General features: G+C 40.8%; 5 protein-coding genes across 9 annotated transcripts; 4 read left to right on the forward strand and 1 right to left on the reverse strand.

The window, feature by feature from the left end:
* Positions 1 to 3,716: 3,716 nt before the first annotated feature.
* grap2b (GRB2 related adaptor protein 2b) lies at positions 3,717 to 7,680 on the forward strand. 4 transcript variants are annotated; one of them, XM_029497514.1, is made up of 7 exons: positions 3,717 to 3,755; positions 4,287 to 4,374; positions 5,012 to 5,103; positions 5,180 to 5,302; positions 6,303 to 6,462; positions 6,948 to 7,046; positions 7,119 to 7,680. In XM_029497514.1, the coding sequence occupies exons 2-7, from the start codon at positions 4,297 to 4,299 to the stop codon at positions 7,278 to 7,280; spliced, it is 714 nt and encodes a 237-aa protein (XP_029353374.1). In that variant the 5' UTR covers positions 3,717 to 3,755; positions 4,287 to 4,296; the 3' UTR covers positions 7,281 to 7,680. The 4 variants fall into 4 exon arrangements, with proteins under 4 accessions (XP_029353374.1, XP_029353464.1, XP_029353246.1 ...); XM_029497604.1 differs by having other exon boundaries at positions 3,731 to 3,930; XM_029497386.1 differs by having other exon boundaries at positions 3,731 to 4,452.
* A 625-nt stretch (positions 7,681 to 8,305) lies between these two features.
* fam83fb (family with sequence similarity 83 member Fb) lies at positions 8,306 to 18,815 on the forward strand. Its single transcript, XM_029497350.1, has 5 exons — positions 8,306 to 8,883; positions 12,338 to 12,505; positions 12,586 to 12,707; positions 12,865 to 13,607; positions 13,864 to 18,815. Exons 1-5 carry the CDS (start codon positions 8,425 to 8,427, stop codon positions 13,908 to 13,910), a joined length of 1,539 nt encoding a protein of 512 aa, XP_029353210.1. The 5' UTR covers positions 8,306 to 8,424; the 3' UTR covers positions 13,911 to 18,815.
* cyth4b (cytohesin 4b) lies at positions 15,577 to 24,822 on the reverse strand. 2 transcript variants are annotated; one of them, XM_029497364.1, is made up of 13 exons: positions 24,804 to 24,822; positions 22,546 to 22,628; positions 22,335 to 22,399; positions 21,816 to 21,882; positions 21,067 to 21,185; positions 20,820 to 20,900; positions 19,923 to 20,035; positions 19,558 to 19,706; positions 17,956 to 18,067; positions 17,521 to 17,597; positions 17,100 to 17,171; positions 16,865 to 17,019; positions 15,577 to 16,415 (listed from the first exon to the last, which is right to left on the reverse strand). In XM_029497364.1, exons 1-13 carry the CDS (start codon positions 24,820 to 24,822, stop codon positions 16,334 to 16,336), a joined length of 1,194 nt encoding a protein of 397 aa, XP_029353224.1. In that variant the 3' UTR covers positions 15,577 to 16,333. The 2 variants fall into 2 exon arrangements, with proteins under 2 accessions (XP_029353224.1, XP_029353234.1); XM_029497374.1 differs by lacking the exon at positions 24,804 to 24,822 and adding an exon at positions 22,862 to 23,421.
* A 1,841-nt stretch (positions 24,823 to 26,663) lies between these two features.
* Positions 26,664 to 33,646, forward strand: LOC115039180 (ras-related C3 botulinum toxin substrate 2). Its single transcript, XM_029497286.1, has 7 exons — positions 26,664 to 26,801; positions 31,498 to 31,569; positions 31,759 to 31,876; positions 31,979 to 32,041; positions 32,138 to 32,297; positions 32,824 to 32,957; positions 33,192 to 33,646. Exons 1-6 carry the CDS (start codon positions 26,767 to 26,769, stop codon positions 32,952 to 32,954), a joined length of 579 nt encoding a protein of 192 aa, XP_029353146.1. The 5' UTR covers positions 26,664 to 26,766; the 3' UTR covers positions 32,955 to 32,957; positions 33,192 to 33,646.
* A 31,041-nt stretch (positions 33,647 to 64,687) lies between these two features.
* Positions 64,688 to 68,022, forward strand: LOC115042742 (trypsin I-P1-like). Its single transcript, XM_029501092.1, has 7 exons — positions 64,688 to 64,819; positions 65,587 to 65,713; positions 66,510 to 66,696; positions 66,890 to 67,084; positions 67,374 to 67,435; positions 67,621 to 67,763; positions 67,846 to 68,022. Exons 2-7 carry the CDS (start codon positions 65,611 to 65,613, stop codon positions 68,020 to 68,022), a joined length of 867 nt encoding a protein of 288 aa, XP_029356952.1. The 5' UTR covers positions 64,688 to 64,819; positions 65,587 to 65,610.
* The last annotated feature ends 2,264 nt before the right edge of the window (positions 68,023 to 70,286 follow it).

The raw sequence follows: 70,286 nt of genomic DNA on the forward strand, positions 1-70,286 counted from the left end.
CTGAAAGTGTCTCTTCTGTGTTTCCAGGCAGCAGAAATTTGACGTCTTTGGCTCGCTGAGCTAATAACACAAAGTGGTCCAGCAGAGAGCCTAAAAACCGGCCTGGACTCTTCACCCTCCCATCGACCGCTGAGCTTCAGCTCAGAGGGAACTCTGACCTGTTCACTGGTGGTTTTTCTCAAAGCGTCAGCGCAGGGAGTGTGTGTGATATTTGGGAATTGGGGAGATTGAGGATTCAAACAGTGTGTGTGTGTGTGTGTGTGTGTGTGTGTGTGTGTGTGTGTGTGTGTGTTCACACACACCTCCCTCCTCGGCTCCAGCCGTCTGCGGCGCTCTACTGACCCCTGCTGACCAGCATCGGTTGTGGCCCACATCAGGATTCACCGCATGCACAAAAGTCTTGGATGCTAATCTTCCTCCAGTTGAACTCCATTTTGCAGAAAGATCTGTTAAATCAGTTTGAACTGCTCTCTCTGCCGATGAGGGAAGTCGAAGCGTTGGAGAACTTTTTTTTTTTTTTTTTTTACCAGACACACAGACAGTATGTCGACATGTCAGCTGGTTTTTCTCATTAATTCCTCAAAGAATGAGACTCATGCACGATCAAAGATCGAAACTTCCTCTTCCATCTGGGTTGAATTTTTATTTGCTTAACAATGTCTATCTATAAATAAGGACAAATAATTGTTTATCCTTGTTTAATGGGATATCTCATATTACAGGGTAACATCTGAACTTCCGTGTGTTTAAAACACAGTATCTTCTGATGCCAGTCCAAAAGAAAACCCTGTTATGTCTTTGCCCGTTCTTTTGTCTCCATTTTCTTTAGTTTGTGTTCACAATGGAGCTTCAGCTTCTCTTCAAGCCAACTTCCTATCGACGTGGACGTAAATGAGTGGCTGTATTTGAGTTTGGCGCCTCGGCAGTAAATCCTGAATGATTTTAACGGCTCTTCCTGAGTCCTAATCTGTCGAATGTGTTCTCAGCTCAGTGACTTATTAGCTTTATGAGAAAGTGATATCAGGAATCACACTGAAGCGTTTTATTTGCACTGAAGGACGAGGAGCCTTTTCTGTTTCTGTTTCCAGTTGCTCGCTCTCACTTTGTTCCTCGCTCGGTCTCTTTCACTACAAACCAAAAGCCGCTCTAACAAGCGCTCAGCCTGCCAAAAAAATAATTGGCACACAGTCCAGTCAAACAGATGGTGATTCATACAGGTTAAGTGGTTTCGCATACAGGGCAGAAAGCGTGTCTGTGATGAAAAGGTGCAGCTGTTCACAAAGTAGAGAGTAAAACTGACAGTGAAGAGACGAGGTAATGACACGGTGTTTGATTTTAGAGAGAGAACAGAGAGGAGAGTTAAGAGGCCGGAAGAGACGGATTATTGTCTAAAGTATCGTCTGTCTTCAATCCATTGCTGGAAACGCGTATCTGAGATCGGCACTGTTTGGGCGACGAGTTCCTTCACGAGCACGAAAACATTTAGCGTGATGGGAAAACAATCGATCCCACTTTTGTTAGCTATGATAGCTTAAAAGAAATCAAATCAACATGGTGATATCATGACATATCGTGATGATTTGTCAGTAAAAGGTAAATAAAGGGAAAATGATCGTATTAATCTGGACCACCACTCATCCAAGTTAGCATCCAGCTTCAGCTCAGAGATTTGAGATAAGAAATCTGTCTCCTCGATGTCAGACACGTCCGTCTTTTTCCTCACTCGTCCCGTAGAGTTTGAAGAACCTCAAAACCTGAAAAGATGCAGCTGCTGATGTCTGAGTGTTTTTAACACACACAGACACACACAAAGTCACGCGCACAGGCCTGAGTTAATTGTCCCATTATCGCACAAAGGCAGCTCTGCATTGAGCCATATTGTCCTTTCCACCTGTTTAAAGAGAGTTTTATGAGCTCTGTCATGAAGCTAGATGGGATATTTCACAGACTCGGGCCATTAAACACAGTCAGTTGTGTATCACGCACACAGACAAAGAAACAAACACACAATATCTAATTCGATCTGTTACACCCGTACCCATTTTGTTTTTCCTGATGCGCCGTAATTGCCTGCATAACAATGGACGCACGTACGACTGAAGGTCACCTCGGCAAGTAAGTGATTCTTCTGCTGGTTTGAAAAGAAACCCCAAAATATCCATCACACATAAACGTCTTCAGGTAGAAAGGTCGTTCATCAAGCCTCTCTTGGCGGGGATGCAGACTGTTTGGAGCCTGCTTTCTTTTTTTTTTGTCCTTTCTCCTCTTTGTTCAAATCACATTTGCTTTTCAGCCGCAGTCGCATGATGAAACAGCACGCAGGAGTCTGAGCGTCTATGGGACTGACTGAGGGAATAACGGACACTGACACTTCCTGTTGCAGAACCCTGGACTTCCTTCCTCTTCCCTACTTCACACCTTCACACTGCTGTTTTCTGCAGTGGTGTAAATTTGAAAGAAAAGTCCATCTCTGGGGACGGAGACAGACATCTTCCATCGATAGGTGAATAACATGGTGACCCTGTTCAGAGAATCTTTCACCTGAAGTACGATGTCAAAGGATTCAAAGGGCCTGTTATCTTGGTTTTAAAAGCTGCTGCACAGCTTGAATAGACTCCGTGTGAGAGCGTTGGTTTTATTTCACCTTCCGTTCCATCCATTCTGCCGTCAGATCAGAGCTGATACCTTTTCCAGCGTTTCGGTTTGTTACCTGTGTTCATGTTTCTGCCGATGATCATCACAAACTGAGAGGACAACAGACTCCAGTTTGTTTCCTGATCATCTTTTGTTTTATTGCTGAGGACTGATTTGGTAACCTCTCTCTCTGTCCTGAGAACATAATTTATTCAGAAAATGTTCCGCTGCTTCGTAGCCTGAGGGATGAAGCTGTGCCACATACTGCTGCTGCTGACTCTGATGCACGTCTATCGCCTCCCAGAGGGCAGATGAGCAAACAGGTGAGAGGAATCCCACTCAACAGCAGTGAGTCTCATCTAATAAATGCCCGAACCTGATGAGTGTGTGTCTTCTGAAAAGCCGTGCAGATGATGATGTCTGTCAGGCCGTTTCCAACAGAGCCCCGGAGCTGAATATTTAGATAGTTGGTGAAATAACTATGCACAGCTTTCCCACCAAGTCCACAAGAATATAAGACAGCAAAGGCCTGGGAGAGGCTGACGATAATGTTTCATCACGATGTGATCAGCAGGTGGCCCGGCACGCTGCCTGTCTGTAGGCGGGAAGAGTTCGTCTCTACAGCGACTTTTTAAACATCTTACAAGATCTATCGACGAGTTCAGGACGCTCAAAAGTCACCCAAAGTGGAAAAGTCGACTTCCAAAGTAGAAATTTTTCTGTTTCAAAGTTCCCACCATCCCATTTGAGCAGATTCACATTCAGTTCAATGCCAAAGTTAAAGTCTGTTGCTGAACTTCCAGACAGCATCTTGACAAAACACACAAATGTTAGCTTCTCTACTGGAGCCTTTAGTCGTTTAAAGCTGGGTTTTATATTTATTGTTTTATTTCATGCTGAACTGCTCTTGATACATAAAAAAAAAAAAAAAGAAGTCTACCTGCTGTCGTGTATATTCATCCAGATGCATCTTCTAATCCTTTTTTGTTTATCTCTGCATCTCTATATTTGTTTCTGCACATGTGACTGTGCGAGCGGTTCAGCAGCGACGCTCAGCCTGTCTTCAGTTTGCTTCCTGTGAGCCCAGCTGCAGGAGTTTGCCTCTTTTCTCCGCACACTCGGTGAGTAACTGTTTCTGTTTCGCTTCACAATCGGCGGCAGATTGTCATTTTGAATTATGGGTTTGTGGGCCCGCTGCTTTCTGAGCTGTCAACAGGAACTTTCCGCCGACTGCTCCGAAGGTACTGTGCCTGCTGACATATTGGATCCAGCAGCACATCCCATGAAATAGCCCAGGTGAAGCTTGTGATAGCTTATTGATTTCTTCTGTCCAATCCTTTTCTGTCAAATGAAAAAAGACAAATGAAGGGGTGATGACGGGCTGAATCTGTGCTTTTTGACCTCCAGAATGTCAGGAGTATATCTCACATGCGGTCCATCAGAAGGCAGTCAGCTAAAATCCATCCCCACCAAATCGACAGATATTTAACTATAACGGCTGTTTCATCGGGTCTCCAGTTAGACGTTAGAATTTTTGTTTAATGTCACTCAAACCTCTCGACAAAAGCAGATTCAGCGTTGTTGGTCAATTTGCTGCTTTGTATTATCAACAAAACTGCACAACTGTAACAGCTTTCCCTTTCTCCTTTAAGATCCTTCGTCATGGAGGCTGCAGCCAAGTACGACTTTGAAGCTACGGCGGACGATGAACTGACCTTCAGAAAGGGAGAGAAACTGAAGGCACATTCACACACCAAATACACCTTCAGCTCGCGGATAGATTCCACTTTGTTTTTCTCAGTAACCTCGAGCCCACAGGTTATGCATAGCCCTTGATATGAAAACGCATTCAAATGTGGAGGAGGTGTATATACAGTAGGACCCGGCAGCGTTTTCATGTAAATCAGTTTCTCCAGAACATTCAGTGCACTAAGACGGCTATTTGCAGCACACTGTAAGTTGTTGTCACCGCTTATGAAAGTGTGTTACAAAACTGCATCTTCCTGCTCAAATTCCAGTTTATTTCCCATTTGTATGGAAGAGCTGTCGCAATCTTCATGTCCGTCGGGGCTTAAGAACATAAACAGCAAAAGGCAACTGAAAAATTTACCTCAAAATTGCCTAAATTCAACAGTCACAATATTCGTGTACGCATTGAGAGCTAGACTTGAATGATCCTGTGTCCTGATTTCAAAATCATCGATTCACAATATTTCTGAGGGACCGTGAGACTAAAGTGTCTGATCCTTCAGGGGTGAAAGTGAAGATGTTTAATAGGACCTATTGACTGATTTCACTTCACTTGTACTTCCAGATTAACGGTAAACATTTAGCGTGATGGGATTTAATTTCATGTGAACCTGTCCCACTTTGCCAGATTCTGCAGACCACCGGTGACTGGTACAAAGCCGAGCGTAATGGAGTTCAGGGCTTTGTACCTAAGAACTTCATCAGCATTCACCTACCGAGGTAAGGGAGAAGTATCTAAAAAAAGGGTAATGTGAGTACCTGCATTTGTGTTTGAACTGCTTCTCTGTGGCTCCAGTTGGTACCAGGAAGACACCAGCCGCAGGGACGCTGAGACGAAGCTGATGCCAGAATCCGTGGGTGCCTTTATCATACGAGCCTGCCAAAGCGGCGCCCTGGGTGACTTCTCCATCTCCGTCAGGTGCACTTACTGTGTGTCTACACGTGGACCTCACTGCTCATATGGCTGATGTATTGGTGGGATTCACCCCCTGCAGGGCATTTAGAGTGACCTGCACTCAGAGGAAACCTTCACTGGTTCGACCAAATGGTGTAAACTCAACACTGAAAGGCCGTAAGCAAACAAATACGTTGAAACCTGGCACGTTCTGGCTCTGTTGCAAATTTGCCGTTGGCATGAAGATAAAAAATGTGTTTTCCAAATTCCAACAGGCTGAAGGGGTTTCTCACATCAGGTGGGTCAGAATGAGCCAGAACTGATACTTTTTCTGCATTTTCCTGGCTGAACTGCAACACTAAAGGGGGTCAAGTCTGTGAATTTAAATGTCTGCTTGACCGAGTGATCAAGCAAAACGAGTGATTGAGCTGCACCTTTTGGTTGGCCGGATGTTTAAAGATACTACACCGAAGACAATTCTCTCTTCTGATGATATATAATCTGTCTCTTATGACTTCATGCAGCGGTATAAACCGCAACAGTGAAGTCAAATCAAGCCAACAAGCACCCAGAACTAAAGACATAAACAGCTGCTCTGTCAGACATGTTCATAGTTTGTTTTTGTTTTTTTCCAAATCAAACCAAATAACAGTGAAACACTTTGTTTTATGAATGAAGCAGAAACAAAAGATCAAATTAGTCATCGGTGTCAATCACCTCCAGCTGTTTTAAATTAGATTGAATTCAAAAATTTTGTCAGCAGCTGTTCACCACTCATCATGAAAAGTTGGTGCAAAATTGCAGACTTGTGCAAAAAACACAAAACACCCAAGTATTTCAAATTGTATGTCACATTTTTTGCCCGGTAAGCACAAAATATTTATCTTTCTGCAGCACGTCGGTGGTCTTCCTCCCTCTCTCCCTTCGTTCAGACAGATATGTTGGAGACTTGCAAGAAATCACTCTCTTCATTGAGCCAATGCAGATTTATTTATTTATTTATTCAACTTTTACTTTCTTGTAGAAAAGCAAGAGATGTGGAGCACTTCAAGGTGCTGCAAGACAGCGGGCACTATGTCCTGTGGGCTGAAAAGTTCTCGTCTCTCAACCAGCTGGTGGAATATTATCAGAAACACTCCATCTCCAAAGAAACTCCAATATTTCTGCGGGACACACGGGAAGAGGTAGGAGCTGCAAATGGAAATGTGAAATATGCCGAACAGGATTTCTGACACTTTTATTACACAGCGTAAACAAATAATGGACGAGATTCCTGCATGAGTTCAGCAGAGAGAGAGCTGTTTGTGGGTCAGTTGACTTTGTGGTCTCCTCCTGGGGGGCAAAATCACAATAAATAATGTGAGTAGAAAATTAAACATTGAGCACACAGAGGCAATTATTTTTAGTGTATGAATGTTCATGTCGACATAACACATTTATGCAGTTTATGCATTTGGCCATTGGCGCCCAGGCAAGGCTTAAATTGTAATCAAAAAAAGGTTCATAAATTGTTGAACTCCTCTTCCACTTAAACATGAAACAGAATGGATGGCTGACAATCAGCCTCTGACTAAAAACCATCAGTAAACGGATGTGTGATCTGAGAGGTTACTTTAAGTTGAAAGGTGTTTTGGTGTGTGATCTTCTGAATACACTTTTTGTGTCCCAGCAGCAGCAGAGAGGAACCTCAGACCGTCTCCCACGTCTGCCTGCTGCTCTCCCCAAACTTCCTCCGCTCGACCGCCCTGATCTACCGGCACGCCATCAGGTACGCCAGCCAGAGTGAAGCTGCAAAGCTTCTTTCAGGTGTAACACCGAGCTGCTGTCTCATGTCGAGCAGGTCAGAGCCGTGTACAGCTTTCAGGCTGAGGAGAAAGACGAGCTGGAGTTCAACGCCGGCGACATCATCGAGGTCCTGGAGTGTCCCGACCGGAGCTGGTGGCGAGGCCAGCTGAGGGGCAAGACGGGCCTGTTCCCCTCCAACTACACCGAAGCCATCTGAGTCCACGTCGGTCGCAGTAAAAGGCTCAGGGTGGTGTGACATCTGGAACACACTCTGTTGGTGGAAATAATTCTGCTTATCAAATATTGTAATTTAAACATTACATTATAAATCTAAATATTGGCAATTTGATTGATACAGTCATCTGACATCATTTATTCCACAGAATTAGGTCTAAATTATATAATATAGAAACTGCAATATGCATTTCTATTACTACAGTAGCATATTTACTTTAAAATGTTTAAAATGTTTTTTTATTAAAACATACATTGACAAAAAATTTAAAGTAGATCACCAGAGTTTCTTAGCTGCTACCAGAAACTGTAAAAGTGAAAAGGCCCTAAATCTGTATTTTGCCTCATGGCCATCAGAGGGCCTCTCCTCTGTTTGAAAGAAATAAAACTGTATTGAAGTCTATGTGAAACTGGCTTTACTTCTCACTGGATTGTTGAATGTTTTCCAAACGAGTTTCAAGTTTAAAGTCAATATAACACGATTTTCAGCAGCATAACTTTCTTTACCAAAAAAACACACACATGTTAATTCATCCATGTGAAAATCCAGTTTAAATACATATAAACGCTGAGATATTCCTCAAATAAAACAGATTAATATATTCCACTCTTGTGTTTGCTCGCAGTATAAACCTCTTTGCTCTTTGTTTACCAAGCTGATTAAACCCAGATAATAAACTGAGCAGCCCCACCTTTCCTCAGAACAAGCCCTTTGCAAGCACACGCCTACTGCGTCCATTTTCTCTGTATGAACAGTTTCAGAAAGTTTATTTCATTTTAATCAGACCTGTTGCACACTAGCTGCAAGAAGAACATTCAAACGTGATTATATTTATATGCTGCTTCATTAAAAATCAGAAGTGTTGGTTAGTAAAAGTATTTTTTAATGTTTATTTGTTAGCTGGCTGTGAGGATTTTTTTTTTTTTCTCCAAAGCTTTATGTAAACATTTGGTGTCTCTTTGGGCGTGCCTGCAGCTCAGTAGTCTGAATTCCCAGCAGCTCCTGAAGGCAGCACGGACCGCCCCTCCCTCCCTGATCCGGACAGGTGAGAAACTTTTTCCAGGTCGGTTCACATCCGCCGATCCGGATCCAGGTCCCGACCCAGATCCCGATCCAAAGTGCAGCCATGGCCCAGTCCCAGCTGGCGGTCCTGGAGGACGGCCACATCGGGGTCAACGTCCCGGAGAGCCGGCCGGAGTTCTTCTACAGCGAGGAGCAGCGCGCCGCCGTGGAGGAGCTGCTGCGGAGCGGCGACGGAGCCTTCAAGACCCGGCTGATGGAGGACCGCATGAAGGACTTCCTGTCGGCCCGGGAGGTCAAGCTGCTGCTCAGCTCCTTCAAGAGGTACGACTCCGAATCCGAACCCGGTACCGGAGCCGGTACCGCAGACGCCGATGGCTCCGGGCTCCACTCCACGTATTGGCCCCAGATGTCGGACACGGAGGTCCCGCCGCTGGATCTGGGCTGGTCCGGAGGGGGGATGTTCAAGGGGGTGACCCGGGTCACCGTGCACACACACCCCCCTAAAGATAATGGACCACACATCAAGGAGGTGGTGAGGAAGCTCATCCAGGAGGCCCACAAGGTGATTTATTAAAAATAAATAAAATCATAACGCTATAATAAAGATACAAACCGGGTTAAGTCACCTCTGATGGAGGAATAACTCCAAATAATTAATAATCAAATTATAACCCATTAGGGATTACATCAGGAGAGTTCAGTGAAGTGAGTGACAGCTCAGTTTTGCTTTCTCTAGAGAACCCATTCAGGTGGAATTACCTGCTTTAATCCAGAGATTCACCAAGTGACACGTATGAAAATGGACATCTGTTTTCTTTCCAAAGTATCAAATGGAAATGAGAAAAACAGAAATAATGAGGGCAAAATTATGAACATGGTTGTTTGTGGTGTTCATGTAATCTGTAATGATGTGGCCAAAGGTATGTAGACATCCGGACTTCTGACGGCTGCTGGATATAAAAAAGGTCTTATTGTTTTATGAGTATAGTATTATGAGCTAGTGTCATAAAAAAAATCACGATGATTCTCCTTCAGTGATTGTCTGATTTACTCTGTAACAGACTTCTTCACTTCTGTGATCAGACGTTTTATCGACAATGACAACAAATTCATCCACCTTCAGAAAAGGGACAAAGTTTGGCATATTGATTTCCAGCTGCTTATAGAAATCAGCTGAAGGAGGACGGTGATGATTGTTAGCTGCAGCTGAAAATGAGTCCACACAGACTCTTGTTTATAGTATCGTGAAGATTTCCTTTCTTGGGAAGTTGAAGAAGCAGCAGCTTCTGCTGTCTTCTCCGTTTTGGCCATGAAGCTCTGCTGTTGTAATAAGCTGCAGTCTCACCAACACAAACTGTTTCCACGGCTTCGTGTTGTGCGCTCAGTTGGGTAAAGTCCGGGCCGGTCTTTTATGTTTGAGTGATTAATGCCTCCTCACACATTAACTCCGGCCCTGTTCGAGTTGCCCGCTGTAATGTTTACTCACGGACTGCCAGATGACTCAGCTGAGTCATCCGTTCCGCCCGCTCTCGGTGTCAGGACCCCACGCTGCCTTAAAACTGGGTCAGGGAGGACAACATGAGCTGTTCGATTTGTGTTTTTACACAACTCCTCTTTGGAGTTTCCTCTGAATTGTCTTGTGAAATTCATCACTCCTTCCTCTCCCTCTATTTGCATTCCAGACTCAAGTGATTTTCTTTCGACCCCTTCCCTCCTTCCCTCCTTCCCTGTCTCCTTAAGTCCTTTTTTCCTAGTTAGCAACACATTCATCCTACACTGCAGGACTTCTGCCTCTAGTTTAACATCTTTAATGTCTTCGGTCTGAAGCGTGTGCGTTTCCTGCTCCACCTTTCTGTAATCCTGTCACGCAGGCCATTTAGAAAGTACACCGTGTTTCGTTTACTAGTTCACGTCACCTCTCTGTTCACTATTTATACACATTTCCATACCTGATTTTGGGTGTTGCACACGTTTGTCCTGTGGTGTTGTGGTTGTATAAATACACGGCGGGTTGTTAAGGTCGGTGTGCATGTGTGGAATGTCACAAACCTACCGACTGCCTTGTTGCCGGTCATAAATGCGTCGAGTTGTTTGCAAGTTAGAAACAGACACGCACGAGGAATGCTGAGCAGCCAGTTCTCCACGCACCAACATGTTGAACATATTAAATTACCCCTCGCTTGTTGCCTTTTTGTGTTTTTGTCCCTAATTTCTCCCGACACTGATCCTGTTTTTTAGGCCTCTTGGGCCGGAGCCCACCGTCGCTCCACGTCTGCTCGGGATTTTCTCTCAGTGAGACACTGAGTGGGAACAACGGGCCTTTTTCTCTTCTGACAGAAGAACATTTGTTTCAAGTTTCCATGACTTTGATTTTGAAGAGGCACATTTTCTCAGGCCTTCATCCTCCGTGAAAAGATCAGCTCTCTCTTTGTCTCTTATCCTGCAACACGCAGCTCTCTTTATTTTACTTCATGGTCCAGCAGTATTCCCTCAAGGCGGTTTCCACGATGTAAATTCATTTTCCTGAATAGAATACAGTTGCAGATGTTCTGTGACTCTTTTGCATGATGTTTTGATAATGAAGTTGGAAAATCTTTCCAGTTGAATATCCAGCAGGCCTCCTTTTGGCTTCAGCTGTTTATAACAGTAGATGTAGAATGACGTTGGTTCAGCCTTTCCTGTATAAACTGCATTTACAGAATAATCCATCCCTTCAATTAAGTCACCACTAAAAAGTGATGGGAACCAATGTGATGACAAAAAGCCTTCTGTCTGACCATCAGGGGACGAAGAAGAAGCCAAAACCCTTCACCTTTGGATCGTTGTTATACTTTAGATATTATTTTGGCCAGTTGCAGTGAAGCGTTTCTTCACGTGCACGGCTGCCGGCTCTCGGGAATTCTTTTATTCAGTAAAAGTGGAGCGCTGTGACGGATCCCAGCAAACACAGAAAGCCTTTTAGTAGCCTTTTTTCTTCAGACACAGACTGTTTTAAGTCCTTAATTCCTCGACTCGTCTCCTTTTTGTTGTGGTGGGAGCTCCGTCTGTGTGAGCTGTGAGCCTGACTGGAACAGAGAAGAGGAAAAATACCGCTTTTGTAAGAGTCTGTCATGCAGCTGAACAGTGCCCTTGGGGAGAGTATATCCCTGGGTGGTAGAGCGCTTCGTTTAGACAAATTAGCTTCACCTGCTGGTTTCTTTTGGTAGTCATCGAAAGTCATCCTGCCTCCTGAGCATTCCATTGATTTATTTCATTATTTGCCTATTGGAATGAAACAGGTTTGTGTTTTTGTTGATCTTCTTTCTGCTACAGCATGAGAAGAAACGGAGCCAATATCATCAACAGCTGTGAAGCCTGGAGTTAAATCTCTTTGCAAAGAGGTTTTACTTTGATATGCAATATCATTTGTTTTTATGTGATCCACTTTTTTTTTTTTTTTTAGTTTTTATACCTGCCTTTTCGTCCCGACAACACGAAATGTGTCGGTGATATCATGGACTCTGGATGTTTATTGATATCTAGCCAAGTGACCAACAACCCAGTGTGACGTCTGGGAGCCTTGAGTTTGGCCGTCGCCATCTCGGTTCCTTGAAACCACGTTTGGAGGAGAAGGCCTGAACTGCACCATGTCCTGATTGTCACCACACTTTCTGGCCACAACCGAGAAGCGATGAAGATCCGATCCATTCTCAGCCGTGTCCTTTGCACGTCTTGTCTGCCTTTAGCAGATTTTGCACCAGAAGCTGTGCCGGAATAACAACTGTGTCACAAAGTGCTTTTGTGTTTTTGGACAAAAACTCAAAGTTTTAGGGCCCTTGTCTGCCCACTCTTTTAATAGTATTACCATCAGCTGTACAGGGGCCTCCTGTCAGGGACGTATGCTGCCAGATTATTTAGTTTGAAATTATGTGATCACCCCATTCCTCTGTTTAAAAAAAATAAAAAATAAATAAATATAAATATATATATATATTGTGCTGCATTGTGCTGCATTGAAAACACTCCTTCTCTTGCAGGTGATCGCGATAGTGATGGACCTGCTCACAGACATCCAGATCCTGCAGGACCTGATGGATGCGGCCCACAGACGCTCCGTTGCTGTTTACATCTTGTTAGACCAGCAGGGGGTGCCACACTTCCTGGATATGTGCCACAGGATGCAGATTGGCTCTCAGCATCTCAGGGTAAGATGGCACGAACACAAACACATCTCAGAAACAGCCAGTGGATGTTAAAGTCTGACTCTGACTCTCCGTTGCTGCAGAACATGAGAGCCAGAATGCTGCAGGGAACTGGATTTTGTTTGTCCTTCGGCAGGCTGCCGGGTTCACTCTGTAATAAGTACATGCTGGTGGACGGAGAGAAAGTCGTGTTTGGCTCTTACAGGTGAGAGAGAAACTTGTCCAAATGTCTGAGGATTTGTTTGTATTGTCTGCGTTGTACAGGTTCAGAATGTATGTATTTTTTTTTTAATAAAGTGATTTGTTAGTTTATCATGAGTCTCATAGACTAATGAAGCTGATAACTGCTGTCTCCGTCCCAGCTTCTCCTGGAGTACCTCTCGTATGGACCGAAACATGATCACCGTGATGACGGGGCAGGTGGTCGACTTCTTTGACAGGGATTTCCGTGAAATGTACGCCATCTCTGAGAATATGAACCTCTATAAGGAGTTCCACGTTAGCCCCCCTGCGGCTGGAAAGACCGCCACGTTACGCTCCAAAGCCGGGCCCAAACGCCCGCCGTTGCCCGCCACCACGTCCCGCTTCCAGGTCAGCTTAGGGGACTCGCGGAAAGACAAAATCCAGGTGCCTGCTCACAAATTCTACAATCCCAAATACTCGCTGGTGTTCGGGGACGCCGCCCGTCCAACGGGGTCTCTGCAGGGGCCAGGACCTACAAGACAGTCAATTCTGGCTGAGATTCCTGAGGACATGGGCCAGGGGAGACCACGAGTGACCAGCAGTGAGAGGATGGGCCAGACGAGTCCGTTGACATCAGAAGCCCCAAGTGAAAGCTTCAAGAGGCCAAACAGAGACACGCAGGAGAGGAAGCTCACATGGAAGCAGAAACTATTTAGGAAGAAGCCGTCCACCAAGTCTCTGTTTCAAAGCCCTGAAAACAGCACATGTCCTTCACTGACGGAGAACAACCTGACTCACGAAAACGAGGACGACTTTGAGGTGATCGTGAAATCGCCATCCAGATGGAGGAGTAAGAAGTCGTCCAAACTGGACCTGCAGGCGGAGTCTGTAAAAACTGTCAGCTCCGCACAGGACAATGAGAGTAAGTCCAGAAAAAAGTGGCTTCACCTGCAGTTCTGATCCATAATTTCATCCAGTGGTTCCCTTCCTTTGGACTCTGTTCTCATTTTAACAACATGGAGAGCAGAGAGAGACACTTTGATTCAACAAAAGGTCTTTACTTTTAAGGAGTAATGTCCCAAAGGGGCGGCACCACTGACTGACTCACCTCACGATCTCTTGTTTTGATTCCGTCAGTGTTGTCTGTTTTATCGGTTCATTTTTTCCTCTTTTCACAGGTGTTAAGACTCAAAGTCGAAAAAGACGGGATTGTAAAGTTTCCTGAGGCGACCCCGCCATCCTCTGAGGACGTCTTTCCGCCTTAAGATGGATTTACACAGTGACTCCTTCAACATTAACACCACCTTTGATTGTGCAATACGGTATTTTATCCAGCACCTTACAGCGAATGAATGAGAAGGGAAAAAAAGAGGTATCAGGTAAAAACACATGCAGGTTCTTACGTTTAGTGCCAAATGTAACATGAACATTCAAAGACTCTCCGCTGGGGAGCAGAGAGGCTTAGTGAAAAACTCTGCTGGTGATCACGAGCCCCTGGGGATGTTTGGATTATCGCCTCCCTGCCGGACACCAAGTGCTGGGGGGGGCTATGGTTTACATTTTAGGGCTCAAAATGTGAAGTAAGTTTGCACAAATCTTCTTCAGCTAGAAGACACAATTAAGACAACAGCTGTCCGAGTCTGCAAATGAAACGCAGCCCTTCCAAGTATCCAAATTTTTGATGGCTGAATCATCAAAAAGGACTCATTTGAAACATGGAACCACATTTGTCAAATTTCGAATGATTAATTCTAAAAAGTCTCTTTACGCACAGAGAAATTAGATATCACCTTTAGGTTGGACTGTGGGCTGTTTTACGGGGACTTTGATCCTTTTAGTCTTTTTTATGTTCTCATTTCTCTCAGTATGAATGTCTTTTCTCTGTACTAATGCGTTGTGGGGGATTTTTTTATTGTACTTATGAGGTCTCAGATGAGGAAATTTTTTTTTTTAATTAAAATGAAATGAAATGGGAGAATTGCCAGATGTATCTGATGTTGGCACGAAGCATCACTTTGCCTGCAGCGCCACCTGGTGGTGACTCACTTTTAAGATGGAAAGCTGAAGGTTGCAAAAACACAAAGACTCCCTTTTCCTCCCTCTGCTGGTCTTTTCTCGTAGCCTGCTAATACTGTAGCACCATATCTAATGGTGAAACCTCAGGGAAGCCATGGTTGAGTTCACAGTATAGGTGGGGACGTGAAGCAGAGTGGGATGTGGTGCAACACTGAAACAGGAAGTCAGAGCTGCAGCAGCAGGAAGAGGCCATCTCGCAATTAAATATAGACCAGCATTACTCACACACAGCAGGGCTGAAAATGTCACATGAAAGCAGCTGTTGAGGTGTCGTGCAATTTTGGAGTCATTCATCTTATTTAGTTTTATTCCAAAGAAGCCAGTTTTGCTCAGAACAACTTGTGAAAAGGCAAAAACAGAGCTACATGATGTTGCATTTGATTTACCCGAGGCTAATTAAATCCTCAAGTTAGAATCAGGTGCAGGTTACACCCGACTGTTGTTCAAAACCTTTTACTTGCATTTATTGCCTAAACCTACAGTCCACTCCAGCCATTTAAAACTTTTCCTTTGACACAATCAAGCCAAGCGCTTCTCCATGTCGTAGCGGCAGCAGCCCAGAGGAAGCCAAACACAACCTGTTTGGGTCTGATAAAACACTTTAAGATTGCTTCTAAGCTGATGTGTGTGATATTGCATTAAGCCACAAAGATGCCATTTGTGCTTGAAAGAGCTCATGCAAGGATGTTGAGATCATCTCAGCGTGCACACAGAAACAGTAAATATGAGGAAGTGAGGTGAGGTCGTGTGGTTTCGAAGTGCATTCGGCTGAAAACACAGGTGTCACTTTGCTCTGAAAGCCAAACGTGTCAACAAACACTTCAAGACTGTTTATTAAATACATTTACAACCCAGAAAAACATTAAGTACAAGTTTACTTACATTAGAAGGTACAGCTGAAAGATTTCTTTAAAATATTACAGTCCACTCCGTACATTTATAAAAAACATCAGGTATAATATTATATATTGCACTTATTATAAAATGGAGTGATACATGGAAAGCGAAGGTCTTTTTGCTTCCAGGTAAATCCTACGCCACTATAAAATAAAATAATAAAAAAAATACTTGACATACTTTCTGCACAAACGCATGACTCTTGGTCAGAAGCAAAGCTGCTTACTCTTTACGTCAAGAGTAAGTGTCCATTTCTTATCTTTGTGAGAACTGATGGCAGGCTGAGAAAGAGGTTAACACTTTTTTTTCCTACAGAACAACAGAGCTGTCATGGTCGGCGTGGTAAATACACAGCTACTTCCATAAAAATGTATGTAAACAGGAAAAACTAACACGCACCAGGACAGAGATTTCACTAACACAAACATCTGCGGCCCGTCACATGGACGAGGACGAGGACGGACACAAACGAGTCCAGTCGATGTTTTTCACCTCTGACACTGCTGAGCTCAGACCGTAAAAAGAGAAGTGGAAAGAGAAGTCCCTCTTTTAGCCCAAAACGATCGCTGTCAGTGACGGTCCGTCTGCCCTCCTGCGTCCTGTTGCACGGGGTTAAATACGGGGAGGGGAGGGAGACTAAAATACCACTGTGGTCCAGTACAATGAGCGAGCAGCTCAGTCCTGAGGAGCTTGGTTCATCAACTTCTTCTTGCGGACTGAGACCAAGTCGTAGAAGGGATCTTTGGTGATGCTTGCTCTGTTTGAAGAAAAGAAGACTGTTGTCATGAAGGTCATATTAGAGTGTGTGTGTTCACACAGCTGTCTGTGTGAGACGTTTTTATCCTTTTACATGAACTATGTGGACGCATTTTTGGTTTGAGGCCAGAATTGTGACGAAGGCTCTCTACTGTAGTTCCCCTCAAATCTTTTTCAGCTCATTGGTTAAGAGAGCAGCTCTTGGTTTTGGTGACTAATGATGTGATCCTGAAGAAGTTCGCTGCCCATTTCCACCAATGAAATTCACGATGATACGCGGTGCAGCCTGATCATGTTACAACACAGCCGGACACGCGTGCCGCACTCTCTCCAGCGGAGAGTTCACCAGTGTGTGTGTGTGTGAGGTGTGTAACTATTCGTGTGCCTACTCATGTTTGCGATGATATTTGCACAATCACAGATATATTTTTTGCGTGTTTGTGGTCTGACCTGATGGCCTCGATCCAGGAGTCTCTCTCCTCGGCGCTGGCGGCACAGATGGTGTAGGACTGGTGTTTGCCCTCCACCACTCTGCCATCCGTCTCTGTTTTGCAGGCTTTGATCTTCTGCCCCCGACTGTTGGGGTTGTACAGCTCCAGACAGTACTACACAACACCAAGAACGGCCAGTTTGTAAACGCCACATTACCGTCACACACAACACCTCAGAGTGGAGCAGCTCTTACCGGTTTGCGAGGATACGGCACTTCTCTCACGCAGAGGTTCTCCAGAGGAATGATGCCTCTGGGCTCTTTATCCTGCAGACAGATGGAAAAAGAGATGGAGTGAGTCGGCTGTTCTGTGAGGAAGGACATGATAAAGCGTTAACTTTCCACTCATGATGAAACTTGGCCCTTGACTTCCAAAAACAAAAAAAAAAAAAAACCTGTCGGGCTTTTCTGACCAGCTGCCTTCACGGTTGAGGTCTGGTTTTGGCTTTCACAACACAACTTCTCGCAAAACTTACCACCAGCATCAAAAGAAACCTGTGGTCGATGTTTATAACTTCGAATGCCTCGCAGCAGCCAGTTAAATGATAGAACACAGAAGAGTGCTTGTCACATCTTTCGATCGAGGACGGCCTACTTTCAGTTTGGTGGCCCTTACCGTGGTGAACTCGAAGTAGTACAGGCAGTTGTCAGTCAGGATGAACCATCGTCTCTTCCACGTCTTCACTCGGCCTCCTGAGACACAGAAAAGTACATCCAGTTATTTGTTGTCAAAGCTGATGCAAGAAAAGTTCATATCAGGCTGATTTTTTTTTTTTTTTTTTTTTTTTTCTTCTCCTTGATATAAGATGAACTTCCGTGTTTATATCGAATGATGTTTGTGGTGTATTTGCAGACAGAAGTGAATTCTTATATATTGGGTCATTTTCTAAGTGCCTCTTTTGTACTTTCCTGTTTTTGAAACCTCAAATAGCAACTTTGGTGTATCCAAGTTGGGAGAACCCTAACCCTCTTTCCTGAATTTGTGGTGTACAGATGTCAGCATTTTGTTGTTTACATCTACACCACATCTACATTGTAGAGGTGTTTTTACCGAGTTTGAGGAGCCAGCCTTCTCTGTCGGGGTTGAAGAAGGTGTGAGTCAGATCGTTCCCGTCGTCTTCTGGGATTTTAAAAGGTTCGTTGTGAATGCTCTCGTAGAGTTTCTGAGAAGAAAAGAATTCGATCGGGTTTAAAAAAAATAGATGCAGGCCAACATAAATTCTGAGTAAAATGTATTTGAATATCGAAACATCAAAACATGAAAACATTTCAATTCTGGATGGATACAGATTCCCAGCTTCAATTTGTCATTTGCATACAAATCAACAGACTCAAAGTGTGTGTGTGTGTCTGATTTCAGTGTGAGAAATGCACAATCGCCTTTTTTCCAACCAGAGTGGAACGTCGGGGCGTTTTCATACCTTTTCTTGTGAACACCAGCCCACAGTCTGGGACTCTGTTCACTTCTCCCACCTCTCTGTTTACTGTTAATGGTGAAACACTGGCACTAGAACGACTCTGATGTGGTTAATTTTGTCTTTCTGTTTTAAAGGGTGTGATCGTTGTGAGACAGTGGTATTATTTTCTAAAACGGGGAAAGTACTATGTGGTTCTGCAAAGTGTGTTACGTTTCATTTTCAGATGTATTTCACTTATTCTAAGTCTTATCTCGGCCTGTTTGACCTCCATTTGGGCCTTTTGGTTACTTTTATCTCTGCTGCATGAAAACTTGGAAAATGTGAATGTTTAAAAATAAAACCGGTAATTTTGGGGGTCTAAAAAAATCTGTGAATTGAATAATACTCTTTATATTTGGTGGCTCTTTGTGGGTCTCTTCTGGTGGTACCTTGCGGTGATTGTTGCTTGGCAGGAACTTTAGCTGCTGCTGTTTTTATAATATGAGATCTCAGAAAGACGCCAGCAGCGCTGACATCATCACAGCAGATTGGAGATTCTAATAAAAAAAAAAAAAATAAAGGTCGTGGCTAGCCGGTTAGCATGCTAACCTGGGAAGAAGAATATGTACGATCAGGACAACGTTTCTTTCTTCTAACAAAAGAGACGACGAGGAAAACAATCAGTTCTGTGGTGAACTTGTGACTTTTCTTTTATACTCGTAAGAATTGTTGATGCAAAAATCGGCTTTTCAAAATGATTTGGAATCTAACATATAACAAGTCAGCGGTCCATCAGTTAAGCATGGTGGCTAATTTTGGCCCCAGACTTGTATATTTTTCTTCACATCAATTAATCTGATTGAAGTAGATCAGCACAAACAATAAATTGAGCTGCAAACAATCGTTTGATTGATCGGCCTTAATTCGGTGTTGAAAATAATCTGACGAATTATCACTTTTCACGCATGGGTTTTTTTTTTTTTGTTTGTTTTGTTTGTTTTTTTTTTTGTATGGATTAAAAAAAGTGAGATTTTCTTTTTGCTGGTTGGGGATTGTCCCAAACACTCATGTTGCTTTAACTTTATTTGTATTATAGCACCATGATCTGTGTCACCTCCTGCAGTTTGCCTGCTTGTGTCAAACTCCCGAGGGCCGAAACACAGATGAGCAATCAGCTCCCAGAAGCTGAAATGTCAGCCGTGTTACCATCTGGGTTATTGCTTCCTGATGTCTGGTGACCGGCCGGGGTTTCTCACCGAGAGCAGCTCGTTGGGGAGATCCTCTCCGTTGTTGATGCCTCTGTTCATGGAGATGAAGCGCTCCAAGGTCGTCTTGTCCTTCACGTTTGGATTGTGGAGGCTGGTGTTCAACATGATTATGGCAAAAGACAGGATGTAGCACGTGTCTGGTGTTTAAAAAAAAAAAGAAGATGCACACACATTAAAAAATGACCAGAAGTAAAACATATTTAAGGCTGTAATATATTCACCATAAATATAGAGTTGACAAAGATAAGAAAAGCCCAACGAAAGCAGAAATGAAAGTCAGAAAAACAAAAACAGAAAGAAAGTCGATGTGGAAACTGACACACATCTAGTCCAGAGAGGAAATGGACGCTCACCAGTTGACTGGAAGACGTGAGTGTTGCAGTCGCAGTAGCGCGTGGCGAAGGCCTCCATCATGCGATCGATCTTTTGGGCTTCGCCCGGCAGACGGAAACTCCACAGAAACTGTCTGTCAAAACAAATAAGCCCCCCGTGTCACCAACTCACTAACCCCCGTGTCACACGTTCACAGCGTTGTTCCCTTAATCACAACACATCAGCCATTCACTGCCGTGTTCTTTTCCAGAAGCCGTTTTCAATGAAACTTCCTTAAAGAGGCGTTGCATTATTCCCATAATGCAACGCACGGCGTCTTTGCAGAGAGAGCCGTCACGCCTGCGTTAACATTTTATCCACTACAGCAGTTACCAAAAAAAACAGCTGTAAGCTGAGACATTCACATCAATAATCGCTCCGGGGAGTCGTGACATTTAGCCCACCAGCATCTGGGGCTTGTGAGAAACACTATTAAAGGTCATTAAATATCATAAAGTACCGAATCACCAAACGCACAAACTCATTTGTAAATCCCTGAAGGGCTGAAAAAGCCCGGCTCGCTTCTCAGCGTAACGAAGCTCTTTACCTGGAAAAGGGAATTTATATTTATACGCCCAGTGAGTCAAGTAATTATATTTCTGTTTTGTGTTGTGAACAACATAAACTATTAAAGGAAAGTAAAGGCTATTTTTTTTTAATTGCTTCTCTCTTTTCCATCTTGACCTTTGACCCCTAAACAAAGTCAACAGCACACAGTGCGCGCTCTCTCGCTGTTCGAGCTCTTCGGATTAGCTGGAGTTCGACCCTTCCGCGAAGCTTACAAAGCTTCACACGGTGAACGTCTTCGTCTTTCAGCTCTCAAACGTCGACAGCGGTGTGTGATGACATGACTGTAAGCTTCGGATGGAGATCTCTACCTGAGCGCCTGGACCAGGTTGAGGTCGGCGAACTCGTGCAGCTCCACGAAGGCCTTCAGGGTTTGGAGGTGAAGCTCTTCTCTGTGGGAAAGAGACCAACGAGTGCTGTTACATTTTTTTAAGGAGCCACAAAAAAAAAGATTATAAAGTTTTATAATTTTGCTGCAGATAAATTTATGGAAATATAGAGCAGCAATTTTTTTTCCTCCCATCATTCATCTGTCCCGCTCTCTTCCTGCTTCCTCACCTTTCCCCAAGAAATTCCCCGATGGCCGTCTTGTTGAGTCCCTCCTCCTTGTACAGAAACTCTGCAATGGACCGAGGGCCTCCGTCCAACAGCTTGTTGTCCACCAGGTAACCGATACCCTGCGTGCACACACACACACACACAAAACGGATTATTTCTTCGCACCTTTGGCTCATGACAGATCTTGAGACACTTCCCACTGTGTTTTGACTAAATTTGTTTTGAGTTTCAAAATGATCTCATCCTCGATTGGCAATACTGAGAACTCTGGCATCTTTTTGTAATTCTAATTCCCTAAAATCAGTCTCTGTTCCCCTTTCTCGTCGGGCACAAAGGCTGGTGAGGAAAAGGAAAGGGTGGTTTCAAGAGATCAACTCAGAAATTTAAAATGAGAAATAACGCACTGCTGGAGCAGCCCGGTTCAAAGAAACTCAGGCGAACTAAGCTAAACTAAAAGTCTGGCTTTGTATTTGTCGTAGCAAACAACACATGCAGTCCCAACAGCGACGATGCAGACGAGCTTGACCTTCCGCTGAAACCACAGAAACTGTGCTTCAGGCCTGTGACAGTATCATTTCACAGAGTCTCAGGAGCGCCGCTGTGGTTCAGTAGGAGGAAGTCAGCACAGTGGAAAGCAAGATAACTGCTCTAAAAACCTTTAAAGAAACCAAGAGGTCTCATTTTCTGCCAAATACTGAGCCCACCCAGATGTTCTTCACACACACACACACACACACTGCTGAACTCACCTTTTTGGGATCCATGTTGAATTTCTTCTTCCCATTTAAGAACTGCTTGTTCTTCTCTGTCGTCTTGCTGCAGAAAAAGAAGCGGAGATGAAAGATATATGATTTGAAGGTTGTTTTATTAATGGAGTTTATGAATTGTTGCAGAGGCGTTTGGCGTATTTCCTCATTGATGTGAAAAGGAAACAAACAGCTGTCTGGATGGCACAAACTCCATCATGGTCAACAAAACACTGAACACTGAAAGATGCATTCAATGCAGAAGCACAAGTTTACACCGAAAAATATTCTATCAGGGAAGATGTTCAAGGACAAACTCCTCCCATTAAAATATAAAAGCTTGTAGTTTGTAGTTGTCTGTTTATATCGCTCATCAGTTTCAGCAGAAGCAAACGTTACAGTATGTGAAACCTGCTGAAACCACGACTGTGAGGTTTTACCAATTTAAGCCGGAGCTTTAGGTGTGTTTTTCAGAAGGAGGTATTAAACCGGTCCTGGTTCCCCCCCCAGATGAATACTCACTTTTCCTCCGCAGACTCAAAGCTGAGGATTTCTGCCATCACGTTGTCGATTTGCATCTTCAGCTTCTGAGCAGAGCAGAAGGGAGGAAGATCCAACGTTAGCTCGGTCACCAAAACTGGACTATTTCTTCTCCCAATACAATTATTATTATTTTTCTTTTTTTTTTTCTTTTTGTGTAGTTAATGCTTCATCAGCAGATATTGTGGCGTACCTGAATGTCATCCAGCAGGTCTTCCTTGTACGTCTTAATGCTCTCAATCTCCATCTTCTCATCTGCTGTGAAATCTGAGGACACTGTTTGAAGATCAGAACACAAATGAAAAGAAATACTCCGCAGTGGAGGAGGGAAAAAAAATGTTCATGGCCTAGATAGTCCCACTATAAAACGATTTGAATAAAAATCTGCATGTGGTGTCGTATATTTTCAGATAACCACAGCTCAGAGGAAAAGAGGTTTCTCTAAACGACACACACACGTGCCATTCAGGTGTTGTGGGTTTTCTTTTGCATTTTCTTGAAAAACGTACATTTGAACATGACGACTGCAGCCGTACTCAGCTAATGTGTTCCTTCCATGGACGCCTTGTTGTCACTTCCAGAGTTTGTGTTAGAGGGTTGCCAGGTTACTTCCACCACGCACAACATCCCCCTCCAATGGCAACAAACGCCTTTTGTCTTAAGTGACGAACAAACACCAGCATGTGGTTTCAGCCTCCGATGAGTTATTGTCTTGGTTTCGTCAGAAGCTGGTGTGGATTTCTTCTTTGGGAGGCCGAAAAACAATTGAATTCCACAAAAAGGAGAAATAAAAAAACTAGGTAATGATTTTTGCTTTGGGATTTCGCTGTCACCAGTGGATTCTGGTTTCTTGTTAACGTCACTGAACACTCTGTGCGACGCTGGTTTTAATCTGTTTATGTAAAAGGTAGAAAATATTACAGAGTACTGTGTGTTCTGTTACACTTATTCTCTGAAACACAAGATAGATTACGGGCATCCGTCCATTCATCCATCCATTCATCCATTCATCCGTCCATCTATCCATCCATCCATTCATCAATCAAATCAAATCAGATTTATTTGTATATCATATCATATATCATAATCATAAGAGTTTAATCAAGGCACTTTACAAATGTATACATTCATCCATCCATCATCCATCCATCCATTCATCATCCATCCATCAATTCTTCTGTCCATCATCCATTCATCCATCCATTCATCCATACATCATCCATCCATCAATTCATCTGTCCATCATCCATTCATCCATCCATTCATCTATCAATTCATCTATCCATCATCCATCCGTCCATCCATTCATCCTCCATCCATCAGCTACAGTTGCAAATGTAGTTACTGTATCTTCAGTTTGACTTTCACGCAGCATTTTTAACACAACGCATTACACAAATAAAGGACCACACACTTGCTGATGGGTTTTTTTTTTGTTTTGTTTTGTTTGTTTGTTCGGAAACTGTCCTACTACTTTCAGGCCGATCATTTGTGGCCGTCGTACGTTGTGGAGGGGAAACAGCTTTGGGTAAATTTAGACTGTGCTGATTTGAATTTCAGCATGCTCGTTGGTTCCGTTGGGACAGAAACAGAAGTCGTACAAAGTTTCTCAGCAGCTCGCAGTTTATCTGGTGCGGCTCCAGATTGTGACCCTCGCTGTGTAAGTGAGTGTCTCAATCTGCAGGCCTGTTGAATGTGAGGTCAACAAAATGGTGACTGCACTTTCTGCAGAGATCTGTGAGCTGTTTGGTGGCAGTGATGAAACCACAGGACTTCCACTTCCCCACCCTTCCTTGACTTGATGCCTCTTGTGCAACAAGTTGATGCTGTAAGTCATTAAAGCTGCAGTTTTGAAGTGATATTTAAAATAGAAATTGAAAAACAGATGGAAGGAATAGGACTCATCAGATGTGTATCCAATGAGAGTAACTTCTGTTTTCATTATGATTGCTGCTGATGTGCGGTGTTGTGAATTTTAATCTCTTCCCAGTTTTATCACGATGAGTCCGGTGCATGGGGCTCACCACAGGGTGCAGCCGACGTTAACGGGTGAACCGCAAACACCAAGTCTCCATGTTTGAGCTCCATATCATTATTATCATCATTTTTTATATATATAATAATAATAATAATAATAATAATAATAATAATAATAATTCAGACTGAATTAGACGTGGACACCATTTTTCCTGTTCATGCTGTGATGTCCTGTTTTCATAAATGGAAATTAGGGCTGTAGTATTTTAAATATAATGTACATTAACATTGACCAGATAGTTTAACAACAACTTTAAAATGAAGGCTAAAAGGATAAAACATCGTAAAGCATTATCACTTACACTTCAATATAATAACACAAAAAGACAATGACAAACGTTTTTTGATATGACAAGTCTTTTTGGAGATCTAAAATTAAAATATGAGTGAAGGAGAAGAGAGAGGAGAACTCACCCATTTTGCAATCAGTCATTTAAATCCAATTTTCCAAAAAAGAAAAGAAACAGAAGGCTCGATATGAAAGCTGTTAAATGCAGCGACGGCGTCCTCAGCTCATCGTGCTCTGACACTTGAATGAAGTGGTCGTTCTGCCTTAACCACACCTCTTCCCCATCCATCGCAGCGTGAAGCTGACATCAGCAGCCAGCCAGAAAAAGTGACAGACAGATGCTATTTCAAAATAAAACAAAAACGCAGTTAAAGTGAAGCAAGTTGGAAACGTTCGGGCTCAGATTGAGTGAACGTGGCGCCCTGAAACTGCTCAGGGGCCCTCAAGTGGCAAAATGAAAGTGATGTTTCCAAACAAACACCCGGCAGGAGATTCTCTGTTGTTATGAGGTTTTAAATCATGTTGAAATTTTCTGACTTGATGAAACTTGGTTGCAAAACCCATCACAGGCCAGGAAGTGTGTTTTGAAAGGCAAGGCGCTAAATCACGTGATGAGGTAAGCGTGAACACCTGACAGCTGTCAGTCCCACCACTCACTCTGACAAAACCAGAAAGTCCAATTTACTCCACAAATCAGACACCAGCTCGCCTTCCTTCTTTTGTTTGTCTGTTGGAATAATCAGCAGCTAACGTTTGATGGAAGCAGAAGTCCCACGAGGCCAACGTGATGTTTCCGCATAAGATACTATTTTATTGTTGTTATCACCGGTGACATCTGCAAAAACAAAGACAGACAGAGAGACTAAAACATGAAGCTCACCAACCAACTTCCCCTAAAAATAGTAACTAATCTTGAATATTAATGTAAACAGGAATAAAGATATTCTCAGTTTCATTTTTCTCAGTAAATAAATACAAAGCAGATGGACACCACTCTGCGGAAAACACTCCAAAAAAACGTTCATTATTAGAGAAATGATGCTGAAGCGTCATCTGGTGGTAGAAAAAGATGATCACAATAAAAATGTTGGCTTGCCGTCTGTCCCATTTAAAAAAAAAAACAAAAAAAAAACATCATTTAACAATTTCAAATTTAACTTTAATTGAATATTAGCCAAAATAAAAAAGGGAACACTTTTGGCTGCACTTTGTACTTTTTCAAACATTTGTTTTCCAAGAACAACAAAAAAAAGATGCCTAATGGGGCTGCTCAACAGGAAATAACATAAAATATCTAACAAATAAACATAAACAGAATTATTAGATGCAGCATGAAGGAGTATTTTTAGTAATATTAAGTATTATCGTGTTTAGATAAACACTGGAGGAGAATGTACTTGTAATGTTGTTAAAGTGTTTCTATAGAGACATTAAATAGGTTACTCATGAATTTGTGTTTCCTTTTAATTCTTCTGATTCACATCTGGATGACTAAAGCCGGAGTTGTGTTTTACTTTCAGGCACAATGAGCTCAGATCAGACGGAATAAAGTCAAAAAGTTAGCTAAATTACAGAAGTCGGAACTAAAAGTGTAAAAATCTCTGATTTGATTCAGAAGTTAAACTCCTAAATGTCATCAGTCCGTGTGGTTTAACTCTACATGATTGCAGAAGGAGGAAGTGTTAAGTGAAGCCCAGCGATATTGTAACTGAAACACCTTCCCCGCTGGTGAAACACTTCACGGACATTTCACAGCTCCTCTGTTGAAACTTCTTTCTTTATTTTTACAACTTCTTCCGCCTCGTTTATTTATCTGCTTTACTCTGTAAACGGGCTGAAAGCATTCATTCCGCTGCTCAGAAGAAGCACCAAAATGCAGCAAAACAGGAAGGAGAGATGTGTGCAAAAATTAAAGGAAGAGAGACTGAGAGAAGACAGAGAGGCCACGAAGGGAGTGGAGGGAGGGAGGGAGGGAGGGAGGTGTGTAACAGTTTCCTGTAGTTGCTTGCCGATCTGCGCCTCTGCACCTTCCTCTCTGAGTCTGTTTCTGTCGGGGTGAAGAGCGCAGACGAAGCTGAGCGGAACAGGATGCAGGCTATCAAATGTGTGGTCGTGGGAGATGGGTACGCCATTATTTCTACTTTACCTGCTTCTTACAGCTTAAGCTTGACTCTTGAAAGCGTTAGCTGAGGTGATGCATGATGATGGATGTGTTTGAGCCCCGGGGCTCTGAGGACAGAAAATGTCAAAAAGGAAAAGAAACGCTCCTCACGTTGGCCCGATCGGAAATGGAGTGACAGTTAGTTCAACTTCCGCGAACACTCGGAGGGCCCGTCGTGCTGCTAAGAGCAAACTCTGTGTGGCGAAACTTGTAAAGCTCGAGGTGTGTGTTTGATAGCGGCGGGCCGCCGGTGAGGGTGCTGGATGAGGAGCGCAGGCCACAACATGCAGGGAAATTCTGGCTGCAGATGAAAACACCAGGCAGCAGCCCGTGAGGCCCAGAAAAGGAAATATCTCACACAAAAGGCTCAGCTTGGTCAAATCTGGATGTTTTTGTGTCGTACCATGTTGAAAAACTCGGTCTGAAGGTTGAAATCCTCTCTGAGAACAAGTTCAGACGGCCTGTACCTTCTAAGCTGAAGGCTGAAGGTGGGGCAAACAGGGCCGGCTGTCATGGTGGGGGGGGGGGGTGACTGCTGCAGGGCATCAGTAAACAGTCAGAAAAATGGCAGCACACAGGTGAACCTGTGGTTGAAACGTCACCAGAGAGTGAACGAGACGTACATTTACCTTCACGTGACAAAACCCCCGATGTGTGAGGGAGGGAGGAAACGTCTGGGATGGAATGAATGGGTGAATCAACCCAACGTGGAAATTTCAGCATCAGCCTGTTTGTTTCCTGATAGTTCTGGCTTTGCCTAATCCTGATTGTGTTAACTCCCCGTGTCATCAACCTGCAGCGTTTGCTATTGTAACGCTGCTGTTACGCTTTTATTCTCCCTAAACTTTTTTGTTTTACACGTTACATCGGGTTTTTTTGTGTGTGTGTTGTTTAAATGAATTCTGATGGGAGGATGGTGTGGATGAAAACCAACTTATCCTATCGAGCACACAGCCTCAGGCGATCTATGCAATCACAGCATCCATCTTTCTGATGACCCACTTACATCATCCGTGCCCTTATGAAGGTGAGGTTGAAGTTTCTCAGTCGGCCATCTTGGTTTGTTTTTTTCTTTTTTTTTTTTAACCCAGAAGAAGACATTTTTAGTGGAGGAGGTTCTGTACAGCTTCCTGATTGCACGCTTCAGTCTGCCAATCACATGGAAGCCACACCCCTTAATCCATCTTCTTTTTTACCTGAAAGCTCAATTAAAAGAAGTGAGGAAGACTTGAATCTGAAGGCTTTGACCTGAAGCTTGTTCACTGAGGTTTTAAATCAGGGGTGCTTTCCCATAGACTTCAATACAATCTGCTTTCTTTTTGCAAATATTTGCTGATGGTCATTAAACAGAAAGTAGATTTACGGCCTTTCCAGGAGAGCCAGGTGTTTGGTTTTGTTTTATTCGCGGCCCGATGGGAGCTGAGAAGCTGTCGGTTGGAGTCGTCGGTTAATGAGTAATTTCTGAAACGCTTTCTCGTGTTTTCATCGACTCTGTTAAGGTGCCAGCGTGCCACATTATCCCGTCCACCCAACGTCTTTTTTTTATTGTACCTGTAGCAGCAGCTCGGCCTTCCTGCTGCTGCCACTTTTGCGTGGCGAGGTGAAACTCGGTGAAGACGGCAGATAGAAGAATAGAAGAATTTTCTTTGATTTGAAATGTGACTAAACCAGCCGTGAAAACAAAACATTTAAAACCTCCATTAACAGACAGAGAAGGGGAAGTTGGGCTGAAGTTGCAGGGAAGTCTGTGTAAATAAAAGCTGCTGATATACAGTCTTTTTATAGGCGCTGTGTGTTGGATGGATACTCTCAGTGACTCAACCTTATTTTATGTGAATGACAACGAAAAAATCCCACCAAATTTTGTCTTAATTCATAATTCAGCAGAATTATCAGGCCGTCCCAGCTGGGAGCAGTATTTATGATTATGGTGTAGATTCAGAAGTATAAAAATACATAAAGAAATCAGGAAGATGTTTTATTTGTTTGGTTTTGTGCAACAATGACAGTAAAGGACTTTGAACCTGAACTTGAACTTTGGACTTTAGATATTGGAAATATTTTCAATTTATTAAAATGATGAACAGTATAATTTCACCTTTCTGTTCTATCATCAAACCACAATTTCACAGCAAAACTGATGCTGCTTCGATCATTTTTTTAGCTTCAATATTTATTGTTAGCTAACAAACTTAGAAAGGTTTAACCTTCAGCCTGTGCCCGAAGGAAGCGATGAATCCAGTAAAGAGTCATATGTTTGGAAATGTGTTGTTATTGATGAGAAACAGCATGTTGTTTGTTCGTTTGTAGCAGCAGGTCTCAGATGAAACACGACAAACACAAACTCAATCAAAATGTGTTCAAGTGGAAACCACCGAAACATTAAAGCGTCAGCTTTCACGTTTTTTTTTTTATACTATCGATGATTGTGGTTTTTATATTTTGGAGACGTCTCAAACACTGATTGCAGGAATTATGAGAGGAAGCACGTTGATGCGATTGTTGTGCTGTAAGAGTCCAGACCGAGCAGGCCAGGACAGAAACGAGGAGGAGAAGAGGGAGGAGAGACGAAGTGAGAGTTCGTTGGTTGGACGGGACAACACAGACAGAAAATTTATTGAAAACCAGATTTGGAGCAAACAGACCACAGATCAGAGGTGGAAGTTTTTTTTTATTTTTAAAAAGCTTTTTCATTTTTTTTTTAAACTGGTTCCTGTTTTCAGCGCTAACTGAGGCTTTTGAAACCGATCAGTTCCTTTCTGACTCACACAACCACCAAACACAAATGCCCGAATATGTGTGTGTGTCTCTACTTCTGAGAGCTGCTGCCGACAAAACGCAGCTCAACCTAGACTCCAAGAGACGCAGGCCTGAACCTAGACCTCTACATTTCACCGGAACTTTAAAAGTCAAACTGCCTTCAAGCGGCCTTTTGGAGAAGCGACGTTCTGAAATCATCTCAAAACACAAACCAAATTCTCGCATCAGGCATCAGCTCAGAAACTCATAATCACCGCTGAGTCATCCTGTTCTTCGTCTTTCTTAAAAATGCTGATTTATCTGACACACAGATATCACAGTTTGTGATATGATTCTTTTTTAATGATTATTTTTTTACTCATGTGTCACAAAACTTAGGGTTAGAAATATGTCCACCTCTCATTTAACGTTCAGTCCACCCAAATTAGAGAAAGATGTATTTTCTTGGTGATGTCTCCTCATATTTACTTTTATTACTAAAGAGGCCAAGATGGCTGAAGGGAAAGGAAACGTTCCCTCTTTTCTTTTTCCTCCACGTCACATCATCCACACCAGTAACACAAATATTATTCATGTGTATTTATACCATCATTCTTTGAAAAACAATAATAATAATAATAATGTGGTGAGCCCCATGTGGTTCATATTTACCCTCCACACAGTAAATTCTGTTGACTACACACACTTTCTTCACACCGGTTGTTGATACACGTGTGTTTTTCTCCATGAACACACCACCAAGCAGCCCAGAAGAGACTGCTGTCAAAATAAAATTATCTTACATAAGCAAATAAAAATAGTCCCGAGCACAAAGCTGATATCCCGACAAACCAAGGCTGCCCCCCTCCGAGCCGTTAACCGGCTCTACGTTTATTTGGGATCATTTTATTAGCAGGAACAATTAAACAGCCTGAGAACCGGCTGTCAGATCTTTAAAAACAGTCCAAGAAGACCACAACAGTTTGCAGGTAACTGTGTTTCCAAAATCCAGCAACAATTAGAAACCACTCAGGGGTTTATGATCTGCCCTCCATGTAAAGCAGTTTGTTATTCAAAGTATCTATGCAAATAATGACAGGTTGGCATGTCGACCATTTCCATGAAAATCAAGGGAACTCCATCCATAAAGAAGAAGAGCGTCCTGTACGATGTGCAATAAACGCCCTGAAAGAAGAAAGAAAGAAGAAGAAGAAAAAAAGGATTCATTTAAAATGTTGACAAAAATCACAATTTCAACCTCAACTTGTTTTTAAAACTAAATCTTTGTGTCTACTGAAGGAAGAAGTTTCAGTTTGAGTCAAATCTGATCGTTCAGCACGTCTAAATTTTCCACTTTTGTCTGAAAATTGTTGGTTTGTGTTGCGTTGGAGTGACACAGAGTGAAGCAGGTTGTGTGGAGGTGACTTTCAATCTGACGTGCCTTCACACGGGTGTGATGTAATCACAGCAGAGCATTGTGGGTAACTGCGGCCTCAGATCGCCCTGCTGTCCGTCCTGATGAGGTTTGCGTTCCGGCTTCTAAACAAAATGAGGCGGAGGCCAGTTGATACTTGTTTGTTGCCGTCCTCACCGCGGATGTTGAGACAAGCTGTTCACTCACAGTCCGATGTTGCAATAAGAAATAAAAAAAAAAAAAAAAGTGATGGTCTAAAACTATCTGGAATAAACTTTTGACGCAGTGTTCTGCGTTTCCAACAGCTACTGTGAGGTCTTTTTAAACCTGGAAGGAGAATCTTAAAGTCAAACTGAATGGTAGAAGAATGTCCTTAGTACAAGAACACACCCATCTCTAATGGCTCCCTCTCTTCCAGTCTGATTGCCTGAAGCCTTGGTATTTTCTGTTGATGTCTCTCTCTCTCTCTCGCTCTCTGCTATGTGTTGTTACTTGTGTGATACAGAGCTGTGGGAAAAACATGTCTGCTCATCAGCTACACAACCAATGCCTTCCCCGGGGAATACATTCCTACTGTGTGAGTATGACGCAGCCTCTCTGCAGAGTTTTAATGAAAAGCTTAAAGAAAGTGAAGAGTGCAAACAAACAAACCAACAACGTTTTCTCACGTTAAAAAAAATCTTCATATACATCAAATGTTTGACTGAATAATCAGTTATGATTGGCTGATTGATCGATCGATGGCCGTCCGTCTCGCTCCCCACAGATTCGACAACTATTCAGCCAACGTGATGGTGGACAGCAAACCGGTCAACCTGGGCCTTTGGGATACAGCTGGACAGGAGGACTACGACAGGCTGCGCCCGCTGTCCTACCCGCAGACGGTACGCCATCACACAATTATTCCGCCATTTCATTTAATTCAACTGAGATTGGTTCAGAAATTCAACAGAAAACACTGATGGTGATCTGCTCGCCTCCTTCAGGATGTTTTCCTGATCTGTTTCTCCTTGGTGAGCCCGGCGTCGTACGAAAACGTCAGAGCGAAGGTGACTCCTCCATTATTGTTATTTAGGATATTTCCTTCCTTTAAAAAAAAAAAAAAAAAAAAAAATCTGACTCTTACCTTCATTTTGCTTCACCAGTGGTACCCTGAGGTTCGCCACCACTGCCCCTCCACGCCAATCATCCTGGTGGGCACCAAGCTGGATCTGAGGGACGAGAAAGAGACCATTGAGAAGCTGAAGGAGAAGAAGCTGGCACCGATCACCTACCCTCAGGGCCTGGCTCTGGCCAAGGAGATAGGTCAGTGGCACCCATGGGTGATCGGCGCCCGCCAGCCGAAACCTCAGCGGCTTTTGACTTTTGGTGGCATTTTTTCAAAAACACGATAAATTTATCACAAACTCTGCTTTGATAGACAAAAAAAAGCTCTAAACTGATTTCCTTAAATTTGAAATTGATCAAATTAAGATTTAATTGCCCAAACTTCACGTTTGCCTCTTCGGTTTGAGCACATTGTTGAATGATTTGGCCGTTTTTTTCTGGGAGCAGCTGAACTAAAAATCTGAAATAAGAAACTAAAGCCTCCGAGGAGGAAGTGTTTCAGTGCCACAGTCACCAGGTGCTTGTTCTTGGAGCAACATGTTGACAATGTGTGGAGTTCCTTGATTTAACTGTTATGATTTGGTGCTGTGTAAATTAATTCTGATTTGATTTGATTTGATTTGACACGTGTTTCCATTTCATGACATGCTGTGCGTACTCGGGAGGTTTCCTGCGTTTCCTCAGTCTTCTCTCTGTGTTTCTGTGTGTCCTTATCTGGATGCAGATTCAGTAAAGTACCTGGAGTGTTCGGCTTTGACCCAGCGAGGTCTGAAGACGGTGTTTGACGAGGCCATCCGCGCTGTGCTCTGTCCTCAGCCCACCAAGGTGAAGAAGAAGCCGTGCTCCCTGCTGTAGATGGTAAGACTGAAAACAACGACAGCCAACGATCGATGATTCAAAAAAGAGATCATTAAAAAGTGTCTTTCGTAACAAAAGTAGACTTCAATGATGTTAAAAACTGAAATGAAAAGAAAAACATTATTTAAAAGAACTAAACAAAAGAACTGATTTAAAGCTTGTGCCTCTTTAAATTGATTGAATTATTCTCTTAAGCTGTGTGCTTTAATCAGTGTCATGATCTTTTTGTTTTAGGTTCTTTCAGGACCAGCCAAAGGACAAAAAGAAAATTGCCAATTGTGTGTTGTGAAAATAATATTTTTGTGTAATGTCCTCGTGTTTGATGCAGAAACTGGAGAATGCTTCAGCTGGTACGATACAGAATAATGTAAGCGGTTTAAAGTGCATTAGGCCGGTAAAGATCCGGAGCTTTGAATTCCTCTGTAAAATATTACAGATATTACAGAGCTAATCACTTTAATGTGTAATCACTAAGTACATAAATCAGTAATAACGGTAACTGTTTAGAAAAAAAGGTGCACGGGTTGTAAGACTGTCAGAGAACATGTCGAGCTTTTATTTAGAGATTGATGAACAAATAAGAAAATGGATCAGGAATGTCATTTTGTATGAGCAAGGAAATGAACTTTATGGGCAAAAGTATTGTTTGTTGTCATATAAAAATAAAGGACTTTTAGTTTGCCAGTTGACTTTTTCTGCAGTTCAGCTGTTTGTTACGACCTGTATGGAAACCCTCAGGTGGACAGGTGAGCTCTCCTCAGGAACCAGGAAGGCTGAAAGAGCCGCAGACAGGTGAGAGCCAGAAGAGACGGAAGGCTGTTGGCTTTAAACTTCTCTTCCAAGAATATATTTTAAAAAGAAAACAGAAGGGAAAGTGGAAAAAGGTACCAGTGATAACACACCTTCTTCTACTCAGTCTTCAAAGATGGATGTGATGACAAAAACTTAAAAAGAGTGATGAAAGTAAAACATATATATATATTATTGTCACATAAAAAAAGAGGTGAAAAAGAAAAAGAAGTAGAAAAGAGGTAACACAACAGTTACCTTAATGTTACCTCCTCTACAACAACTCCTCCCTTAGCTCCTCCCAGTGGGCGTGTCAGTTAACCCTCCTTATACCTGGAAGTGGCTCCGCCTCCGTTTGACCAACAAACCTGATATGACGTCACATCGTCCGAAAGGTAACTGAACTTTAACTAACATATGTCTGCTGACTGTCTTCTTTCACACAAACCTCCTCACCTCCATGTTCTCCGATTAGCTGTTTTAATATTAGAAGAGCCAAAAAAGGGCTCATGTGAGCAGCCATTTTGGTTTTTCAGGAAAAATGTCTGAAGCATTTTGTTCTGACAGAGTGTGAGCTTTAGTTCAGCAACCTGAACACACATCATCAGTGCTGTGTGTGTGTGTCAGCGACAGGGATGTTATGTTTACATTGTTGTGTTCAGAAATCAATTTGAAGACGAATCCGGATAAAATGTGAATGGAACTTTTGCTGTTTTACAGCATTAACAGAGGATCTGCTGATTCTATGGTCACAGTGTGAAGCAGAAACTGATGATATCTCTCAAACTGTTGATGGGACAAATATCTGCTGTGTTTAAAGGTTTATTCAACTTTAGTTTGACTCTGCTCTCCCTCTGATCCACTGGGCCTCCTCAGGAAACCACTTTATGGTTAAATACTGCAGCCAGTAAAGATTAGATTTACAGCAGATGGACAGAAAAAGAAGAAGTCCCTCCTTAACTCTGACACAAAAGGGTTTTTATTAAATGGGAGCTTGTTGTATTCTTTGTCCCGTCCAGCAGAGGGAACCAGAGACTCAGAGACAGAAGAGAAGGAGGGAAATGATGCTGAAGATGGAAGGATGAAGGATTTCTATCTGACAGAGGAAAGAAACACAGTTCAGAGCTCATAACAATGGATTATAAAGGAACAGATTATATTTCAGATGAGAGCACCAACACAGCACCTCACAAAGTAATCATCGAGATTTGATTTTTATTTTAGTATAATTTATTTATTCATACTTATGTTTTCTCAATTTCTTTGACATGATACTGATGTGAACAATCATGTTCATGATCATGTTCATGGAAACAAAATTGCTCTTAACCATTTTTTAGGCAGTTGAGGCAATCTTTATAATTTTTGGATTTGTTTTTGGTGATCTTATTAATCCAGTCAATGTATTTGCAGACTCTCATGAATTTGTCGGGTCTGCTATATGCTATTTCTGCAGGACCATTGCTGATGACTCCATGAAGTTTGCCTTCAAACTCCACTCCTCCACCAGAGTCTCCCTGTGAGGCAGAAACACACTCAGATTATTAAAACTTCCTCCTCAAATGAATGAAATGCTGAATATGATCCATGAGAACTTACGCCTCCGGTGACTGATGGGCCGTTCGCACAGATCCATTTTTCTCTTGGTATGTGTGGATATACGGTGCTGACTTTGTGTGGAGGTGAAGGGCAGTCTTCAACCGTCATATCGCCACATTGGAGTTCATCCGGATAGCAATGGTCATCTAATGAAACAGAAACAATTCCAAACAACAGAATATGATGAGCTGCCTAATTTTTAAAACAGCATGTTTTGTCTTTCACCACACCTACACACCACATAAACATAAATGTTTATATTTGAGAAATATTCCAAATAACCGTACTGAATTTCCCATTAGGATATAAGCCACTACACCCGAAACCGGCAACACGAACTATGCTGTTTCTGGAAAAAAAAAAAAAAAAAGTAAAACAAATTTTAAAATTTACAACAAGCTCACTACAACAATCTACTTGTGACACAAGTAGAGACAGTGAGCTGTTTTCTTGAAAAATAAAAATGAATACGATTCCCATAAAAAGAGGAATAAGCAAATATTCTGATTGCACTCCAGTCCACAACTAACATGAATATAATGAATTGATAAATAACTGTGTTTTTGTGTAAAGCAGAAGATAAAAGAACATTTGGTATAATTTATTATTTAATCTAAAAAATAATCTTAGTTTCATTTTGTTTGTGGTTTCTGGTATTTTCAGACAGGAAAGTTTTCATTGTTACTTCTTATTGCATATCAACCTTTATAAATTATTGTCAGTAATTATACATCCTTGTAGTTCTTGAGCAGTGATTGATAAATCATCAATAAAACTGACCTGACAGAAAACTGCAGTTAATGTTGACAGAGAGAGATCGTGACTCACCGTTGTGGTTCATTTTTACAATCTACAGGAAGACGTATAGGAGAGACCCCGGTGGGTTTCTCAGGGAGCTTCAGGAGCATGATGTCATGTTCTTTTTTAAAAAAGAGTATGCCTTTTTTAAAGATATGATGTTTCTTAATTTTCATTTCCTTCCCTTTGTTTTCGTTATCTGGGTGGATATTTACCAATGCAGATATTTCCCTAGAAGCAGAAAAAAGAGAAACATCCCTCCGTCACTAACAGATTTGACCATAACAGATCTGTCCACTGACCTACTCATTTGTATTATTGTCAACACAACAACATGTATTTAAAATGTCTGTGATGTTGAGAAAACCATTTTTTTGAGTTTCATCTGAGAGCTCAAACTGTTCAGCTTCAGGACTTTCAGATTGATTTTATTCATAGATTATATATGGATAGATAGATAGATATACAGTATGTGTGTGTGTGTGTGTGTGTGTGTAACCCAATCCATGTGCTGCAGTCTCTCTACACCCACAGACTCTGAGTTGTGTTCTGGTGTATGTCGTGCACAGTGACAAGCTGGAAAGACGGAGGTAGCAGATTGTGGCTTTGTACCTCCCCATTCATTTTGTCTGATTCTTATAGGTAACAAAGAAAATTTTGTTTTTGTTTTTTTTTTTTGTGTCGTGCAAAATAACTGTAAAGTCTCCACAGTGAAGCGATAAACCTGAGAGTGAAAACTAATGCACATCAACAGCCACAGGAATCTTCTTTACACACAGTATAAATATATTTCTCACCCTGTACCAGGCCAGCAGTGAGCGGCAGTCAGAATCCACTCTTCATCGATCAGAGAGCCGCCACAGAAAATGTTTTCCACAGACCCGTCTGTTGACAGAGCAACATGATAAAGTCGCTCTGTGATTCCACAGTCCACACCGTTGATGATTCTCTTCTGCAGATCCATCCCTGAACTCACAGCCACACCTGAGAGACAGAGTGATGGTAAAGAGGTAAATCTTTTAGCTCTGACATGAAAAGCAGACACACACTCAGTGAGCAGACTTCATCCTCATCAGGGTCAAACAGTCAGTGAGTCAAGTCCATGTTTCAGTCACAGACCAACATCTGAACTCACCACATCAACACAACATCACAGCTTCAGTACTTCACTGTCTTGTGATTTTATCTTGTTGTTGTTTGTTTTTTTTTTTTAGCTGATCCCTTCCTGGTTTCCTTTAAAAATCAAACTTTTCTGCCGTTTCTCAGTGAAGCTGAACTTTTCCTGAGCTTCTCTTCGGAGGGCAGCGGCTCTCTGTGAGGATCAGGAGACTCAGAGACAGCAGTGGATTTCACTCTGAGCTCCCGTCCATCCACCCAGACAATCTCTACTCTATTTTCAGGGCTCCACCATCTGCCAGGACCTGAAGTGGACTCCCAACAAGAAGGCCCAGACACTCTCCCAGATGATTGTACCTCCTGAGGCAGTTCAGGAGCTGCTGGCTCACTTTTACACTGCAAAGATTCAGTCTGTTCCCTGAACTCAGATAATCGCCTGGTTTGGTTCAGAAAACAGGACAAGAAGAGACTGAAAAAGATCACAGGTGCTGAAGCGGCCTGCAGTCAGTGAGGAAACAGACAGGAAGCTCCACAGCAGATCCATCACACTGTTTTAACAACCTGTTTCCACTTCCCCCCTCTGGATGGTGTTACAGGACACTGTATACCAAAACAAGCAGAAACAAGAAGACTTTCTCCCCCCAGGACATCAGTCTGATGTAGACAGCATCAGCACCCCTCTGACACCAACCAGCAGCTACTTTGGTCTTACATCTAAGTCCTGAGAACAACGTGGAACCAGAGTCAGATAGTGATGTGTGACAGCAGCTGTGTCCTACTCACCGGCCCACAGCAGAAAGGAGAGAAGCTCCAGACGAGCCATTGCTGCCATCGACCGTCTAATGACTGCTGTCCTGGTGCCACGGAGGAGCCTTTTTAAACACATTCAGCCCCACCAAGTCCAGTTGGCCTCAGAGACACAATCAGCTCATTAGGGTAAGTCAACATGAACCCATGGGGTACAATGGACTACACAGTCATGTCATTTTATGAACCCTTAACAACTGTAACCGTCACTGTCTTCCATAAAGCATCAGGAGAGGCCCTTTGTCTCACTAAGATCGAATCAAGTTCACGTCAGTGCTGTAAAACACACAGCTCTGCTGTTTCTCTGAGCTGTCAGGTCAAGTCAGGTCAACTTCTACAGCAGAAGTTATCAGAAGGCAGGTTTAGATCTTCTCCGTGAAAATGAGTTACAGAGAAACACAAAGAGAGACAGAGAAGGATGATGGAAAAGAAGACAAAGCAAATATTCACAATTTACATTGAAATAATTAACTGGAAGATTTATTTTGATCATGTTTCAATGAACCCAAAAATTCAATTTCATGATTTCATGTCATGATTTTTATTGTAACAGCTTGTCTCTCTTTGCAGTAACGGACGGATCTAATGTTCTGTCTGTCTCTGCTGTCTTCATCTTACTGTTTCATTTGTAGAACATTAACTCCTGCTGTTTCTTATCACAGTGGACGTTTCTCTTTCTGCCCTGTATTTGCCTGACTGTGTGATAGCAGGACGTTTATTTAAATTTTTTTTATCTCGTTGTACTTTTACTCAGCGGTCTGTGTATTCAGTGACATTCTTTATTGGTGTTCATCTCACAGATATATTCTTCTGTATAACTTGCTGGTACACTGTTGTATTGTTGAGGCCAAGAAATAAAAATGAATAAAAGGAATCCAGTTGTTTTATAATTAGGAGATATCTGAGGACAGAGAAAAGTCAGCACAGAGTTGCAGCAGGTTTGTCTGTTCTTCTCCTCACAGTGTTGTGCTGACACTCAGGTGGAGGATCAGACTCAGACTCCCATGTTTGTAGAAATGACCACTACAGTATATTTGGGTCGTGATCTCCAGGGGGGGACTCCCCCGCTGCCTCTGTGATATCCTGTCATCTGGATTAAGAACTGATAGAAACTGAATGTTCTCATTGGGGGGACTCTTCATCCTTTTCTCAGCAGACTTATGTCTGTTTACTTCTGTGATGTTGTGTTTGTGTCTGTGAGTTTCAGTTGCAGTTTTTACAGCTTTTGGCTGACTTTGCTTTGGAGATCAGCTCAAGTGTTGCTGATACCAGTCAGTAAATATGAGCAGTAATCTAACCATCATCTGTGATTATGTTGAAACTAAAGCAGCCTGTTTTGGGCTTCATTCATAAAGTGGAAGCAGAACAATGATCAGCCCGTTTGCCTGAACTCTGATCAGCCTCATTTTGGATCCTGTGAGGAGAAGAAAAGACAAATGTGCTGAATTCAGACTTTTACAGTGACAAACAGAAGTTTAAAAACAGTCTGTTGATTATCTTAAAATGACATTAACAGTTGAAAGTATTATCTTCACCATTTTAAATGTTAATAGTCACAGTTTTTACTGAAGCAGTGTGTGTTTTGCAACAAGGATTCATTATTAATTCTTATTTATTTGCCTAAACAATACAACAGGATATGATATTGTACAGAGGAATATGTCTGTTAGATGACCAACAATGAAGAATGTCTCTGAACACTTTTCCCACGTTTATAGTCAGAACATCAGTCTGTCCACTCGGTTCTGTTTTCAGAGCGCTGTGTCAGCTTCACCACCAAATCTGTTCCACTTCTTCACTGAGTGGGAATCCGAAAATCCAAAAATCCAAGAGGTGAAAAACATCAGTGACGGCCTTACTCATGTGTCTGTTCTTCCACAGCTCTCTTTCCCTTGTGGTGAAGCAAATGTTCACAATTTACATTGAAATAATTAAATGGAAGATTTATTTTGATCATGTTTCAATGAACCTAAAACGACAAGACGTTTCATTGGTGTGTGTGTGTGAATGTGTGTGTCTCTGTATGTGCACTGATGTGTGTTTGAATGTGGCCTCCACTGTTCAGTGAAAACCATTAAAGTCCACTCAGCCTCTCTCCCTCCTGCTCCGTGTTTCCAATTAAACTTCATGACATGTTGATGCGTGATCAGAAGTCAATGTGAATCCGACAGCATTGTGTTAAACACATAAAAGTGACTGAATGTTCTTCACTGTGTGTCGTTGTGAGTCTGATGTGACTGAAGTAAAACTCAGGATGCTCCACCGTGTCCTCTCTGTGCTCTGATGCTGTTTCTGTCTGCCACACATCAGCTCTGTTACAGGAAAACGAGTCTTTTATTCAATAATATAGTTGGATCGTTGATCTGTAGAACAAAGAACTGGTGTTCTTAACGTCTTTGTTAAATTTCTTCATTCTGACTTCTTTTGGTCTAAATGTGAGGAATTAACTCTCAGCTGGACTCTGATGAGGGTTCAAGTGTTCGATCGACCAACACTAACTCTGGATAAAGGTGACTTTATCCCCTTTTTTCTTATTTCTAATGTTCTGTCTGTCTCTGCTGTCTTCATCTTACTGTTTCATTTGTAGAACATTAACTCCTGCTGTTTCTTATCACAGTGGACGTTTCTCTTCCTGCCCTGTATTTGCCTGACTGTGTGATAGCAGGACGTTCATTTAAATTTTTTTTATCTCATTGTACTTTTACTCAGCTGTCTGTGTTTTCAGTGACATTCTTTATTGGTGTTCATCTGACAGTTTTCATGTTTACTGACGCAGTGTGTGTTTGGCAATAAGGAATCAGAATCAGAATCAGAAATACTTTATTGATCTCCGAGGGGAAATTGTCTTCAGTTACATGTGCTCCCATCGAAAGTCTTAAAGAAGTAGGAAAGTTTAAAAGTATAAAATACATCAGTAAAGTTTAAACATAAGTATGAAAATAAAATAAAATAAAACATATTTAAACACTAAAATAATGTACATTTGTTCCTGAATCTACAATGATAAATAAAACAACAGTTTACAAACATTTGAAGAAAGAATATTGCACTGGTTTATTTCACATTATTAATAGTCCAGAGTAAACCAACTGACTCGGAGTGTCTGACTGTCAGAGTGAGGAGTTATAGTCTGATGGTTTCAGGCAGGAATGATTTCCTGTGACGCTCCGTGGTGCATTTAGGTGTAATCAGCCTTGTGCAGAATGCACTCCTGTAACTGGCCAGCACGTCGTGGAGTGGGTGGGACATTGTCCTCTCAGTCACCTCAGTCAGAGGTTCCAGCTTCACTCCCACAACGTCAGTGGCTCTACGGATCAGTCTGTTCAGCCTGTTGGTCTCAGCTGTCCTCAGGCTGCTGCCCCAGCACACCACAGCATCCAGAACAGCACTGGCTACCACAGTCTCAGAGAACATCCTGAGCATAGTCCTGCAGATGTTCAAGGACCTCAGCCGCCTCCGAAAAAAGAGGCGACTCTGGCCCTTCCTGGAAAGGGCGTGAGTGTTTTTAGCCCAAACTGTGGTCTGCCCGTCAGATTGTCCACAATTCAGGACACGGGAGGGAATCTACCTGCATCGCTGTCAGTTTCTCACCTAGCAGAGCCGGACGGATGGTGTTGAATGCACTGGAGAATTCAAAAAACATGACTCTCACTGTGCTCGCCGTTTGGTCCAGGGTTAAATAATAGGCAAAAATATCTCAAACGTAGGAGCTCTATACTGAATCTATATAAACTGAATCTATATAAATATATGAATCTGTTCCTCCACAGCTCTCTTTCCCTCGTGGCTGAAGAGGCGGGCCGTCCAATCTTCCTGCTCTCACCGTATAAAAAGGCTTCAGTTGGCAGCCTGCCCCCCCCCCCCACCTCTCTCTCTCTCTCTCTCTCTCTCTCTCTCTCTCTCTCTCTCTCTCTCTCTCTCTCTCTGAGTGTGTGAGTGAGTGTTTGGAGCCTTTCCTCTTTGTATTTCTATCTGATTTCTGTCACTGTTGTATGGTTTTTGGTTTCACAGTTTATTAACCACAGTCACTTTGTTTTTGTGTTAAGCTTTATTGTTTTTCTTTTCCTTTCCTTTGTTTGATTTTCCTGTGGGGGAAAAGGTCGGATGAACAGTGCCGTGGTTGTCTTTCTGGACCGGGTGTAGACAGGAGTTACCATGAGGGACACCTTTGTACAGGTAGAAGAGCAGCACAGATGTGATGAGAGTGATGAGTGGGTGTCAGATGACAGTGATATTCCCAACATGAGCAACAGCTAAGAAAGAAAACTGTACAGTTCTGAAAACATTAAAAGATTTTTAAGGTCAGCATGAGCAATAAGGAAGAAGCTGGAATAACTGTACAAGAAATTCACAGATTGAAGAAACTGGTGCTGAAAGCAAAACAGCTACGTTGGTCTTGTTTGATTTATTCGTTTTTATCCTGGTTTTTAACATCTCTCTCATCGTGGATGTTTCTAAACTAGGTGTTCTGAATGTAAATGGTTCAAGAGAAGCAAGAAAAAGAGCGTTTATCTTTCACACAGCATTGAAAAAGAAAATAGATGTTCTTTTCTTACAAGAAACCCACAGTGATTTTAAGAATGAGGCTGAGTGGAGGAGGGAGTGGAGAGGAGAGGTAGTTCAGCCAGCACACTTCTTCTCCTTCTCTCTACAGCCTTTAACCTAACTCCCTGGAGGTCCAACGTTCTGTTGAGGGCAGGTTGCTTTTGCTCAGAGCTCAGTTCGACCATTTTAAGGCTGTGTTTGTCAACATCTATGCCCCAACAGTCGGTGCAGAGAGGAAGCATTTTTTATCTGAAGTAAATGATGTTTTAAATGGGTGTACTGCCAAGGATTTTTTATTCTTAGGTGGGGATTTTAACTGCACGGAAGATGCCACATTAGATTTCAGCTTATGCTGATGATATTGTTGTTTTTTTCAGGAATCAGAGAGATGCAGATTTTTTAACTAACATTGTCAGTGATTTGAGCACAACATCAGCAGCGAGGGTAAACTGGGGAAAAAGTGAAGCCCTTTGCTGTTGGTGAATGGCGTGGCGGTCTCCCAGTTTTTTCCCAAGATCTTAAATGGATAAAAGATGGTTTCAAGTATCTAGGAATTTATTTAGGTAAACAAAACTTAGTGGGAAAAAAGAAGGAAGTGGAAGTGGCTCCTCCCTCAGATGTCAATGAGAGGTGGAGTTCTGGTTTTAAACAACTTGGTTGCATCCCAACTGTGGCACCGTTTAACCTGTGTAGACCCTCCACCACACTGATTAGCAGAAATACAGAGAAAAATGGTAGATTTATTTTAGGATGGGCTGCACCGGGTGCTACAGGGGGTGCTATTTTTAGCCAGAGAGGAGGGGGGACAGGGCCTCATCCACCTGGCCAGCCAGACTGTGACTTTTAGACTTTAGTTTGTACAAAAATGCTTAACAGGTCCAGCAGATCTAATGTAGAGGGATGTGGCCAGCTGCATCTTTAGGTAAATAACTTCGGGTTGGACAAAGCTCTGTTTTTAACTGAGCCAAAATTTCTAGTTTCAAAAGGGATACCTCCATTTTATCAAAGTCTTGGAAAATTTTTTCACATTGAAGGTGTTCCACACTGGCTCCTGAATGAACCTTTGATCAACGGGGCCAGACTGGATACAACCTGTGAAACAACACCTGGTCTGGGGGGGGCGCTACTCCAGTCAAAGGTCCTGACATTACGACAGCTGGTGGATGCAGTGAGCGATGCCCAGGCCCTGGGCTCTCTGGTAGGATTGACATCTACTCAGGTGGCACACCGAGTTCACTGGCAAAATATCGTATCTCATTGTTGGATGTAGAAATGAAAAGAACTTTGAACAAGTTTGTTATTTTCTTATTTAAACCCAAAAAAGCTTCAGCTTCAATTTATCTGAACTTAATGTGAACAACTAAAAATCCAGAGAAACTTTCAGTCACAGATCTGAATGGATCTTTTGTTGCTGCTGAATCTGTGATCACGGTGTGAAGCAGAAACTGATGATATCTCTCAAACTGTTGATGGGACAAATGTCTGCTGTGTTTAAAGGTTTATTCAACTTTAGTTTGACTCTGCTCTCCCTCTGATCCACTGGGCCTCCTCAGGAAACCACTTTATGGTTAAATACTGCAGCCAGTAAAGATTAGATTTACAGCAGATGGACAGAAAAAGAAGAAGTCCCTCCTTAAATCTGACACAAAAGGGTTTTTATTAAATGGGAGCTTGTTGTATTCTTTGTCCCGTCCAGCAGAGGGAACCAGAGACTCAGAGACAGAAGAGAAGGAGGGAAATGATGCTGAAGATGGAAGGATGAAGGATTTCTATCTGACAGAGGAAAGAAACACAGTTCAGAGCTCATAACAATGGATTATAAAGGAACAGATTATATTTCAGATGAGAGCACCAACACAGCACCTCACAAAGTAATCATCGAGATTTGATTTTTATTTTAATATCATTTATTTATTCATACTTATGTTTTCTCTTTGTTGTTTTCTTTGACATGATACTGATGTAAACAATCATGTTCATGGTAACAAAATTGCTCTTAACCTTTTTTTAGGCAGTTGAGGCAATCTATATAATTTTTGGATTTATTTTTGGTGATCTTATTCATCCAGTCAATGTATTTGCAGACTCTCATGAAATAGCTTTGCATACTAAATGCTGTTTTTTTAGGGCCCTGACTGATGACTCCATGAATCACCTTATTGAACTCCCTGTGAGACAGAAACACACTCAGATTATTAAAACTTCCTCCTCAAATGAATGAAATGCTGAATATGATCCATGAGAACTTACTGGAGCGATGACTGATGTGCCGTTAGCACAGATCCAGTTTGTTACCGGTATGTGTGGAAATTTGTCTTTGATAGGCTTTTCAATGCAGTCTTCAACCTTCATATCAGCACATTGGAGTTCATCCGGATAGCAACTGTGATCTAATGAAACAGAAACAATTCTCAATAACGGAGGACGATGAGCTGCGTAATTTTTAAAATAAAAAAAAAATAATAATAACCAAATCAAATAAACATATTATTGTCTCTCTATGTAAACAAAACAAACATAAATGTTTATATTCCAGAAATATTCCAAATAACCGTACTGAATGTGTTATCGTCATATATGCCGCTACACCCGAAACCAGCGACACGAACTATTTCACCTCTGAAAAAAAAACAAAAAAACATTGTAAACAGATTTTAAGCTTCATCGTGAACTAAAGAAAGACAGCGAGCTGTTTTATAAAATAAATTATTATTTAAATAAGATTCATAAGATTCAGGCACAAACAGGAATATATGTGTTGATAAATAATTGTGTTTTTGTGTAAAGCAGAAGATAAAAGAACATTTGGTATAATTTATTATTTAATCTAAAAAATAATCTTAGTTTCATTTTGTTTGTGGTTTCTGGTATTTTCAGACAGGAAAGTTTTCATTGTTACTTCTTATTGCATATCAACCTTTATAAATTATTGTCAGTAATTATACATCCTTGTAGTTCTTGAGCAGTGATTGATAAATCATCAATAAAACTGACCTGACAGAAAACTGCAGTTAATGTTGACAGAGAGAGATCGTGACTTACGGTTGTGGTTCATTTTTACAATCTACAGGAAGACGTATAGGAGAGACCCCGGTGGGTTTCTCAGGGAGCTTCAGGAGCATGATGTCATGTTCTTTTTTAAAAAAGAGTATGCCTTTTTTAAAGATATGATGTTTCTTAATTTTCATTTCCTTCCCTTTGTTTTCGTTATCTGGGTGGATATTTACCAATGCAGATATTTCCCTAGAAGCAGAAAAAAGAGAAACATCCCTCCGTCACTAACAGATTTGACCATAACAGATCTGTCCACTGACCTACTCATTTGTATTATTGTCAACACAACAACATGTATTTAAAATGTCTGTGATGTTGAGAAAACCATTTTTTTGAGTTTCATCTGAGAGCTCAAACTGTTCAGCTTCAGGACTTTCAGATTGATTTTATTCATAGATTATATATGGATAGATAGATAGATAGATATACAGTATGTGTGTGTGTGTGTGTGTGTGTGTGTGTAACCCAATCCATGTGCTGCAGTCTCTCTACACCCACAGACTCTGAGTTGTGTTCTGGTGTGTGTCGTGCACAGTGACAAGCTGGACAGACGGAGGTAGCAGATTGTGGCTTTGTACCTCCGCATTCATTTTGTCTGATTCTTATAGGTAACAAAGAAAGTTTTGTTTTTTGTTTTTTTTTTGTGTCGTGCAAAATAACTGTAAAGTCTCCACAGTGAAGCGATAAACCTGAGAGTGAAAACTAATGCACATCAACAGCCACAGGAATCTTCTTTACACACAGTATAAATATATTTCTCACCGTGAATCTTTCCAGCAGTGAGCTGCAGTCAGAATCCACTCTTTATCAATCAGAGAGCCGCCACAGTGTGATGTACTTCTTCCATCAGTCGACTTCAGCCTGACATGATAAAGTCGCTCTGTGATTCCACAGTCCGCACCGTTGATGATTCTCTTCTGCAGATCCATCCCTGAACTCACAGCCACACCTGAGAGACAGAGTGATGGTAAAGAGGTAAATCTTTTAGCTCTGACATGAAAAGCAGACACACACTCAGTGAGCAGACTTCATCCTCATCAGGGTCAAACAGTCAGTGAGTCAAGTCCATGTTTCAGTCACAGACCAACATCCGAACTCACCACATCAACACAACATCACAGACAATGTGTGACAGCAGCTGTGTCCTACTCACCGGCCCACAGCAGAAAGGAGAGAAGCTCCAGACGAGCCATTGCTGCCATCGACCGTCTAATGACTGCTGTCCTGGTGCCACGGAGGAGCCTTTTTAAACACATTCAGCCCCACCAAGTCCAGTTGGACGACTACAGACTGCACGTTTATCTCTGATTCCTTATCAACAGCAACTGTTACAGTTACTGTAACAGGGAGACGATAAAGAAGTTTCCAACTGATGGATCTGACAACGTTTGGTTATCCCTGTGAGGTCCTCTGTCAGATGTCTGTCCAGGTATTTTAAACTGGACACTTTCTCCACCACCTCCTTGTTGAGGTGCAGCTTCCTGCTTTGGAACTCCTGCAGCTTTGTCCGTTAAAGGTCAATTTAATAACAATAATAGTAATAATGGTAATGGTTGGAGTTAAAATTTTGTTTTGACACGTCCACACAATTAACACATTGTGACAAAAAAGTACAAACAGTCCTGTTATTGTAATTTTGACAGAAGATCTTTTTTTGTCTTTTCTTCATCTTAGTTTGAAATTTAAAACACTGTATCCCAGTTTACTGTCCTTATGTAACCTTGTTGTATGAAATCTCTTTGTCCTCTTTGTTCAGATCAGAATATCCAAAGTCCCGTCAGTTAAGGTCACCAGGTCAACTTCATTATTTCATTATCTTCTCTATCTACTCTCTCTATGAAAACACCTGTATTCAGCTTCAGTTGCTCCTGCAGTCCTTTTCAGATTAAACTATTAAATTATATGATAATGCTTCATCAGAGCTGAAGGTAAATTCTCAAACGTACGAGATCGTGCTGTTGTACCGTTTATCTGATTTGACTGAAAAACACCTCAGGGCACTCTAAAATGTTCACTCTTCTTAAGAATACTTTATCAGGTATTTAGTTTTTACACATCACCAAGTCTACATCTTCTGACAGCCCAACCAACAACTGCAAACACTTCTTGTGTTGTTGTGATTCTGATGGAAGATATTTTCATCTTTAAAGTCCGTTCAGCTTTCCATTCCAGTGTTCTGTGTCCTCATGTAACCTCATCAATCAACCAATGTCCCCGTCCTGTCAGTTACATTCATGTTTTTAATGTTTGATTATCTGATGTTCTTTGGAATTAACATCAGTCCATGAAAAAACTTCCTCCAAGCTTCACTCCCTCCTGCAGCGTGTTTCAGATGAAACAATAAAACACTAATAATTTATTTGAAAAGTAAATTCTTAAAGGGTTCATAATGTTGTGTAAATAAATGTGACCACTATCTTCAGTGTGTGTTACTGTAAGTCCTGACAGAAAAAAAATATTATTTTCTGTGTTGATTATTTATCAGCTAATAATTTGACGCTTTGCTCAAAACCAACTTTGATAGTTTTCAGGATTTGCTCTTTCTGTTAATGGTCTTTATTAGGACAGATGAAGTTTGTTGTGTATTTATGAAACATTGTGGACTCTTTGTGCAGTTTGAATTTTTTATATTGTCCATGAACTAAAAGTTAGAAAGTAACTCCTGCTGGATGAATGCAGAGTGACTGAGTCAGTCTCATCTCTGAACTCACACATTTATCTTTTGTTAATTCAGCTCTTTATCTGTTTTATTGTTCATAGAAATATTTTAAATGGCTGTTTTATAACTTGATTCCTAAATTGTATTCATTGATCAGACACATTTTAGTTTGCAGGTTACTTTGGGTCAGTGTGTGTTTTTGGGGAGAGGTCTACATCACCTAAAACTAGATGTGAGTTTATCCTTCTTTTTTTTTTTTTTACTTTTAAAATTCTGCTTCTGGTTTTATTGTCCTCATTTAATTTTTACTGCCCATTAAAGGGTTTTTGATAAGTTTATTTCATTCAGACCAACAGTCAAATATTTCTCACCTCTGTTTGTTCAGTTGAGTCAATGAGAGTAAAAATCTACATGTGTGACTTTAATGTCCTGAATTTGCTTCCAGTATGATAGCAGGACATTTTCAGCTTTGTGTCCTGGTTGTTCATTGATTTGAATATCAACTCAAACGTTATCTCATTGTGGTTTTACATGCAGTAAATTTGTATTCAGGCTCATCAGCCGGACACATTTGTCTGTATATTCAGCTCTTAAACTAAAGAAAAATTGGGGAAATGCAGTAAAAGAAAACACAAGAAGGGTGCGGAGAGGATACAAATATAATTCACTCTCTTCCTGTGAGGAACATCGCAGTATCTACGAGTGTTGTCCAGTTTTCCTCCTGTTTTTTGTCAGAGCCTTCCTCCCTCTCTCCTGCTCTGTCTCTTTTGTGTCTTTCTCCCACTTTTCTTTGTAAAGAATACATTTAATAAGAGCTGCACAGAATGCAAAAATATTCTATTGACATTGGTGTTGGAATCAAATGAAAACAAGTTGGTAGCTGTTTGTCGGGGCATTTTTAGGATTTCAAAAGATAAACAGCAGTTTACATTTGTGTGCACACAGAGATGTGTTATTGTCTCTCAAAGTCTTATTTTGTCTTTCACCTCTTCTCAAAATGTATTTTTATCTGCACCTTTGACTGGTGATAAATCTAATTCGCATCAGTCCATGAAAAAACTTCCTCCAAGCTTCACTCCCTCCTGCAGTGTGTTTCAGATGAAACAATGAAACAATAATAATTTATTTGAAAAGTAAATTCTTAAAGGGTTCATAATGTTGTGTAAATAAATGTGACTACTATCTTTAGTGTGTGTTACTGTAAGTCGATTATTTGTCAGCTAATAATTTGACGCTTTGCTCGTTATGCTGGCTGCTGGTTTTTCTGCTTCCCTCCTCAGGTGGTGTCTTTGTTGAATACGTGAGGTGAAATGGTGCTGACCCAGTTTTATTTCGTTTTTTTAGTCAGCAGTTTGTTTTCCTTTTCATTTGAATTAGCTGAACAGTAAAAATGTTCAGCTCTCAGATTGTCCTTTTGTTATAATCAGTTTTTGAATTGGACAGCACCCACCGGACGTCTTCACTGGTTTGTTCTGAGTCGTTGTTAACCATTATTCAAAAACTTAAGTAGCAAAAAGCTGCTTTACGTTCAACAACTGTTTAGTTTGTGTTACTTCTCTGGACACATAAAGTTTGTTTGATAAGGAAAAGAAGAAGTTCCTCCTAAACTCTGAAACTAAAGGTTTTATATTAAAAGGGAACTCTGTATTCTTTGTCCCGTCCAGCAGAGGGAACCAGAGACTCAGAGACAGAAGAGAAGGCGGGAAATGATGCTGAAGATGGAAGGATGAAGGATTTCTATCTGACAGAGTAAAGAAACACATTTCATTAGATGTGAAGTTCAGAAAAGTTGGAAATCATCACCCTCTCTTGCCCCCGAGGTGTAACACAGATTTATTTTATTCAGGGATGTTACGGCCCTCCAGCCTGTATCTGCTGGCTTCCCTCCTTCAGCTCTCAGTGCCAGCAGGTCTAAACTGTTGGTCATATGTTTGTACGGAGGGTGTGTTTCTAATTTATTCTTGTTGTTTTTTAGTTTATTGTGAATAGATGCATTCTAATTCTGAGCAAAGGATCATCCTGGGGAATCATACCATCACACTCACCATGTATGGGTCTTGAGCAGCATCTTATATACTATAAACATGTAATGTGACTTTTAACTGCCATGACATTAACAATAAATAAACAAAATGATGAACAACGATGGAAAAAGACCATTTATCTTCTGAGGTTGAACAATTAACCGGGAATTTATCAAAATCTCAATATGGCTGACTTCAATTTTAGTAACATATTTAAATCAAATCAAATCAGATTGTTAGTTACAAAGTTATGTAAGGTTTAAAAGTGACATTAAACCTTAAATAACCCGGCAAGGTTTACACAGTTAATTATTGATATACCTGTGCTTCATTATTTACATATTTACAGGTTCAAATAGTTACACCAGCAGCCTGTGAAGGTTAAAACTGCTTCTGTGGTTGTTACCTCATTACAGTTAGAGCTGCTTCAGTCTAGCCTGTGATTGGTTGGTTTAGTCACGTGTGCCTTAGAAGCGAAGAAGTGTGGTTGTTGTTGGAGTCTGATGCTGGCAGCTTCAGTAAAAAGTGCTGCTTCAACATCTTCTGTCTCCAGCCTGATATTTTCTCCAATGAAGAGTGTCCATTTACCACCGATGGAGCCCTCACGTTACAGTTACATCAAGGCACTTTACATGTAATGAAGCTCTAGACCAAACTCTGTAACATATTATTGTTGTGAGAGAACCGCTGGAGCTGTCTTCCCTCTTCCCTGCAAGAGAGACTACTCAAGGAGAATGACAAACACCTGTGGGACGCCAGGCACAGAGGAGAGATGTTAAATAGGACTGTCAGTGTGGCTGGTACCCCTTTGGGCTGGGAGGGGGGCTCGCAGCTGGAGAGCCTGTCCTGAGTGAGGAGGTGGGAGGGGGGGTAGTTGCCTCGTTCGGTACCGGGGCATTAGTGGGGACGCCGGTCGCTGTGGACCAGCAGTTCACGTTGCAAATCAGTTTTCTCCAAAGTTGTAGCTCCATCAACTGAACCAACCAACCAAGAATTAAATTTAGACGGTCATTGTGATAAATGACAAGTATTCCCCCAACATTTTCTGTGTTTAAAGAAAAAACAGCATCACACAAAGTTCACTGAGGAGCCAAAATCTTATGGCTCGTTTATTCATTTCAGGATTCACCATGAAATTCAGGGATTGTCCCTCATAACCTTGTTAATCCATGTGATGTATTTGCAGACTCTGATGAATTTGCATTCTTCTTCAAATGGTTTTGTAGGTGCAGTGCTGATGACTCCATGAATCACCTTATTGAACTCCAGTCCTCCACCAGAGTCTCCCTGTGAGACAGAAACACACTCAGGTTATTAAAACTTCCTCCTCAAATGAATGAAATGCTGAATATGATCCATGAGAACTTACTGGAGCGGTGGCTGATGGGCCGTTAGCACAGATCCAGTTTGCTTTTGTTACATGTTCTAAATGTAGGACTTGTGTAACTGCAGGGCAGTCTTCAACCGTCATAGTGGTACATTGAAATTTAGAAGGAGGTTTTTCCTCTAAAAAAGAAATAAACAATTCTAAAAAACAGTACGATGAGCTGCCTAATTTTAACTGTGATGTTTTTCCAAAAAGTCAATAAACCTAATTTAGCGAACATTATTTTCTCTATTTGTAAACTACATAAACGTAAATGTTTATACTCCAGAAATATTCCAAAATAACCGTACTGTATGTCTTATCAGGATTTAGATCAGTATACCCGTAACCGGCAACATGAACTTTGGTGTTTCTGAAAAAAGAAGAAAAAAAGTAAAACACATTTTAAGCGTCATCGTGGCACAAAGAAAGACAGTGAGCTAAAATAAATAAGATTCCCATAAACAGATGAATAAGCTAATTTTCTGATTCCACAACATTCAGGAACATAATGTGTTGATAATTCATATTATTGTGTAAATCAGAAGATAAAACAGCATTTGCTGAAATTTCTCTTTGAATTGAAAAATTTAAAAGGTTATTGACTGAATCTTTTTTATTTTGCTTGAGGTTTTTTTCCAGACAGGAAGAACAAAAAATGTCTTTTTAACTTTTTAATGTGTATCAAAGTGTTTGAAATGATTTAAAATTCTACAGTTTCTGAGCATTGTTGGATAAATCATCATTGGAAGTGACCAGACAGACAGACAGACAGAGAGACAGACAGACAGACAGACAGACAGAGAGACAGACAGACAGAGAGACAGACAGACAGACAGACAGACAGACAGGCAGGCAGACAGACAGACAGACAGGCAGACAGAGAGACAGACACAGAGACATCATGACTCCATGACTCACAGTTTTGGATCTGGATTCTGGTCATTTGTACAATCTGCAGGAAGAGCTATTTTATTGACCTCGGTGGGTTTCTCAGTTAGCCTCAGCAGCATGATGTCATGTAATCCAGCCTTCTCGTGATAGATCCCCACATAATTTATTTCAATTTTCTGTTCCTTTTGTCGATCTGGGTGGATATTCACAAATGCCGTCATTCCCCTAAAGTAGAAGACAAAACACCGTCACTGATTCATATTTTTGAATAGAACCGATCTGTTCAATAAAAAACTTCTTCTGTTACTGTCAAGATAATTAATTGTTGATCTCTGAGGGTTCTTGAGTTTGGCTCATTTTTGATATTTCATCTTCATTTGGAAAATGGATGGATTCATGAATGTTTACATATATTCTCACCACATAAAGCAGTGAGCGGCAGTCAGAACCCATTGATCAGCGATCAGAGAGCCGCCACAGAATATAGTCGTAAAAGTCCCGATTCTCGACAGCGCCACATGATACTTTCGGTCGTCTGTTCCACATTTGTCACCTTTGATGATTCTCTTCTGCAGATCCATCCCTGAACTCACAGCCACACCTGAGAGACAGAGCGATGGTAAAGAGGTAAATCTTTTAGCTCTGACATGAAAAGCAGACACACACTCAGTGAGCAGACTTCATCCTCATCAGGGTCAAACAGTCAGTGAGTCAAGTCCATGTTTCAGTCACAGACCAACATCCGAACTCACCACATCAACACAACATCACAGACAATGTGTGACAGCAGCTGTGTCCTACTCACCGGCCCACAGCAGAAAGGAGAGAAGCTCCAGACGAGCCATTGCTGCCATCGACCGTCTAATGACTGCTGTCCTGGTGCCACGGAGGAGCCTTTTTAAACACATTCAGCCCCACCAAGTCCAGTTGGCCTCAGAGACACAATCAGCTCATTAGGGTAAGTCAACATGAACCCATGGGGTACAATGGACTACACAGTCATGTCATTTTATGAACCCTTAACAACTGTAACCGTCACTGTCTTCCATAAAGCATCAGGAGAGGCCCTTTGTCTCACTAAGATCGAATCAAGTTCACGTCAGTGCTGTAAAACACACAGCTCTGCTGTTTCTCTGAGCTGTCAGGTCAAGTCAGGTCAACTTCTACAGCAGAAGTTATCAGAAGGCAGGTTTAGATCTTCTCCGTGAAAAATGAGTTACAGAGAAACACAAAGAGAGACAGAGAAGGATGATGGAAAGGAAGACAAAGCAAATATTCACAATTTACATTTAAATAATTAAATGGAAGATTTATTTTGATCATGTTTCAATTAACCTAAAACAACAAGACGTTTCATTGGTGTGTGTGTGTGTGTGTGTGTGTCTCTATGTGCACTGATGTGTGTTTGAATGTGGCCTCCACTGTTCAGTGAAAACCATTAAAGTCCACTCAGCCTCTCTCCCTCCTGCTCCGTGTTTCCAATTAAACTTCATGACATGTTGATGCGTGATCAGAAGTCAATGTGAATCCGACAGCGTTGTGTTAAACACATAAAAGTGACTGAATGTTCTTCACTGTGTGTCGTTGTGAGTCTGATGTGACTGAAGTAAAACTCAGGATGCTCCACCGTGTCCTCTCTGTGCTCTGATGCTGTTTCTGTCTGCCACACATCAGCTCTGTTACAGGAAAACAAGTCTTTTATTCAATAATATAGTTGGATCGTTGATCTGTAGAACAAAGAACTGGTGTTCTTAACGTCTTTGTTAAATTTCTTCATTCTGACTTCTTTTGGTCTAAATGTGAGGAATTAACTCTCAGCTGGACTCTGATGAGGGTTCAAGTGTTCGATCGACCAACACTAACTCTGGATAAAGGTGACTTTATCCCCTTTTTTCTTATTTCTAATGTTCTGTCTGTCTCTGCTGTCTTCATCTTACTGTTTCATTTGTAGAACATTAACTCCTGCTGTTTCTTATCACAGTGGACGTTTCTCTTTCTGCCCTGTATTTGCCTGACTGTGTGATAGCAGATCTTCTCCATGAAAAATGATTCACAGACACCAAACATAAAAGAAAGACAAAGAGAGAGACAGAGAGTTGGAAGATGGAAAATAATATAAAAGACAAAGCAAATGTTCATAATTTATATTCAAATAAATAACTGGAACATTTATTTTGATGTTTCATTTAACCCAAAAATTCGGTTTCATTATTTCATATCATGATTTTTATTGTAACAGCTTGGCTCTCTTTGCAATAATTTATTTACTCATAAAATTTTAAGTATCCTTAAAATAATATTCTGTTCACTCCATTCATTTTTACATTCTTCAGAAAATTTTTCATTTTTATTTCTTGGCCCCAACAATCCTGATCCTCTACCTGGGTGTCAGTACAACGCTGTGAGGACAAGAACAGACAAACGTGCTGCAACTTTGTGCTGAATTGTGCTGAATCTCCTGGGTTATTTCCTAATTATGGAACAACTGGATTCCTTTTATTCATTTTTATTTCTTGGCCTCAACAATACAACAGTGTACCAGCAAGTTATACAGAATATATCTGTGAGATGAACACCAATAAAGAATGTCACTGAATACACAGACCGCTGAGTAAAAGTACAACTAGATATTAAGATTTAAATAAACGTTCAGAGTCAGAGTGTCCACGGCCCTTCAGTGTGTCCTGCTATCACACAGTCAGGCAAATACAGGGCAGAAAGAGAAACGTCCACTGTGATAAGAAACAGCAGGAGTTAATGTTCTACAAATGAAACAGTAAGATGAAGACAGCAGAGACAGACAGAACATTAGAAATAAGAAAAAAGGGGATAAAGTCACCTTTATCCAGAGTTAGTGTTGGTCGAGCGAACACTTGAACCCTCATCAGAGTCCAGCTGAGAGTTAATTCCTCACATTTAGACCAAAAGAAGTCAGAATGAAGAAATTTAACAAAGACGTTAAGAACACCAGTTCTTTGTTCTACAGATCAACGATCCAACTATATTATTGAATAAAAGACTAGTTTTCCTGTAACAGAGCTGATGTGTGGCAGACAGAAACAGCATCAGAGCACAGAGAGGACACGGTGGAGCATCCTGAGTTTTACTTCAGTCACATCAGACTCACAACGACACACAGTGAAGAACATTCAGTCACTTTTATGTGTTTAACACAACGCTGTCGGATTCACATTGACTTCTGATCACGCATCAACATGTCATGAAGTTTAATTGGAAACACGGAGCAGGAGGGAGAGAGGCTGAGTGGACTTTAATGGTTTTCACTGAACAGTGGAGGCCACATTCAAACACACATCAGTGCACATAGAGACACACACACACACACACACACACACCAATGAAACGTCTTGTTGTTTTAGGTTCATTGAAACATGATCAAAATAAATCTTCCAGTTAATTATTTCAATGTAAATTGTGAATATTTGCTTTGTCTTCTTTTCCATTTTCCTTCTCTGTCTCTCTTTGTGTTTCTCTGTAACTCATTTTTCACGGAGAAGATCTAAACCTGCCTTCTGATAACTTCTGCTGTAGAAGTTGACCTGACTTGACCTGACAGCTCAGAGAAACAGCAGAGCTGTGTGTTTTACAGCACTGACGTGAACTTGATTCGATCTTAGTGAGACAAAGGGCCTCTCCTGATGCTTTATGGAAGACAGTGACGGTTACAGTTGTTAAGGGTTCATAAAATGACATGACTGTGTAGTCCATTGTACCCCATGGGTTCATGTTGACTTACCCTAATGAGCTGATTGTGTCTCTGAGGCCAACTGGACTTGGTGGGGCTGAATGTGTTTAAAAAGGCTCCTCCGTGGCACCAGGACAGCAGTCATTAGACGGTCGATGGCAGCAATGGCTCGTCTGGAGCTTCTCTCCTTTCTGCTGTGGGCCGGTGAGTAGGACACAGCTGCTGTCACACATTGTCTGTGATGTTGTGTTGATGTGGTGAGTTCAGATGTTGGTCTGTGACTGAAACATGGACTTGACTCACTGACTGTTTGACCCTGATGAGGATGAAGTCTGCTCACTGAGTGTGTGTCTGCTTTTCATGTCAGAGCTAAAAGATTTACCTCTTTACCATCACTCTGTCTCTCAGGTGTGGCTGTGAGTTCAGGGTCTAATCACACTAAGATAACCATCCACGGTGTTGACTGTCGAAACACAGAGCAACTGAATCATGTCAGGTTGAAATCAACTGATGGAAGTCGAGCATCACGCTGTGGCAGCTCTCTGATCGCTGAACAGCACATTCTGACTGCAGCTCACTGTTACAATCATTCCCGGTAAGATATGTATAAATACATATGATAACAAAATCTGAGAGTCCGCAAACTGATGTGACAACGAATAAGGATGAAACTGCAATTGCAATTTGAACCTGAGGTATCCTTAATACATGCTATTATCTTAACACTAATATAAATAGGTGGTTAATAAACAGATATATTCCACAAAAGATTCAGACAATGGAAATCCAAAAGTCTGACATTCTTATGTATAACGATAGCCGAGGTACACATGACATCATGCTCCTGAAGCTCCCTCAGAAACCCACCAGGACAATCCACAAAGTTCCTCCTCGTCTTACTGCGGCCTGTGCACCTGGTCTGCAACCGTGAGTCGTCATCCGCCTCATTCTCTCTCTGTCAATGACAACTGCAATTCTTTCTCAAGTTAGCTTTATCGAATGATTTATTTTCCACTGCTCAGAAACTGTAAAATTATTGTGTGATTTGCCGAAAATGTCTTGTGCTTTATATACAGTAAAAATATGAATTATCAACAAATTGTATTCCTGGATTTGGGGTGCTGGGGTGCTATAAACCAAAATGATGACTTTGGTACAGTTACTTGCATTATTTCTGACGGATAATAATTCACACACAATTTGGTTTAGCATCATTTGTGTGATAGCTGAGAATAATCACATCAAATAAATATAATAATATGTTTTATTATTAAAAATTTATTTATTTATATTTTGGGGTGAAACAAAGCAGATTTTATTTAAATTAAATATTTTGTATTTTTTGTGTTGCTGTAGATTTGACAAGCTGCCCTCTAACCCTCCAATGTGCTGATATGACTGCTGTTGACTGCACTAGAATACCAATTGTCGTGAATTTTTCTAATCCACACACACCGTATAAAATAGTAACGGCACAGCAGTCACCGCTCCAGTATGTTATCACTCTTTCTAATTTTATGGCATCTATCAAATGACATCAGCATTTCATTCATTTGGAATAGATGTTTTAATATTGTGATTGTGTTGTGACTGGTGGAGGAGTGGAGTTGAATGTCATAGTTGAAGTACATTTGGGGTGTCGTGCTTTTACTTGAGAACCTGTGGATACATCGGATGGTTTAGCACGACTATTTTCAGTCACTGAATTTTTTGGTGAACATCTGTCAAAAAAAAACATTAAAACTTTGGATCCTAAATTAGATTTGCGTAATTTCATTTTTTTATTTATTATTATTTTATTATTTATTTATTTTTTCAAAAAGAAAAAAACTGAATTGGACTAAGAAAACTATTGATTCCATACTGAAAGAGAAATTAAATTGTATTGTTTGCATGTGATTTTCCATCACCATATTGTTACCATTAACATGATAATAAACATTATTGTTTATATTATTATCATGCCAAAGGGATGACAAAAAAAACAGTTAATAAATAAAGGAAAGTAAAAGAAAAGTGTATCAGCAGTCTGCTGCAATAAGAAGATAATCGGAGAAAGGTTGGAAGGCATCATAAAGTACGTCATCATTAAATATCTCTCTGTACATAAATAAAATAAAATAAATATAATATAATGAAAATGGAATAAGGCTGGGAAAAACCAAACTTCCATGTAATGCCTTACTCCGAAATGTGAACAAAATGATGTGAGGAAGTAATTACTTTTTACAGCATGCATTATAAAAATACTAAATAAAATATAATGCCAATGGACATTAAGATAAAGATAAATATTTTCACCAGGGGCAGTTTTAATGTATTTTTTGATGTGAAATGTCTCATAACTATTTTTTAAATATATCTTAAAATCTTAAATGGCTTTCTCATTTTCCAGGGTCGACATGGTTCATGTTACAGGTTTAACTGCAGATGGAAATTGAATTTTATACAGTCTTTTTATTATTTCTGGAACATAACAATTTATATTTAAGAAGTTTAGTGGAATTTGCTCTACATTTACGTGATACCTGATCAAAACTCAAGCTCATCAGTATTTGCAATGCCCAACATTTGAGCTTGTCAGAAATAAACTTGACATTCTTACAAATCTCTCCATTGGATGTAACTGTTTTTTAAAATAAATATTTAGCTCTTCAGTGACAGTAACAGCTCGGTATAGAAGAAAGGAAAGAGACACTTTTAACTCTTAATAAACATTTAAACCATTCTGTCCCTTTTTTTAAATTGCTTTTAAAATGACTGGGACCAAAATATATTTGTCCTGCCCTCAGAAGGAAATACATTTACATGTATTTCCTTTTATTATTGATTCTGATATTTTAGAGATTATTTTATCATTAGTCCTTATGAATCGATTCATCAATAGATCGAATTACAGTCCTGCGATCAATCGGCGCTCGGTTGGTCGTCAACGATGGGGACGAAAATCGATTTCAAATGTAAATAATCGATTGTAATTGATTTTAGCACATTGTGTCTCAACACAAACTGTGTTACAGGGAAAGGTTACAGTGATTCGCTGACATTAAAATCAAAGTTTCATAAAGAGGATATTTCACTTTTCCATTCTCATGTTTTTCCGGAACTCGTAATCGTAATCGTAAACTCGTAATCGTAAAGTGTGTGCACTTCCGGTTCGTCTTTTTTTATTTATTAATTTATTTATTATTTATTTATTAATTTATTAACGAATAACTTTATTTGTGTTGAATAACGAATAACTTTATTTGTATCTCAAATCAATACATACTTTGTACTGTGCTTTTTCTTTGCCTTTTTAGTTTGAATTGCATCTTTCTTGGTATATGTATTATATGGCACTTTAGCAAACAAATGCTCAGCATTACTTACGGTTTACTCTGACTCTGAAGCAATTAATTTTTGCATTTAAATTCATTAATATGAATAAATTTATCCGTAATTCCTTTACAGATCATCAGTTGAGTCACTCCAGTTCCACTTCCAACTGACGGGCTTTTATTTTGACACGTTAACTAGCCGAACATCGGAAGGTGAAAATTTCCGTGTTTGGTTTTTAAACACTTTCTCCAAAAATGCGGAAGAAGTGGCTGTAAGTTTGCCTTTCTGCCATTTAATGTAAGAATATTTAAGTAACATTGAGTGAGTTTGAACGAGCTGTGTTTTATTTATAAATCCACTTTTGTCCAACCGTTAGCTAGTAACGGTGTTAGCTTAGCATGAGTCAGCGTTAGCGCAGCATTGAACTTAAAGGTGAGTGTCCCTTCATTAACTGAGCTTTATTCTGTTTTACTGCAGACATTTAATATGGAAAGTTGGGAGACTGTTTTTGTTTTCAATTAATTTCAGTATTACTTAAATTTTTTTATACCTGTGGTTCAAAACTGAATCGTAGTTTATCTGCGTCAACAGACAGTTTAAAACACAAAGTGACAACAATACAATATTGATTTTTTTGTATGTCTGACAAAAAAAAAAAAAAAAAAAAAAAGTTTTTGTTTTGTAACCAAAGATTTTTAACTTTGGTTTTACCCACAGTTAGATAGTGTTTAAGGCTAATAGAGGGATGTCAACAGAATCAAGAGGAAGAAGTGATTCTTTAGATAACACAAAACTTAAATACATTTTCACATTAAATAAGAATTTTCCATTTATTTGGACGACACATTCAAGGGATACTTTAAATGAATGATGGTACAAATAACAGAATTGACCTGATCAGGTTTTTGGTTTGGTTTCAGAAGAGGAGAGTTTCCCAGAGATGATCGTGGAGCTCTAAAAGAGCCCGACACCATCCACCTTTCTCCCCCATGGTCACTGTGGAGAACCTCTTCTTCCTGGAAACCATCATCATCCAGGACAGTCAGCAGAGGACGAACATCTGAAATAATCTAACCTGCCAAGGTCAATGATGGTGAAACTCCATGTTCATTCTGCTTGGAGGTTAATCCCCCAAGGCCTGAAGGTGAGCATCCACTGTTTTCGCTGACCTCTCTCACCCAGAACATAACATTCGGACAAATCCCCTCTAGCAGATTGGTCTGGTCCATCAGGACTAAAACATCCAGAGACCACTTACACAGGAGGACTTCAAACCTAATTGGTGTAGGACTAGTACTGGAAGACCTTGACAAGGTCTCAAGCTGTTTAGGTAAACTGTCTGATTGCTGAGACAGAAGAAGCTGGACTGTGTGGAAAAAAGTCAAGCCACTGACCCTGGTGAAGCTATAATCTGGGTCAGAAAGATTTATGGTTGACATAGCTGGAGGAGCTTTACTGATCTTGTGACATCAGGGACAGGGCCTCAAGAGCGTCTTGATAAAATGGCAGCCAGTAATCTTCCAATGTCACACAGAATGCTTTAAATTGCTGACAGGTGAGAAGTCCAAATAGATCTCATGGGGCAGTGGAGGCACGTTTTCTTTTACTTCAGATGGTGGAGGGCTAAAAGTCATAGTTTCACTTGATGTGAAGTTGTATTTACTGAGAGGGTTTTACTTGGACTCAGCTGCAGCCCAAATACAAAGAACCAGGTTGGGTTCTGTCAGCACTAACCTGGACTGCACAGTAGTCAGGAGGTGGGAGGAACGCTTTAAAGACTGATGATTGCTTTCTTCAGACAGAACCATTGAAGGGCCCTTTTCACTCTGTCTTGCTGAGGTCAGTTGGTACTGCCGAGAGAGATACCCACGATGAACCCCATGCAGCCAAAACCACCATGCAAGTCAAAAACACAGGCAAACTACTGCCAAATTGTTGGTCAGCCATTTTAATTGCAAGTATATATGAGTATCTGAGAAAGAAACAATATCTGTTTATGTCAAGACCAGTTTTTTGTGGCTGAAAAGAGAGACTATGATAATTAAACATTCCCTGTTCAAATGACCTCTCCTGATGAGGTCTGGCCTTTCATTGTTTGTATGTAGTGACCATCCAGCAACAGCAGCAACTTCAAAAAGCTCAGAGGACTGAAGGGTGGCTTCTGTATCATCTACATGTTTAAAACAGCGTTTTGAGTTTCTTTCATTTGATTTATGGCTTAGTGTTTGTTGTCTGTTCAACATATCATCAGTTGAATTGATGCGTTAATAGAAAAGTCCATTTATTTTTTCTGAATTTCTCTGACATGTGCATGTTCTGGGAAAGAGAAGGCAGCTCCTTTAATTAAAAAAAAAAGTCAGAGAAGAGGAGATTCCATTTAGAGCTTCAAATTTTATTTCAGTTTCAGAATTAAATAAAGGCAAAACTCAGTTGTCAACATCCTTGTGATTCAACTGAATAAAAAAGTCTAAGTTTAAATCTAAAACTTAGTAAGCTTAGATTCTCTGTAGATGTGTGTATGGCCTGATTATTATCATGGCATCTCATTAGCTATTAATTTATTTTAGTTGAACAGAATTTGTTGTTTAGTGTATTGTACAGAGAGACTTCCTGGGTGAGGTGAGGGCTAGGGCTAATGTGAACATTGGGATTGGGCCTAATAATATGTCATTGCTTTAAACTGCCTGTCTCTGTTGTCTGATGAATCCAAACAAACTGCGACCAAAATGGCAAAAATATTCAGCATTAATTAATAATGGCTACACTAACTGGAATGAATGAAGTGAATCACAGCAAATATTTTGTTCAGCTCCTTTCCATTTTTTGAGATGCAAAAGTATGTGAATTTTTTAACAGAATATTTTATCAGCTGATCACCTTTATTCATCATGTTTCATGATGAACAAAGGCTGAAGAAGTAGCATTGTTTAAAGTCTAAATTTGTACAGCAACTGTTCAGAATATTCTCTTTCTCCTGAAGATTTTCTTTGATTTTGTAGAAATATGTTCATTTTCTTAAATGTGTATGACCGAAGTTGGAAACTCTGACTCTGACACAGTTCAACAAGATTAACTATTGGACAACACAAAAACAAATTTGGCAGTGAGTCGGTCCACAGCCCACACACTCTTTATGCTCTTGTAATATCCTGGCTGCTGTCTATGTTACAGAAAAGTTGAATCCGATCACTTCATGAATTTCTAGGGAAAGCAGAAAACTGGAAGGTGATTGTAGAAGAACACACCCAGTGAGTGAAACTTGCGTGCGAACATTACTCTTGCAAATGAAAAATAACTGGTTACCGATGCCCTTCCCTTTAACGGAAACTTCAGAAAAAACAAGTTAAGGTGATCCTTTTTGCTGCTACCCCTGGGACAATGGAGCTACCTTGTCCCAGCTCCTCCGCTGGCTCAAGTCAGTTTATGCACTGCACAGTACAAACCACTAAATGATGAATAGTATTAAGAAACATATGACACCTGTTTGACAAGAGAATATCTACCTTCTATACCGCTTTCCGGGGCGCAGCTACCCAGTGTCAGGAGGCATGCAGCAATAATTTTGACAATGCAACATTATTCCTTAGTGTTCAAACATAAGCCTACAAACAAAGATCCTTTAGAACCTTCTCTCTTAATAATAATGTAGCTTATGTAATAATGTTGCTAGACCTTATTGTACAGTGCTCTTTAGTTGCTGCTAAATTGAAATATGGCTTTGCACTTGTCCATTTATGCAGTATTTCATCAAATGAAGCAGTTTGTGCCAACTGTTTTCAATTGAAATTACTACTCATTGGGTAAAGCAATCATTACTCATGTTGGAAAGAATGTATGTATTAATCTGATTTAGTCCGCAGTGTACACACTCTTTATGCTCTTGTAATATCTTGGCTGCTGTCTATGTTACAGAGATATATCAAAGCCTTCCGATCACGTCATGAATTTCTAGGGAAAACAAAGAACGGGAATGATTGTTGAAGAACACACCCAGTGGGTGAAAGTTGCGTGTGAATATTACTCTTGCAAATGAAAAATAACTGGTTACGGATGCCCTTCCCTTTAACGGAAACTGCAGAAAAAAATTTTAAGTTTTTTCAAGTTAAGACTTCAAGTTAAGTCGATCCTTTGTAATCCCAGGGAAATGGAGCTACCTTTAAAAATGTGTAAACATCCTCAATAGTTCTTTGTTTTGGGAGTGGAGGTTATTTATTTCAATTCCTTTCACACTTTGAACATTAACTAACTTTTTTTTAACACAGTAACTACAACTCCATGACCAGGACCTCCACGTGGAAAAAGGTTTTAGGCTGAAACAGTAATGTTTCATCTTTACTGGTAAGAAAACTAATGGTAATATCGACCTATCTAACCAAAATTGTGTATTGATGTTATTTGATGTGATCACTTGGGTTAGCAGCAATTTTCAAACTTGTATGTAAGAATAAAGGTTAACATGTTGGCTTGGCTCAAGTCAGTTTATGAAGAAGTATCAATGATCCAGGTAGAAAAACCTGTAAAATAAATTTCACACCAATAGGGAAAAAGGGCTACAGAGAAATAAGAGATCTTATTAGATAATGAGTGAAAACAAAGATGACCGATCATCATCATCAGAGATTTGCCAAAGGAGATATTTTTATCTCTGATTGTTGAACATTTTAAGAAATGTGCTGCTTTCTGCTTCTTTTTCAGTCCACAATGATCACTGAGGCACCAAATGCTCCGTACGCATGAAGAGTCAGTGTGTTGCACAACGCACTGCACAGTACAAACCACTGAATGACCTGTTTGTCAGGAGGTAATATCTACCATCGATGCTGCTTCCATCAGGTTCATGGAGGCTGGGGCCAATCCCATCTGACATCTTTTATCTGAAAGATTTATTAGATTTCCAATAGAAACCCTTATGATTGGTAACTGTGTTCTACAGAAGTACATTTGAGATTATTATTATAACTATACAGTTGATCTTAAAAACAATGAATAGCTCAGGAAGAAACAGGCATTTGACTTCCAAGTAACAAACCCACAAGGTGACGCTTGTGGGAACCAACTACATGGACACTGTTGTCAAGCTCTTTAATGGAAACCTCAGAGAGCAACTTACAGATCCTTTATTAAAGATTCAAGAGACTAAAGTCCTTCAACATGTTTTTACATGAAGGAAGAAACAATCCACAGGTCAGTGGTAAAGCACAATATAATTAAAGTGAAAGTCAGGAGAGACTCTGAAAAATAAAAGACTTTTATTTATGAGAAGCACCTTTTGGTTTAAGGATAACGTGTGAATGCATGAAATGCAGGAAACATTTCAGAAACCATTAACAGAGAAAATATTTCAGTCAAATTAGACACAAAGACGTAGAATGGCACAAAGGTACAATGATGTGCACAACATAATGGTTCTTTTGAGAATTTCCATTTATCTCTGATGAAGTATTAGCATATAATTTAACTAAGTTTAATTTGCAACGGACTGCAGGAGAGAGTGAAGCTGAACGCAGGTTTTTTTCATAGAGAGAGTAATGATAAGCAAATAGTGACGTTGACCTGTTGATCTTAACTGACAGGACTTTGGACGTTGAAATTCTGATCTGAACAAAGAGAACAAAGAGTTCATTCAGTGAGGTTACATGAGGACAGTAAACTCGGATACAGTGTTTTAAATCATTTCAAACTAAGATGAAGAAAAAAGAAAAATATCTTCTGTCAAAATTACAATAACAGTTCACAACATGCTGTCTTTATCATTTACTAAAACTCTCTCTTAAATTCAATGCTGCTTATTATTTAGTTATTTTTTAGTGTAATATGTAATAAGTCCCTCTGAATACTGAGGACAGTGACATCACTGTTGATAAGGGATATTAAAATGACATGACTGTGTAGTCCATTGTACCCCATGGGTTCATGTTGACTTACCCTAATGAGCTGATTGTGTCTCTGAGGCCAACTGGACTTGGTGGGGCTGAATGTGTTTAAAAAGGCTCCTCCGTGGCACCAGGACAGCAGTCATTAGACGGTCGATGGCAGCAATGGCTCGTCTGGAGCTTCTCTCCTTTCTGCTGTGGGCCGGTGAGTAGGACACAGCTGCTGTCACACATCACTATCTGACTCTGGTTCCACGTTGTTCTCAGGACTTAGATGTAAGACCAAAGTAGCTGCTGGTTGGTGTCAGAGGGGTGTTGATGCTGTCTACATCAGACTGATGTCCTGGGGGGAGAAAGTCTTCTTGTTTCTGCTTGTTTTGGTATACAGTGTCCTGTAACACCGTCCAGAGGGGGGAAGTGGAAACAGGTTGTTAAAACAGTGTGATGGATCTGCTGTGGAGCTTCCTGTCTGTTTCCTCACTGACTGCAGGCCGCTTCAGCACCTGTGATCTTTTTCAATCTCTTCTTGTCCTGTTTTCTGAACCAAACCAGGCGATTATCTGAGTTCAGGGAACAGACTGAATCTTTGCAGTGTAAAAGTGAGCCAGCAGCTCCTGAACTGCCTCAGGAGGTACAATCATCTGGGAGAGTGTCTGGGCCTTCTTGTTGGGAGTCCACTTCAGGTCCTGGCAGATGGTGGAGCCCTGAAAATAGAGTAGAGATTGTCTGGGTGGATGGACGGGAGCTCAGAGTGAAATCCACTGCTGTCTCTGAGTCTCCTGATCCTCACAGAGAGCCGCTGCCCTCCGAAGAGAAGCTCAGGAAAAGTTCAGCTTCACTGAGAAACGGCAGAAAAGTTTGATTTTTAAAGGAAACCAGGAAGGGATCAGCTAAAAAAAAACAAAAACAACAATAAAAAAAATCTTTTCATGTCAGAGCTAAAAGATTTACCTTCTTTGTGTCCACTCCCTGCCACTCTTTACCATCACTCTGTCTCTCAGGTGTGGCTGTGAGTTCAGGGTTGGATCTCCAGAAGAGAGTCATCAACGGTGCAGCCTGTGAAGACAGTGAGCGACTGTATCATGTCCGGCTGCTAGCAGTTCATGGACAGGAGATTTTTTTCTGTGGCGGCTCTCTGATCGATGAAGAGTGGATTCTGACTGCAGCTCACTGCTGGCCTGGTACAGGGTGAGAAATATTTTCAAATGTCTGTATAATTTATGAATAAAATTAATCTGAAACTGCTTAAGGTAAACGGTTTCATTTCACATAAAAACCAGAGACATCTGAAATACCTGCTATTATCTTCACAATTTTACAAATAAGACGGTTTTTCAGATGTTAGTGATGGAGGGATCTTTCTTTTTTCTTCTGCTTCCAGAAAAATGTTTGTAATTATAAATGCTCACCCAGATCCAAAAAACAATGAGACAATGGAAATTAACATAGAAGACCGTCATGTCTTTAAGAGGGTGCTGAGAAGAAAACACGACATCATGCTCCTGAAGCTCCCTCAGAAACCCAGAGAGCCGATTCATACAGTTCCTCTTCCAGACTGTCAAACGGATCTGGAATTGTAAGTCATCATCTCTCTCTCTCTCTCTCTCTCTCTCTCTCTGTCTCGTTGTGTAATTTATCCAACACTGCTCAGGAACTACACAGCTGTGTTCGTTTGAAGTCTGTATTTCCTGAAAATGTACAGAAACCAAAAGTTCTGTTATCTGGTATTTTATACAATAACAATACGAATCATCAACACCTTATATGAATGTGTGTTTATTCATCTTTTATGTGAAACCTTTTTATTGTTTTGAAAGAAAGAAGCTCAGTGCAGCTTGGAATCTGTCCTTTTCTTCTTTTTTCAGCGGTGACGTGGTCCGTGTCGCAGGTCATGGCAGCGATGCCATAAACAACGATCTGACGTACAGTACGCATCCTTTGTGCATCACAGCCATTTATGCGTCTTTGTTCTCATTTTATCTGAGACCTGCATTCTGATTACAAGGAGAGATTTTGTCTTTGTTATTTTTTTACTTTTTGGTGGGGGAGGGGACACTAAACATTTCTTAAAATTATGACTTTTATTCAGAATGGTTTGTTCTTTTTTTCTAGGCAATCACATTCCTCGAATTCTTCAGTGTGGTGATATGACTGTTGTTAACTGCACTACAACTCAGCTTGCCCACCATGAGACATTTTCATACATACCATTTGGCAAATGGGTCTGCGCTAACGGCGCAGAGGTTACCGCAGATGTACGTTGTTGTGGTTTATATCAGCATTTCATTCGTTTGGGGAAAAATTCTTGAATCATCTGAGTTTGTCTGTGTCTCACAGGGCGACTCTGGTGGAGGAGTGGAGTTCAACGGTCACCTTTATGCAGTCATTCAAGGTTCTCCTAGACTTGCATTTATGAATCCGTGCATGTTTTTGAGAGTCTGCAAGTACATCGACTGGATCAAGGAGACGATGACTGAATCCAGAAACAGGTTAAACTGCTTCAACTGCGGTTGAATCGTCATAACCATGTTGTTAGCGTGAACGGGATCACAAAAATGATTAGCATGATTATTTTAGTTAGCATCAGGTCACGTCACCTCGGGTGAATAAAACAGAATGATAAAGCAAAGAAAATAAAAATGTGTGACTCATTTATGAGGTCGTGTGTCGGTCAATATAATCCACTGTTAAAATAAATCTGTGTTACAGCTGGTAGTTTAACTCAATTTGAATCCTCCAGCTTCTAAATGTCTGCTTGGAGTGTTACACTTCACACAGTGAGGTTATTTTCGATTATTTCTGGGATAGTGTTTTATGTTCATGTGCTTTTGACAAGATTTCTTGTGATTTTATGCTATACCTGAGTGTAATTACAACAAACACAATGGTATAACGAAATTTCTTTCTTCTGTCAGATAGAAATCCTTCATCCTTCCATCTTCAGCATCATTTCCCTCCTTCTCTTCTGTCTCTGAGTCTCTGGTCCCTCTGCTGGACGGGACAAAGAATACAGAGTTCCCTTTTAATATAAAACCTTTAGTTTCAGAGTTAAGGAGGGACTTCTTCTTTTTCTGTCCATCTGCTGTAAATCTAATCTTTACTGGCTGCAGTATTTAACCATAAAGTGGTTTCCTGAGGAGGCCCAGTGGATCAGAGGGAGAGCAGAGTCAAACTAAAGTTGAATAAACCTTTAAACACAGCAGACATTTGTCCCATCAACAGTTTGAGAGATATCATCAGTTTCTTCAGTTCATATTAAGTTCAGATAAATAACTGAACCTGAAGCAGGTTGATTTACTTTTTTGGGTTATGAATAAGAAATCATCCAGGTTTTGGTTTGATCGTTGCTGAACATTTCCTTGATTCTCAGCCTATTCAAATTCTCTGTGAAGATCCTGTTTATATTTTTGTGGCCTTCCACCGTGCACAGGAGCGGAAAGCAGCATTCCCACCTACCAAATATACATTATTGGCAGTGAAAGGCTAAAAGCTCCAGTGCATTATGTCTTATGTTATAAACTAAGACAGTATCTTGAACAGGATTTAAACACCATTACATGCACACCTCTAAAATACACACGTTATATCAGCCGGCATCTTTACCCAATGACACTGTGTGACTGCTGATAAAGCGGCATGTAACTTCTTAATCCTTAACAATTATTGTGACTTTTACTTTAATAATATTGTGTTTGTGTACATCGTGCTTCACTGCTGACCTGTGGCTCACAGTTTCCTCCTTCATGTCAGCAACGCATGTTTTTAAAACCTCATCAGTCTTCAATGAAGGATCTCCATAAGTTGTTCTCTCCGAGCGTTTGATATCATTCTCCATACTGTTGTTTTTAATTTGTGACCTTCATTTTCCTACACAGGCTTCAGTTAGCGGGCCTCAGCGAAGCCCAGCTGTCCTCTTCTGTCAGACAGGCGGGATGTGCCTCGGGACTTTCATGGCCTAATTTGCCACAATATCATTTGCAATTTAGCTGTTTGTACTGTGAGGTGCATTGTGCATTAGTGCTGCTGAAAAAGCAGCACAATTCTTAAAATATTCAGCAAAAATAGTCTCAGAAATGTGGTGAAATCATTTTTCTTAGGAGTTATTATTCAATTGTGTCACACTCTTTTCAGCAAACCTCTGTTAATGAGGTTTGTCTTAGAAGATCTCGCTTCTGTCTCTGTTATTCCTCCTTCAAAGGAGCCCATTGTTCCACGTCTCTTTAACCTAATTTACCGCCACCCTTCTGCTGAATCACGTAAAACTGTTTGTCATGGGCTTATCGTTTACTGTTGGGTTGTAAATTTACACCTTTCACTGCGTGTGGGCTCTTTATAGACGTTTGTTTTATCTTACTGCCCCATGAAATTAGTTGATGGCTTTGATAAACCTGACATGAGCCAGGTTATCAGGAGGACCTGTAAGGTCTAGTTGAATCACAGTCCGTAGACATTTTAGGAAAATTAACACATTTCTATTCAGCCAAAGAAAATCTTAAGAGGGAAAAAACGTTTTTTTCGGTAGAGTATCCGGTACCTTTATTATTAAGGAGAAATGATCCCACTTGATATTTACAACTACCTGATGGAGTCCCCTGGTAAGATCATCATTTTAACCTGATAGATAAAAAGTTAGGCTGCATCATAATTTTTAAAATAGATTTTTTAACCCGAACATTTCCTCACTGGGTCAGGTTTTTATCCGGTCGGCTCGCTCTTCTTACCTTGTTGTAATACAAATTAAGCTGTAAATAGAAATATATTGAGACCTACAATAAATA

This window comes from Echeneis naucrates, chromosome 1 (genome assembly GCF_900963305.1).
Source record: "Echeneis naucrates chromosome 1, fEcheNa1.1, whole genome shotgun sequence".
Lineage (NCBI taxonomy): Eukaryota > Metazoa > Chordata > Actinopteri > Carangiformes > Echeneidae > Echeneis > Echeneis naucrates.

Excerpts from the sequence above, each read along its gene's own strand:
- grap2b (XM_029497386.1), top strand. The coding sequence starts at position 4,297 with ATGGAGGCTGCAGCCAAGTACGACTTTGAAGCTACGGCGGACGATGAA. Across the intron at positions 5,104-5,179 it reads ATCAGCATTCACCTACCGAG|TTGGTACCAGGAAGACACCA; the intron begins GTAAGGGAGAAG and ends CTGTGGCTCCAG. Across the intron at positions 7,047-7,118 it reads ATCTACCGGCACGCCATCAG|GTCAGAGCCGTGTACAGCTT; the intron begins GTACGCCAGCCA and ends CATGTCGAGCAG.
- fam83fb (XM_029497350.1), top strand. The coding sequence starts at position 8,425 with ATGGCCCAGTCCCAGCTGGCGGTCCTGGAGGACGGCCACATCGGGGTC. Across the intron at positions 12,506-12,585 it reads TTGGCTCTCAGCATCTCAGG|AACATGAGAGCCAGAATGCT; the intron begins GTAAGATGGCAC and ends CCGTTGCTGCAG. Across the intron at positions 12,708-12,864 it reads GTCGTGTTTGGCTCTTACAG|CTTCTCCTGGAGTACCTCTC; the intron begins GTGAGAGAGAAA and ends TCTCCGTCCCAG.
- cyth4b (XM_029497364.1), bottom strand. Across the intron at positions 20,036-20,819 it reads AACCTGGTCCAGGCGCTCAG|ACAGTTTCTGTGGAGTTTCC; the intron begins GTAGAGATCTCC and ends TTGTTTTGACAG. Across the intron at positions 19,707-19,922 it reads TCACGTCTTCCAGTCAACTG|ACACGTGCTACATCCTGTCT; the intron begins GTGAGCGTCCAT and ends TTTAAACACCAG.
- LOC115039180 (XM_029497286.1), top strand. The coding sequence starts at position 26,767 with ATGCAGGCTATCAAATGTGTGGTCGTGGGAGATGG. Across the intron at positions 31,877-31,978 it reads CGCTGTCCTACCCGCAGACG|GATGTTTTCCTGATCTGTTT; the intron begins GTACGCCATCAC and ends CGCCTCCTTCAG. Across the intron at positions 32,298-32,823 it reads GGCTCTGGCCAAGGAGATAG|ATTCAGTAAAGTACCTGGAG; the intron begins GTCAGTGGCACC and ends ATCTGGATGCAG.
- LOC115042742 (XM_029501092.1), top strand. The coding sequence starts at position 65,611 with ATGTGTTTAAAAAGGCTCCTCCGTGGCACCAGGACAGCAGTCATTAGA. Across the intron at positions 65,714-66,509 it reads CTCCTTTCTGCTGTGGGCCG|GTGTGGCTGTGAGTTCAGGG; the intron begins GTGAGTAGGACA and ends TCTGTCTCTCAG. Across the intron at positions 67,764-67,845 it reads GCGCAGAGGTTACCGCAGAT|GGCGACTCTGGTGGAGGAGT; the intron begins GTACGTTGTTGT and ends TGTGTCTCACAG.